Source organism: Sphaeramia orbicularis, chromosome 20 (assembly GCF_902148855.1).
Source record: "Sphaeramia orbicularis chromosome 20, fSphaOr1.1, whole genome shotgun sequence".
NCBI classification, from domain to species: Eukaryota; Metazoa; Chordata; class Actinopteri; order Kurtiformes; family Apogonidae; genus Sphaeramia; species Sphaeramia orbicularis.
Window position 1 is genome coordinate 22,662,300 of NC_043976.1, and position 60,948 is coordinate 22,723,247.

The 60,948-nt window shown below is 37.6% G+C and overlaps 5 protein-coding genes across 5 annotated transcripts; 3 read left to right on the forward strand and 2 right to left on the reverse strand.

Moving 5' to 3' along the window:
* Window positions 1-1,703: 1,703 nt before the first annotated feature.
* foxh1 (forkhead box H1) lies at window positions 1,704-4,130 on the reverse strand. Its single transcript, XM_030123746.1, has 3 exons — window positions 3,663-4,130; window positions 2,934-3,038; window positions 1,704-2,666 (listed from the first exon to the last, which is right to left on the reverse strand). Exons 1-3 carry the CDS (start codon window positions 4,128-4,130, stop codon window positions 1,704-1,706), a joined length of 1,536 nt encoding a protein of 511 aa, XP_029979606.1.
* Window positions 4,131-18,988: 14,858 nt separating this feature from the next.
* Window positions 18,989-26,756, forward strand: ppp1r16a (protein phosphatase 1, regulatory subunit 16A). Its single transcript, XM_030123468.1, has 10 exons — window positions 18,989-19,266; window positions 19,731-19,801; window positions 20,890-21,035; window positions 21,267-21,370; window positions 21,615-21,739; window positions 21,913-22,038; window positions 23,171-23,246; window positions 23,486-23,615; window positions 23,708-23,867; window positions 24,988-26,756. Exons 1-10 carry the CDS (start codon window positions 19,020-19,022, stop codon window positions 25,513-25,515), a joined length of 1,713 nt encoding a protein of 570 aa, XP_029979328.1. The 5' UTR covers window positions 18,989-19,019; the 3' UTR covers window positions 25,516-26,756.
* Window positions 26,757-30,900: 4,144 nt separating this feature from the next.
* On the forward strand, window positions 30,901-46,362 carry si:ch211-217a12.1 (alanine aminotransferase 2-like). Its single transcript, XM_030123047.1, has 12 exons — window positions 30,901-31,008; window positions 31,098-31,262; window positions 37,322-37,411; window positions 37,685-37,793; window positions 37,970-38,103; window positions 39,282-39,525; window positions 39,619-39,698; window positions 40,961-41,097; window positions 41,562-41,736; window positions 45,180-45,335; window positions 45,447-45,559; window positions 45,706-46,362. The coding sequence occupies exons 2-12, from the start codon at window positions 31,116-31,118 to the stop codon at window positions 45,794-45,796; spliced, it is 1,476 nt and encodes a 491-aa protein (XP_029978907.1). The 5' UTR covers window positions 30,901-31,008; window positions 31,098-31,115; the 3' UTR covers window positions 45,797-46,362.
* Window positions 46,363-46,431: 69 nt separating this feature from the next.
* Window positions 46,432-52,561, reverse strand: pdia4 (protein disulfide isomerase family A, member 4). The gene is given in 11 exon segments (XM_030123045.1): window positions 46,432-47,088; window positions 47,441-47,674; window positions 47,884-48,040; window positions 48,252-48,403; window positions 48,599-48,757; window positions 48,907-49,112; window positions 49,233-49,290; window positions 49,293-49,370; window positions 49,466-49,671; window positions 49,756-49,948; window positions 52,270-52,561. Coding segments are annotated over 11 exon segments (1,935 nt in total). The 5' UTR covers window positions 52,346-52,561; the 3' UTR covers window positions 46,432-46,672.
* A 2,028-nt stretch (window positions 52,562-54,589) lies between these two features.
* On the forward strand, window positions 54,590-59,622 carry LOC115411720 (girdin-like). Its single transcript, XM_030123936.1, has 10 exons — window positions 54,590-54,848; window positions 54,923-54,985; window positions 55,122-55,184; window positions 55,278-55,340; window positions 55,469-55,531; window positions 55,625-55,687; window positions 55,822-55,863; window positions 55,946-56,008; window positions 57,008-57,136; window positions 59,336-59,622. Exons 1-10 carry the CDS (start codon window positions 54,590-54,592, stop codon window positions 59,620-59,622), a joined length of 1,095 nt encoding a protein of 364 aa, XP_029979796.1.
* Window positions 59,623-60,948: the final 1,326 nt, after the last annotated feature.

Below are 60,948 nucleotides of genomic sequence, written 5' to 3' on the forward strand. Positions count from 1 at the left end.
CCATCAGAGGGTCAGGAGTGATCAGGGAGAAGAGGAAGGATGGTGAGGGAGTGCAGGCATGCATAGGCAGCTGATAAAGAGATATGCAATAGAAGCAGCAGGAGGCTGACGGCTGCTGGATAGTTGATGTAAATCAGTTGGGTGTGTGTTTACGTGTGTGTGGTGGGATCTCAAAAGCAGCTATGGGCTGTGGATCAAAGATAGTTTTGTTATTTATGGTTCACCATTTCTTTGTCATTTGAGATCCACCCCCAGTGAGCATCTGAAATTAAGTAAAATAAGCAAAAATAACCTATTTCTGGACGTACTGTAGTTATACCGACCTTTATCAACAGACAAGACAGGAAACAAAAAGTCAAAATCTAAGAATGACTTGTTAATAGTGTAAATACAGCATGTCACTTTATATGGTAAGTCACTGAAAATAAAGAAGTCTCAGTACAGGAAATGGCAAGAAAAAACAGAAACAGAAAAAAAAAAAGTGTCTAACTACATAAATTTTGCATTCAAGGTAATACTTGGCATCCATACTGCAAAGAAATGAGTTTTTTCTCTTTATAATTTCCCATATTGATTGACATATGAAAAACAAATTAGATAGGGGACAAATACATAAATATCACTGCTTGTAGTTGAGTTCTAAAGCTACAGTGACAGCTATTTAGATTTCTGTCAACATAAAAACTATCTGAATTAAGCAGAACTGACCTAAAACTAGAACCAAGTCGAATAACCTTATATGCACAAATGCACGTACACAAAAGCAGAGTGTGGTTTCAGTTTTTATATTACAATATACAGCAAGACACTGAGCAGCACATTGTAAATAAACAGCGTTTTATCACATACCCTGTTTAGAACCTTGTTTTGATACTTTTAACACTTCAGCTCAACACTTTTTTTACAGAAAAAAAAGGCAAGAGAAAAAAAAAATCTGGTGATATTAACCTTCTGAGGCAGAGCTACATCTGTTAGAATATAAGGACATTAAAATAGTGCAAATAACCAGCAGTGCAAAGTCCAGAGGAAACATTCAATGTAAAACTTTGAGGTAGATCAAGTTATCGCAGTTGTAAACCAGTTATTTTGAGTGTCGCTTTTTCACAGATTGTCTACAGCTTAGAAGGCAGCTGAAAAAAGTTCTTGCAGTTATTCAGTCAAGACTTCAAGACATAAAAGAAATTTATGTTTCATGTTCGATTTGCAAACACCACAAGTATGACTGCAAAAAAGTGTCCTGCAGTTGTCCAAATAATGTCAATACCGCTTATCAAAACATCTGAATACATTTCTCAAAGGCTGTTTGCTTCTTTTATGTACAGCTCATCTTTAAACGTACCCATCTCTGTGTGTGGTTTTCACATTAATAAAAATTGTAGCTTAAATCAAACAACACATTTAATAGGCACCACAGGCAGACAACATTCAAAAAGTTATTCATGGAAGTTGTCAAAAATGTGACAAAAAAACAGTGCAAGTAAAACTGCCAGTGCAAAGAGCCTGTGGTAATACATGCTTAGTTTTTAAAAGATGGAGGTAGGTGTTTGTTGCGTAATGTTCAGTGTGGATTTCTTCAAATGCACAAAGAGCACCTCGTTCCACAAGCATCCTCTGAGCTGTTCAGCAGATGCTCTGTACTCTCATCCCATGAATGGAAGGGGAGCATCCTATGAGTTCTAATGGAGACACTAGTTCAGAGTCTGTTAGTACTGAGGATATCTGTTTAGAGGAGCCCCATTTTGTAACCCGTAATGGCTGGGTGGTTGATGATGTGAGTGGGAGTTCTGATTGGTTTGCACCAGCACATCAAACACACTCTTATTTGGAGGCACAGATTGCAACATGTTGTCCAAGTCCATAATCAGCGGAGGAGCTTGGACAGACACTCGTCCGCTGGGGAGGATCGGCCAATAGGTGTGGCCTAAAAAGTGGCCAGAAGCTACAGGAGAGCTCCCGTACCCATAAAGAGGAAGCCCGCCATGCAGCGGCATTAAAGGGTTGCCATTGAAACGCATGCTGGGTGGAGCAACGGTGTTTGGAGGAGCGTATTTGGCATAGGAGGTGGGCAGCTCCCATGGCGGTGGGACAGTTTCCCTTCGGGCTGATTTGTGCAGTGGGGGTCTGAAGTCCTCGAGGCCGTCTGATTCAGCTGCACCATCAGGAGGAGCTCGTTTCTCAGACAGAGACACGCTTTTCCACTCGTCATCAGAGGAGGAGGTGGAGGCCGGGCTCACAGAGCTGGCAGAGGCACTGCGAGCAGAGGAGGCGTAGCGAGGTCGGGGAGGTGAGGGTCGAGGTCGCTCCACCTCACCCCAACAGTCCCTGGAGGCCAGGTCTACATCTCCAGAACCACTAGATGGCCTCAGGCTGTGTAGCAGAGAGTCGATGGCGAAGGATGAGTCCAGCTTAGGTCGGAATAAGTCCTCCTGAGGTGGGGAGAGGTTTCTGGAGCGCATAGGTGGAAGTGAGGTCACAGGGTCAGAGGTCGGCAGAGATTCTGGCTTGTGTCCCTGCAGGATGTATGGGGCCAGATCCTGAGCAAAGATGGTCTCATCCTGACGTGACACGGCCGTGTTCTGCCTCTTGAGGAGCTCCAGAGGAATACGACTCAGCTCCACAGCCCAGAAGTTGCCTTTGCCCTGGGGTTTACTGGGGTCCTTCAGGACCTGCAGGTTGAAGGAGGATGGACAGTGAGCTCAGTGTTTGGCCTGACAACCAACTCAAGCAAGACTGACCTGGTTTCACAGTAGATCACTGGGGAAAAGGCTTCAAATAGGATTTTTACAAAAACTGTAAAGTGAGGAAAACTTAAATCATATGTATCTATACCCAGCAATGCAACAGAATAATCAACTGAGCTTATACTGTATTTTATGAAACATTCATGCAACAGTTCACAAAACACCTGTTGATTAAATAGTTTCAATACAAACCTTGACAAAGCAGTCATAAGAGGAAAGGTTGTGTCGCACAGAGTCCCGCCATCCTTTGTAGTTTCCCTTGAAGAATGGGAAGAGAGTGCTGATCTCCTTCAGGATCTAAAAGCAAGAAACAAATCAGTGTGAATTTTCAGTGATGATGAAATGAAGATTTTGTTTAGAGTGAATGCCAGCACCTTGACAGATGTGTAGTAGATTGAAATTTGCCTGTAGACACACTGACCATATATGTACACATGTAGGCATTAGTTGTGACATGTAGAATGGAAATGCATGAATCTAAGCTGCATTGCATTTTCTTCACAATTCTACTTACAAGTCTTTTTTTTTTTTTTAACTTAAACCACATACTGTATATCTTATCACTGTACTGATACAGATCAGTGTCTGGTTTCACTACAGTCCGACCTTATCAAAACAAACCACCACACTGATGGTAGTCAAGTGTCACCAACAGGGTCCTGTTTTGTGTCACTTTATTGAGTGAATGCAAAATGTGCGTTATTTAATATTAAATAAAATGAACCCTTTGACCCTTCTTACTTTTCTGGAATTAGTATAGTGCATATTACCACATTCCGCCGGGGATTGAGTTCAATTAAACACTGGTGAGATTGAGTGAAGCTCAGAAACTGTGCGTAAAACACGCCGTGCGCCATCCAAACCAACTTTTCTCATAACATTGTACATTCATTCAAACTTGTGAAATAGTGTCATATTTACCTCAGATAATGTCAGTTTCTTCTCTGGTGACCTTTGGATAACCATGGCAATCATAGCGAGGTATGAGTATGGTGGTTTCGGGTACCTCTGATAGTTCTTTTTCTTCCCCCCGCTTTTACTCTTCTCCCGATCACTGCTCCATGAGTCCCGTGAGATGGTGTCCTGTTTAAAGTGGGCATTTTCGGCACTCGTGTATGATGAGTCGGGTGGTATAGTATCCATTAAACCCGTGAAGGTGGTAGGGTGTTCGTGGGGCGCTCCGGGATTCTCCAAGCGCGTCGGGTGCTGGGGATCCACCTGAGCCGGGTAAGATGACCAGTATTGGGTCACAGAGCTTCGGGTTAAGTCGTTGCGGGGAAAACTCTGCTGCGCATTTCTATGGAAGTCAAGTTGATGGTCGGGATGTTCTCCAAGGTGGGAGAGAGCGGGTGGTGCCAAGAGGCTCTGCTCCGGCCAGTGCTTTGTCATGCTGATCAGTCAGGGGGAAGATCGGCCCGCACGGTCGGATAGGAGGACGAACAGGGGGAGGGATGCCACAGCGTCGGTCCTTAACTTCTGGCAGACTGCTGGCTCCAGGCTGACTCTATTTGAAGAGCAAACAATTAACAGTTTCATGTAAATCCTGCTGCGTAATCGAGGAGAGAATGACGCGTTATCTGAGAGCAGAATGAGTGATCGCCCCGGGGGGTTGGGGAGGGTCTGTGTACAGGGGGGTGGGGGGGTCGAAGAAGACAGTAAACCTGTAAATAACCCTTATGATAATATCAACACGACACTAATACAAAGTACAGGTTCAGACTTTAGTTTGGAAAGAGGATTTACAAGTTTTACGCATGAAAGTGTAAAATGCGCCTTTGACGAGATGAGTTTCTGAACAGATTCTAATCCAATACAATTAAACCCATTACTTTACATTTACACTAAATGATACTGAATGAGTATCTTCACGAGTGTGACACCTGGATACTGAAGTTAAAAGAAACCAAAACCAGGGGGGATGGGTAGAAACAAGTTAAGATTAAACTTTGCATTCAATCAACAATATTTGGTGAGGAATATACACGAGGGGCGACTGAAAAGTTTTGAGCCTAACATGGAAAGGATTAAGATATGAAGACCAAATGTGGTCCTTGAAATCTTTCAAATATCTTAATCGTATCCACTAAATTTCTTCGTCATAGCAATCTTTTTTCCTGTTTTACAGGTCCCTGAACTTTCTGTATCAAGTGTTTCCTGAAAAATGGACAAACTTGAGTATCGGGCTGATTTGTGAGTACGGATGAGACTTGGGTCCATCACTGTCGGTGCGCAGACATATGCCCACAAGACAAATGCCCACAACCTCAATGAAAAAAGAGACAAATGCCCACAACTTTATTTCATAATATTTTATTAGCAACAAAAGTAACACAATTATATACATTGTTAGGGTTAGGGGTTAGTATTTGCATGCTTCATATAGTTCCCCCATTGGAATCATGCCATTCTACAAATTGTGGGCATTTGTCTCTTTTTTCATGAAGGTTGTGGGCATTTGTCTTGTGGGCATTTGTCATGGAATCTCACTATCAGCCTGAGACCAAGGAGCAGTCACAACAATGGAAACATCCCATGTCACCAACCCAAAAGAAGGCAAAGGTCGTACATGTACTTGATGACACCCCAATACTCAAGTTTGTCCATTTTTCAGGAAACACTTGATACAGAAAGTTCAGGGGCCTGTAAAACAGAGAAAAAGATTGCTATGACCAAGAAATGTAGTGAATAGGATTAAGATATGTGAAAGATTCAATGTACCAAATTTGGTCTTCATATCTTAATCCTTTCCATGTTAGGCTCAAAACTTTTCAGTCGCCCCTCGTACATATGAATGACAGATTAAGTAGTGGGTAATGCGACAAATATATGTGACAGGATTCATTTACTGACGACTTATTTTATTTGACTTATCTATATACTCTTGTCACACATTGTATAATATAATAATATCTATATGTGTACAAACAGCAGGGCTCCAGTTTGAGTGTATTTTCTAATTTGTTAAAAGATAAATAAAAGGATTTGGAGGTACTTCTGTGGTGAGAGCGCACAACAGTTGGGTGTTTTACGCACAGTGGGGTCTCCACCGGACTATGCAGAATCACATTCACGCTGAAAGACTAAGTTTCGGGAATGCACGTCTTTTGTCCAACTTAACGTAGTGCTAATGTGCAAACTCTTACTCCCCAGCAAGACAGTGAAAACAAGTTGGATTAGGAGAAACCCCATTGGCAAACTGGAGCCTGTTCTTCCAAAAAAAGAAGCCACTTTGCATGTGACAAAATACATGTACTATTCAACACCATTGGAGGGTTTTCTGGCGCTTACAAGCTGTTAAGTGTCGTATGTGGGTCGGGCATTCACACCTTGAACCACATATCGTGTTTTCATGAAGGGTTAGAAGCGACCACCAGGTATCTCACAAACAAAAGTACATGAGAATCAACAAATCCCACCTATTTCTACCGTGTCACACAGTACATACCCAAACTGTGAGCAAGAGTTGGCTTTATTGGGCCCTTTTAGCACACTAATGGACATGTTATATCATCAGATAAGATAAAAGACACATGATTATTATGCCATCACAAAGAATAAACACTAAATAACACGCAGACCTGTTTTTTCCACACTGTGTTAATTGTCTAATCGTTACTGCACATTTAAAACACCGGTTAAAGCCTGGGCTTGTCTTTAAGTTTGATGGTATCTAAGCCATATTAATTATATTTAACATTAATGCATCTTAACATACATAGATGTGAGATGCACCCGCACGATGAGTTCACCTGATTTAAAAACTATAAAGTCTAATTATCTCCAATTAACAATTAGAAACAACTACCTCAGTTTGTTCATAAAGTAACTGCGTATATTCAGTCTCAGGGTTTTCAAAAATATCTCCTCACGAGAATAGAATAGAATAGAATAGAATAGAATAGAATAGAATAGAATAGACTTTATTTTTCATTTGCAGATACATAGCAGTATAGGCGCATTGGAATTCTTGTGCGTTTCCCTGAGTCAGAAAAGGGAGATTGAACAAAAAGTAAAAATATGACAAAAGAACAGGCAGATACAACTCACCATATAAGTTTGTGGCTTTTGAGATATTTGTATTTCAGATCTAACTCCCTTCACCTGTTGCAATTTGCGTCTGCACTGTAAGACCGGATAGTTAAGTTTACTTAAAAAATCTCAGGTAACTCGTTGCCTTAAAAAAAATGAAGTGATGAGTAATGAAAACTTGAGTGTATTAAAGTTAAATGCTTGATTTGAATGGTTTTGCTATTTTAAGTACAACACACTAAATGCCAAGTTCATTCAACTTTAAATTTATTGCAATGTCAACTGTTTTGTACAATCATTAGACTTTATTTCATCAGTTCATTCAACTCAATTCCAAATTGATTTAAATTAAATTTTTTTGCAATATAATTTGCTTTGTATAATTACTAAACTTACTATATTCCAGCATGGATAGAAATTAGCTCACTATCATTTGCTGGCACAGGACATGATTTTCATCTGGCATAAGTTTGAGATATATGAAAAGTTGAACAGTAAATCCATAGTTCTTCCTTTGGCTCTGACTCATGGTGCAGCTCTACAAAAATACAAAAACAAACACAAAAAGGCCAATAAACACTAACATACACACATTCAGTTCAAATTAACACTAACACCACCACCTCGCTGAACCTCTGCACAGACAAAGAACACATTTACAACAACATGAACAATACCCACAATGCAATGCACAGATAAAAAGATGTGGTCATGACTAAAACTGAGTGACTTAAATCCATTCAACTTCAGCTGTTTTTGTACTTTCGACTATGTCTATAAATTAGTAGAATATACTGAACATTTTATAGTAATGGAATAAAACTGAAATCATTCTAACATTGTAATTAAAACATTTTAGTAAATACAACTTCTGGGCTGACAGTGCATGCATTTCTTCTCTATCCATATACTTCTGCAGAATCAGGAAGTGTGTCCCCCTCTAGTGGTTTCACCAAAAACTTAGTCAGAATCTTTACTTTTCCTAAAGTAAACATGGAGATTTTCTTGAAATCTTGCACTGTGGTGTATTTAATGCAGCTGAATTCCAGTCTGTGAACAGTCAGCAATTACGCACAATATTTAGAACCTATTTACATGCCCTCTCACGTTGGTACACTGTGTAAAAACTCTAATTTAAATATAAAATGACAAGCTATCACTTCCTGTCTACTGGAGTGCCGGCTAATAGCTTTTGCCTGGATTAGTGAGCTATGCATGAGAAGAATGGGGGACCATATGAAAAGAATAGCATCTAAGACAAGGCTGTTCACATAGGCTGATTGTGTTTGGACAAATCCTTCCTAAGCTGTCCTGGGATGCATCCTGATACTCAGTGGAGAGGGGTGAATACAGTTTTAGCCCCTCTGTGAGAAAAAAGGTCAGAGAAAGTGAGAGAACTGTTGTGGGCTAATTGTATGGCAGTAGTAGATTCTGATTAAGCTGCTATAGAGTTATTTGTTCTATTATTAAAATGTAGAAACACCCTTATTTTTGTATGGATGTACTAGAGATTGCTTTTTAATTTTATATCTACACAAAAAATCAGCATTTACTTAACCTATAAAGACCCAATGCTACTTTTGTGGCACTTCCAAAATTGTTTTTTCTTTATATTTTACTTTTCTTAAGTGATTTATTGCCATTTATTATAACGTTATCCTCTATGATTTGTGTTTTTTTAGTGTAAATCATGTATTTCCCCTTATTTAATTCAATGATAATATAGATGTTCATAAAGGGTCAGATTAAAGTTGAGGGTTATTTTATCAAAAACAGAGAAAACTTCAGAAAAAGTGACTTTTTCAGTAATATACAGGGTGGGGAAGCAAAATTTACAATATTTTGAAGCAGGGATTGAAAGACAGTGTATGACCAATTAGTTTATTGAAAGTCATGACAATTTATTTGCTGCAAGAAAATTTCCATAATAGAAAATGTTTTTATTCTATGTGTCCTCCTTCTTTCTCAATAACTGCCTTCACACGCTTCCTGAAACTTGCGCAAGTGTTCCTCAAATATTCGGGTGACAACTTCTCCCATTCTTCTTTAATAGTATCTTCCGGACTTTCTCGTAATAGTTTTGCTCATAGTCATTCTCTTCTTTACATTATAAACAGTCTTTATGGACACTCCAACTATTTTTGAAATCTCCTTTGGTGTGACGAGTGCATTCAGCAAATCACACACTCTTTGACGTTTGCTTTCCTGATTACTCATATGGGCAAAAGTTTCTGAAAAGGTATGGATCATAGTGTTAGGTATGATCATGACATCAATATATGTTTGGTTTCAAAACAACTGACGTAGTGCCTGCTGAGAAAAAACAACTAAATGGTCATTGTAAATTTTGCTTCCCCACCTTGTATATCATTAACTGAACATAAACCAAGTGTCTCCATCCACTGTCATTTATCCAACTCCATGGGTTTTACTGGTGAATCAATGATGTAGAAGATGACGGTGTTTCCACATTCATTACAGAGCCTCTAAACGTCCAAATGGGTCATATCTGATGATCATGAAAAGATGACAAACTGTATTTTACACCCATTATTTACATGGATTGATAGGATTAGCTGATCAACAGGTAATTTACATCAGTAGATGGTTTAGGACGCTGGTGGATGTTTGGGTCTTTATGGGTTAACAGAAGTGCAGTGACTAATGACATCTTTATTGGACAGTTTCACTTGTGATGCTCACAATGATCATAACCTCATAAATCAAGCTACACAACTTCTTCTTTCAGTCTGTCAGTATGTTTTCTTTGCCCTCCAAATGTTTCATAACTAGATAATTCTGCATTTTCTGTACTGTCTCATATAATCTCCTGAAAACCAGGGATGTTGACAGTGGCCCTTGCACTCAAGCTGTTTCTATGCAGAGTATCACTGCTGTGTTGGCTGACTGGGGTCACTGCAGGGGTCAGCTGATCACAGGGTCATCATGGTGTATCTGTTTCTGGGAATTAGTAGCTGATTCAGAGACTGCAGGGAGCTTCCTTTGGATTAAGCATCCAGCAACCGGTCATACAAAACAAGTGTTCCTAAAAGATCATCCTGTTGTTTGTTGACTTACTTGCATTCATATTGAAATGTGGGAGCATTAAAGAAGCACATGTTCACACTTGTGTTGATTGAATTGTCAAGTGAATAGACAAACACACCCTAGAAGTTTATTGTCAAGAAGTATGTGGTGCATTCCCGTATATTTAATTGGCATTAATCCTGTGACTTGCACATGTGCAATATGCAAATACAAGTCTTATACAAGGCTATGGGTACTTTTGCACATGTCACACCTACTTGTTTTTGTAAGATCAGTGTTCTATTTCCTCATTTTGACTGTAAAAACTGTGTGCAACAATGTTATGCTGTACTTTTTCATTCATCATTCAGTCATACACTTATTTTCCATTATTTGTAATAATATATACCAGTTTTATGCTAGATTGCAGAATATGTGTAAAGTAACTTGAGACAGCTGCATTTCCTTATCCATTTTACTTGGTAGATTTAGTCTAAGAGTAAAAAAAACCCCTCATAGATATGGTACTAAAATATATCCATACTGTTAAGAATATTGTAATACTTTTTGAATAGTGTTAGTGCAAATTAACCTGAGATAGGCCTATTTCCTTATTAATTTTACATAATAATCCAGGTCAATCATGATTGCATACTGAGTCCCATCCCATTACACTTTATCTATCAAGAAATCATACTAATATAAATTATATTCATAATAATTTCATGAGAAGAGGTAAAAAATATTACATTCAAACTTTATTGGCAACATTTTATGCTATTTTCAGCCTGTCAGTAAAGGTTTTCATCTTTTTTTACAATATATTTATATTGTCCTGCTCCCTTAATACACTGAATCCATTTGCGTTATAGTCTTAAATGTGTCTTTTCCATAGTACAATGATATTTTTTGTTACTTTGTAAAGCCTTCTCTCTGCCACAGACATCAATTAAATTATGCATCTAAAAAATTAATTACACAGCAAAATGTACATGAAAATTTAGGAGTGAAACATATGGCAATGGACAGCATTTTTAAAGTAACTTTTGCATTTCAGTTAGTAGTTAAATATGGAAAAATAAATAAGCTCTAGATGTGCAGTTTTATGTATTTATTTTATTTGTTAGTTTATTTGAATAAATATGTTCATGTATACTTTCCTTATCAGACTAAGAATTCTTTTCTGATTCTGATTTCTATATCATCCTGAGACCCAGGAAAGTGAAAGTTTGGGATTTTTTATGTTAAACAATTGTCTTGATTGGAAACTGCATATGCAACTGTTTTTTCCAGATACATATTTTAAATTATTTTTATTTATTTATTGTTTATGGAATGTCCTTTGCAATGGACAGCATTTTTAAAGTAAACCTGTCAAAGGTTTGTCCCCTGCAGAGGACAAAAATGCATTGCTGGATCTCAGGAGGATATTCAGAAAAAATTAATGCCAGAGGAAATTGTGTAGTTACAGTTGCTCTATGCAAGTATCTACCTAGTACTATAAATATTACAAATTTTACACATATATAGGCTACATATATATAGCTGTAATGATGTATATACTTGTACATACTTATATAGCTCTAAGAACACAGTATCACAATAAAAACACTATTCGATCAAGCAATGTGTACAGTATGTACTAGACAAATATTATCAAATGAACAATACAGGAAATACGGAAAGTAATGACAAGAATAATATTGTTGTGGCCATTTATTTATTTATTGTTGTTATCATTACTATATTCAGATTCAGGATTCTTTTCTGATTCTGATTTCTATATCCTCCTGAGACCCAGGAAGGGGAAAGTTTTGGATTTTTTACATTAACAGTTGTCTTGAAGGGAAACTGCATAATGCAACTGTTTTTTTCAGATACATATTTTAAATTATTTCTATATATTTTTAATGAAATGTCCTTTGCAATGGACATCATTTTTAAAATAAAACTGCCAAATATTTGTCCCCTACAGAGGACAAAAATGCATTGCTGGGTCTTAGGAGGATATTCAGAATATTTTAATGCCAGAGAAAATTATGTAGTTACAGTTGCTCCATGCAAGAATAAGGAAAAGAAGAAATTATCAATATTACAAATAATGCATATATATATATATATATATATATATATATATATATATATATATATATATATATATATATATATATATGTATGTATATATATATATATATATATATATGTATGTATATATATATATATATATATATATATATATATATATATATATATATATATATATATACAGCTCTAATGATGTATATATTTTATACATATAGCATGGAGTTGGATCAATGACAGTGGAAGGACACACTGGGTTTATGTTCAGTTAATGAGAGAGTTTGCTGAAAAAGTCACTTTTTTTTTCAGTTTTTTCTGTTTTTGATAGAATATCTCTCAACTTTAATCTCAGCTTTAATGAATAGCTACATGATCAGTAAATTAAATATAGGACAATACTTGATGTTCACTGAAAAAAACACAAAATACAGATAATATTAGAATACATGGTGATAAATGCTTAAGAAAAGTTAAATTTAGAAAAAAATATTTTAGAACTGCTACAAAAGTAGTACTGGGTCTTTATGAGTTAACTACTAACTGAAATGCACTTCATTTGGAAACTGTCCGACCACCCTCCACATGCACCACAGTGTGCAGACTGCCGCCCCCTGGTGGAGGACGCAGGCCGGCGGAGGAGGGCGCAGGTCCGGTTGTTATGGTGAAGCATTTCCCTGAGGTCTGGCTGGAGCTGGAGCCGCGGACAGCAGCTGATTCAGTTTCACTCTGTCGGACCTTTCCAGGAGCTCCTGCAGACAGCCAGCTCTACAGGTACGGTACTGACGTTTTATTTCTCGTAGTGACATTTCAACATTGGTAGTATTACTCGGGTTAAATCTACTTGTTTTAGTTAAATTAAGTTTTTTTTTGGAGCGACGCAACGTTTAGTTAATTCAACTCAACACTGACGCGTAGCTGGAAGCAAGCTAACCTGAGGCTAGATTAGCATCGGAGACGGGGTTAGCACCGCTCAACAGGTGTGTGAATATTATTACAGTTAGAGTTAAAAGTGTGTGTTGAGTATATAGTTTTAGGTGGTACTTTTATCTGTCTTCGGATGATGATAACAAAGCCAGGTAACATGTTGAAGTGCAGTCCTTCCCGTGGGTTACCTGTCAGACTAGCCACCTGCCGTGGACCGCTAGGTTAGCTAATCTGCTACCCACAGGTAATCATTCAACAGCACGGGATAAAAGCATCCACATTTATCGTGATGATATAATCATTTAGAACAGCTGTAACAGATTAGGTGAAAAGTTAGGGGGTGGATCTAAAGTTTTACCTTTTAACGTGATTAATATATGACACTAAATAGTGATAACAAGTACAAAGTCCTGTCATTATCATCAGTGGTGTATAGATGTGTATGGCATTTTTATAATACAGACTAAAGATCACAATACTGTAAAAGCTCTGGTGTTTTACTGCAGGTGTGAAACAATGTGGCATAAACATGACAACCTAGTAGTATGTATTCATCTCTATGATTCTACTAAAGCACATCATGTCTGCATACCACCATCCTTTGTAAATTTGATGTTAAGTTCTTTTAAAAGAGAAAATGATAATGTTTTCTTCATATACATGGTAGATCACTGTGTATTTGATGTGACATCTAAATATACCTCCTTTTTATGTCTGTCAAACTACACTTGCAAGCACTGTTCACAAGTAGACTATTCCTATGTTTGGTTAAAGTATGTCTACAAAAGCAACTCCTTAGTATGAATGTCAAATATTTGCCATGGCGTAGACAAGGGTCATACACATTGTGATTTGAGTGTATAGGTTTTCTGGCATGGTGTTGATATCAGATCTGGAAGTGAGCTTACATTTGACCTCACACTGACAGAATTTACATTCAGTACATCCTCAGTTGCAGAAACAATAAGTAATCTCATTAGTTAATTATATACAGTTGAAGGACAAAGACATTAACCTAATCTGTAACCAGAGGCAGGTATTACAATATGGCTTCATAATCCTATTATAGTTTTTCCTTTGTGATCAGATAATTCCAGCAGCTCAAATGCCTCAGTAAGATCACCCTGTATTCCTTACAGTCTGGTCCCTGTTGTGTCTCTCTCATTTGGATTTCCCTTTCTTTATCTGCTCCTATTTGTTGTCTCTTGGTGTTTTCTTGGAGAGCTGGGTAAGGTGAGACATGTCTGTATTTTAAGATGTGAGAAATTCTGCAAGAGGATGTCAAATACATACAATCTAGCACCATTTATGTCCTCACTTCCTGCTTAGGAGCACTCAGAGGAGTAATAGTAGTTTTTTCTGTCTCCTCCCCATCCTTCCTCCTCCTCACGTTCTCTATCTCCTTTGCATTCTTGCCTCCACATCCTCCTGCCCTGTCATTTTGTATCCTGTTCTCCAGATAAAGCAGTGACTCTGTGTCTGTTTATACCTCTATATCTCTGCCTCCTGTGCTATTCTTTTCTCATAGCTTCTTATGTTCTGCTTCCTCTTGCAACTGGGTGGCATTACTGAGATTTCTGAGTGATTATAAGGAGCTGCTCAAACCTATACACATGATACGACTTATTCTGTGTATTCACAAGCCTATTCTCCCCCCTTTGCCTCTCTTGTAATCTTTCTCATTCTGTTTCTATTTCTGTCACAGAGGCAAAAACCAACCTTTTACTGTAGTTTACAGGCAGATTAGGTCACTTGGCATCAGTACAGATAACAAACGGGATCATTCCCGAATCATCAAGCTGAATTGACTCAGCGTTGTTGGTTTGAATGAGTGAGGTGGTCCAGCAGGTCACAACAAAAATATCCCACCAGGATGTTGGACATGCACAACAGCTGTGTGATGGTAGTGCTGTTTTGCTATTTGCAGCGTAGCCAGATTTGAGGCTGAGCAGGAGATGTGTTTTCTGTTGTGTTCCTGCACAGCTGATTCATTTAGGTACCGCCCTTTTGATGAATGTATGAGCTACAGTGTAGGTGTGTTTTATTCATAGTAGTCTATTCATTCCAGTGGTTGAATGAGAGAGTTTCTTTGCTGTAGCAGCTGTAGACAGCCCTTCCTGTTAGGTCATTAGGTGGAAAAAGTCTACAAATGTTAGATTGATGCAGGGACATTTTTCCAAACACGCTAAATATTCAATCGTATTTTTCACTGGTCTTTGCTGTGCTGCTAGTAAGGTTTACATACAATAAATCACCTCATGTCTTCTTTTCCCCTCTCTAAGTCTCAATCACAAGGCTGTTGTAGCATCGTCATAAATGTAGGAACTTAATTCATCAGAGGAGAGCCTCAAAGAGGAAATTAAAATAGAATATTAAATATGTTTTCTTCATTGATTGTTTAATACTACCAGCATTTTCAAGGCATTTGTAGATATCATGTGTGTACCAGGTCAGTCCAAGCTGAAGTGAAAGGCTATAGTTTAGAGAAAGTAAGATTAAAAAGGGACACATGGCACTCTTTGACTTTCGGGGAATGATACAAACACATGTGATCAGTATTGGTTTACACAGACAGGGAGTGAGGGCTGTCATCCATAGGGACCAAGTGTCCTACATAAAGTGGGTATGTGCAGATACACACACATATGACTTATCTAGAGGTAAACAACACATTGAAATGTTACTTGTATTGAGAGATTAAGTTAGTTTTACTTGTAAGGTAATGTCTAGAAAGGATGCTAGTGTAATCAGTCAAACAACAAACGCTCCCTTCTTGCTAATTTAACTTCTTCACTGCATTGTTGGCATATTTTCAGTGATATTTTTGTGTGGGATTTTGATGAAATGAAGAAAGAGGCATTCTTGGTGTCTCTGTGCCTTGATGCAGGAGTAAACATTGTAGTGTCTCTGCCTCAGCCCCATTTCCCTGATACCATCCGCTAATTGGCTTTGGCTGAGATTTTACTTACCTGACTCCTGTTGCCAAGACGGTAATCAGGAAACACTCTCCTGTCCCTTGTGTATGTAAAGTGTATGGGCTTAAACATGTAAATTATAACTAAGAAAATAAGGACATTTGATGCATGTGAATGCATCTGTCAAAGTGGATCCGAATTTATAAGCTCATCTGCTTGACAGTTTTTCTTAACTTGTATATTATGTAATGAGCCGGCCTGATTACCATTGCTATTACCTAACCAATGACCCCATTAAGTGTCTATATACCCACCTCCTGCAAAGTGAAGAGCTAGTCTAATGTACAAACATTACACAGGCAACAGGTGTAATCTACCATAGCTAAATCATCATCACTTAAGTCTGTTGTGCCATATTTAAGTTGTTGTCAGTATTAGTCTGTTCTCCCAGTGAGTTAAATGACAGCTTGAAGGAGTGTTTATTTGTTGACATTTAGGTAAAGGCTTAGACATTTCGACGGCTTAGACGAATTCTTATTAAGAACGTGTTTTTGGTGTTTGTGTTTTTTTCCTATATTAAATAAATACCGGTGAGCTGTCCTTGAAAAGTCATGTAATCACTTTAACATGTCCAGTATGCCACAATAACACATCACTATCCAGTTTTTTGCAGAGTAAAAGGTGCAGCACTGTCAGATGAGACAGTGTGTTCTGGGTAGCTATTAAAACCATGAACTAGCCTAGTTTTATTATGATCAGATTCATTGTTGAATGTCCAGTTCCTCTAGAAGGCAGCAACAATGAAGGTAATCTAAAGTGTAATATTACAAATCTGTGTAAGGCATTAGAGCACTTATACTTAAAATTCCTACCTCTAGGATCTACAATGTTAAATTAAAACAGAAGGTACATGTACAATGCATGTATGCTACATGTGGTAAATGTCTGAAGTGTTTGGCTCCTAAACAAAATGGCCCAGTCTATGATTTTTGTTTTATATCTGACCACTATATTGAACATGTGGCAGTGTCATTTACTGATAAAGTCTGTCAGGAGCAATAACAGAGTATGAGCAGAAAATAAAGCCTCATTAGATATACAGTTGTTAAAAAAATGTTTAAGTAAATAAGAGTCATTGCTTTGTTCTACTGATCTCTGTTTGTTAGTAGTGCTCTAATACTTCTGCTCCTGCAGTGATTTCTCAAATTCTTTTACCCTTCAAATCCCCTTAAAATACCACAAAAAGTTGTTTTTTTTCTCCTTCCATTTCTTAACTCTCAGCAAACATGTCATTCTTCAGGCGTTTTGACCTCGCCCCAATTGTTCCTTTAACAAGATTGTTTCCTTTTGACCTTTTGAAATGAACATGGACTTTGGATGCCATATCTTTTTCTCGTGGGAGGAAGACCGGGTACAGAAAGTCACCTTGTGGATCACTGACGTTATAAGTGAACTAAAATTCATTCGTTCTCAGTGCATTCCAAGTTCAGGTGTTCATGTTTGTGTTGTTTGTGTAAACTATGCTTGTTGAGGCCTGGTAGTCGGTGGGGAAGTGTTAAACTTCTGCACCAATTTAAGGAAATCCTTACATTGTAGCTTGTGACAAAGGGTGACAAGTCACTTATCTTAAAAATAGTAGGAAAGCGTGATGAAGAAACCAATGAGTAACACATATCTCCAAATAGAGGAATTGGGCTTATGGAAGTCAAGTCTGCCTTCAGTATCTTGGAGTTTTCAGAGGTTCTTGGAGAAAAATCAATCGTAAAACAGACAAGTTTTAACCTGGTACTTAAAACAATCTCATTAAAATTGAGTGACATACAAACATTCAGCTAATTACCATGTTCCTGTCTAATCAGTTGACTTATGGGGTGTTTTGTTCAGCCCACCGCCCACCTTTTCAGGCAGCCGGCTGCATGTTGCAGTGTTTGTGGCCTTCTGTCTTGTCAGTCACTCTCTATCTCACTGAGTGCCTCTAGTTGACCTTCCTCTCAGCGCTCACAGGCCCAGGTCTAAATAATAAATGAGTAGCCTGGAAAGAGCCGGGTGTGAGAGAGCCACCGAACTCACCTGGGAAGTTAACGAAAGCTAATAAGAGCAATCCTCTGACCGAGGTTGCCAGGGTTAGCACTTGCACTGAAACCTGTCACATAGCAGCTATGTAACTACTTCCACAACATCACTTTCTCAGTCTACCTGTATGTCGTCAGCATCAAAAGTGTGTGTTGAGCTGCAGTGTATGTCAATCATTAATGAAAAGCGTCCCAGCGTCTCAGATATCCTTGGAAGAGGAGTGGGAGAGGAGGGAGTAGGGGGAAGGAGCTCAGGGGTTAAAGATAACAGGATTAGGAGAGTAGTGTGTGCACATTACACTGTAACACAGCACTCACAGTTTCTCTTCCTGCCTTGTTTCTCTCTCTCTGTTTGTCTTTACCTACAGTTGCAGACAGGAGGCAGAACCGTTAAGCACAACTTTCTCCCTTTGAAGACCAGTTTGTACACAAAACAGGAAGCTGACTGGAAAGCCTCCAATCACCACCAGTGGATATCTGAATGCTGTCACTCAACAATAACTGGAATAGGCCTTGTTTGGATCCTGTTAGTGCCCCATTTTATTGCTCTTCTGGAATTTATCATTTACCGCTGTTGTCATCTGTCCTGTATACACCACTATGGATTCTCATAGACCTGTTCCTCTGAGTCTTGGACGTAGTCACTGCCACCGTGGACTAGAAGCTGGGATGGAACCTCAAACCTGGAGTGTGGTTTGACTTTACGCCTCTGGCTGTTTTCTGATTTTCTCTCTGACTTTTTCTACTAGTGGATCGTTGTCTAAGTTGCCACACATGACATGGATGGGAGGACTGGTAGATGGTTCCAGACCACAGCTTGGATGGTTGGATTTCGGACACTTACCTCCCACATTTTGTCTTTGGCAAGATAAGAATTTCTATCTGAAAAATGGGAAAGAGACATTGCTACAAGTCATGGCATTATTTATCACCTAATATCATAATATACGTTGGTTAGATACAACATATTTTGGACTTTTTTTCCAGTTTGCATGAACATTCTGTTTTTTGACATATTTTACAGGGTCTTTTTGTGCAAACTACTAACCTCTGTAAGTGTCATACAGGCTGTCATATAGGCCTGCTTGGCCTGACAGGACAGCCTTTTATAAGACACAAAAGGGGCGTGTGAGAATTTCAGAAGCCTTAATTTTGGATAGAAAAGTCTGAACTACGAGAAATAGGATTATACAAATTAAGCCCCTGTAACCAGTCACAGGGTTGGTGGTATGGCAGCAGATCACGGTGAGCTGTTGGCTGAGATGGCCACGGTCGGTCGTTTGAGCGCCACTGAACGCCTGAAGCATGCCCAGAAGCGGCGGGCGCAGCAGTTGAAGGCTTGGGCGCAGATGGAAAAGGATGCAGCGCGAGGATCAAGGGCTAAGGCAGATAAGAAAAAGCCACGTACATCCAAAGTGAAATTCTCCAATGCCATAACCCTGCTAGATGCAGCTGCACGCAATGACGTGCAAGAAGGTAAGCAGAGACCTGTGTAAAGTTGAAACACACACAATAACACTGTAATGTCACGCCAAAAATCCATCATTATCAAATCATTGAAGTATAAATATTGGATGGAATCCAGTATAGGAAGATATGATTTAAGATTTCAGAGCATCAAGCCAAACACTGAGCCAGAGCTTTCTCAACCTCACTCATCGGCCTTTCCAGAAGTGATTCATGTATAATTCACACTGGATACGTCACATGTTAATTGTAACAGCCTTGGTATTTTGTTGTCAATAGCCTTATTGTCCACTGCCGGCTCAAGTCTAATTATAGCAGCAAATCTCTTATAGTTCCTTGTTAACCTGTACACACGTACCCACTCCAAACTGGTATCTATTTAGGGTGGGCAGATATAAGTGCTAAGCGTTATTACATTTTTGTGGAAAGGACTCTACCAGGTGCAGTCATAATGCTGTGTGTGCTTCTTTTAGTGAGGGAACTGCTTAACAGCGGCGTCAGCCCAGATTTGTTCAATGAGGACGGACTGACAGCCTTACATCAGGTAAACAAAACATTTTGAGAAGCTAAACTCTGGATTCTTTTGTCCCTGCTCTCCATATGTACTCTTCATGGCTCTATTAGATTAATCTGCTCCCTCATCACCTTCAAAATCATCATGTGGGATTAATTATCCAGAAAGCATTCTCAGTTTCCTGCATCTGAAAATGATCTACAGGTTTATATTCAGAAGCATATGAGGTTGTAACAGAATTCCACATGCGAACTGCCCACTGCATCATATTTAAGCAGCATTAATGTCTGTTGCCTTACATGCAGAAGAACCCACCCCTGCATATTTAACAGTTCATCCACTCCCAGCCTTACAGTTTGGTATGAGGTCACCTGCACAGTTTTATACTACAGGTCATGACTGTCCTTAACAAGACAGATCACCTTTTGTGCAGCCATTATGTGTATTTTATGTTGTGTGTCCCAGCATTAAGTTCTCTAATGACTGTTTGCTTTTATTTTGTCTAACTCTTAACTTCTCACAAGTTAGTTTACATGAGCACTCTGATTCATTCCCACTATTTTAGTCAGAAGGCCAATATGCCAGCTTACTTTGGCTTGCATTCCTTTGCAGTCAGACCAAGAACGAACTATAACAGGGCTCACATCTCATCTTTTGAAGTCTCAAACCGACAAATCTAGGACTTTCTAACTTTAAAGGTCACTTCATCTCTTCTCTTCTTTTCTTTGCTCTGTTGTGTTCTTTTGATTTCACTTTACAAGGTAACACTTACTCATACTGCTATAAACTTGTGAAAAGTATTTGCATTCATAGAGGAACTCTTTCTAGAAGTAGTTGACTCTGCTCTTTCCCCTGGAAAACATGTGTTTACACAGTAGAGAGCTGGCCCAGCATGCACATTTTTTTTTCCTGCCAGTACATTCAGTGTATTAGCTTCCATTGAGCTCATGCATGAGTGAATTCTTCTTTTTAATTATCGTTTGCCTGTACTGTTTTATTTATTAACCCCAGTGTTATTATGTTGGTTTGTGGCTGTTCTAGATGCTATCTGTACTTTTTTTTTTGCATGCATATGTATATTAATTTCATGTACATCCTTATCACCTATGTCTTTTCAGTGCTGTATTGATGACTTTGTGGAGATAGTGCAGTGCCTGCTGGATGCTGGTGCATGTGTGAATGCCTGTGACAGTGAGCTGTGGACGCCACTGCACGCTGCTGCCACCTGTGGACACACAGGTCTGGTGCAGCTCCTGATTCAGGCGTGAGTTTTACCATAATTTCAATTTATTTCTCGTCTAAAGGTTGCCAAGACTATGTAGTTTACATAAACAAATCCGACAGAAGCCTGACTTAAACACACTTTGCAAATGTAGTAATATTCCTGACTGGCTGAGCGCATTAAGGAGTGTCACTCGTACTCTGTTGCGGTTTCCTTTGCATATTAGTATATACATGTGCTTGCATTTGTGTGTCTGTGTATGCATGCTTCTAGTGGAGCTGACTTGCTGGCAGTAAATGCTGACGGCAACATGCCCTATGACCTCTGTGAGGACGAGGCCACCCTTGAGCTGCTGGAGATGGTTATGGCTGAACACGGTTAGTAAATTCAGCCATATGAGAAGCTAAAGTCACAAAGTTTTAGTTATGAAAAATAAGATATTTTACATAGTTTTCTTTTCTGTGAAACACTGTTAAATTTTCAGGAAGAATGCAGATGCATAACATTGTGTCTTCACTTGCCTCAGATTTATAATTTAATATAAAAACAAAAACAATCAGGTAATATGTGTCTTTTTCTTATTCTGCCTTTATTTGTTTATGTATATTTTAACATGTGCAGGGATAACTCAGGACCGTATAGATGAATGCCGAGGGGCTAAAGAGAAGGTTATGCTGGCTGACATTCAGCCACTGTTCCAAAGCGGAGCAGACCTAAATGCTCAGGATGATAATGGAGCAACACTGGTGAGCAAGAGACAACACAACTGGAGGGGAGATTTTTCTAGATAAACATCTCTGAAAAATCTGGAGAAATCTCTTCAACCTGCCACAATAATACATCGCTCCTAATACATTTAGATCATTTAGGACAAATTTCAATCAACATGTCTCTTTAATGTGTGGATTTTCTCTTCCAGCTCCATATAGCATCTGCTAATGGATATATGACTGTGGCGGAGCAGCTGCTGGAGCACGGAGCTCAGGTTGAAGTGAAGGACTCTGATGGATGGACGCCGCTCCATGCTGCCGCCTGCTGGGGACAGGTTAGTGCTGCAATCAAATAGAAATTCACAGTACATTAGCAATAATATGATGCGCGAGTTCATTTTCTCAATTAAAATAGAAGAGTGTGACATTGAAGAATTTGTAAATGTTGGCTTTAACAATGCCATGTTAAAGTGAGAGAACAGATGTCAGTTGAAAAAGATGTAATGAAGTGAAAATGATGAAACAAGACCGACAATGTAAAAGACATGACACAAAAATAAGAAAAAAGTTATAAAAAAGATTACATCTCTGTAAAAGGCACAAGATGAGAGTGATGTGAAAGATGCAACAAGATTAAAGTAACATGATATAAGTCAGTTCACGATATATGTTTGTAACTTTGATTCCCAAGGAGGGAGCACATTTCTCTTTTTGGTCTCAAGGTGACAACATTTTGGAAGATCAACAACTTGGTGTCAAAGGATTCTTTTAACATTTTTGTCCATAGGTATACCGGTCTTTTTTTGATAGTTATGACTGTAAGGTTTGATCACCTAGTGTTGTTTCAGATAAAACATTATAATTTAGTCAGACACTAAATGGTATATGAGCTATTATTTCAGTTCAAGATTTAATTTGAGTTCAATTCTAGAGGCCTGTATGTTTTAGTAAAGTATGGGTTGTTGTGGTCATCTGTCACTATTTTGTTTCTGGGGCCTAACTGGAAAAACTATTCAGTATTTTTTCACTGTAGTTAAGACAATTTATCAGTTATGGGTTGGAGCATTCCGCATTACTTCTTTGTATGTCATCCATCCATGCTGTCCATCATGTTTGTGATAATTTCATTTCCAGAGCAGAATTAGAAAAAAAAAAAAACTGCATATTTTTCCAGTAAATTACTCAAGAAACTATTCAACTCCATTGTCGTCAGTGAAACTAAGATAATCCGTTAGAAGTACCACCTGATGATTTTATGAGACTGGGGGATGTGCCATCGAGATTAAATTAGTCTGAATGTGGAACCTGAACTGAAATGATTAATATCTTCAGTGTAATTTTTGCATTTCACAAATTCATCCCAGGAGCCGGATTGGACCCTTAGGCGGGCCGGATTTTGCCCCTGGGCCACATGTTTGACACCTGTGGTCTAACTGATCCTCTGTTTTAAATATATATGTTTTACAGATCCAAATTGTGGAACTGCTGGTGGCCCATGGAGCAAATTTAAATGCAAAGTCTTCTCTAGATGAGACGCCCGTGGGTAAGTCCTTTTACAGTGTTTAACAGAAAACATTACACTTTTCTAATGGTATGATGTATGATAGTTTTCACATTAAAATATTAACAACATTGTCATGTTGTATCGTCATGTTTTTGTTGTATGTACTGAATATCTAAGTGTAAAAGATCTGTCTTCCAAATTGAACAACCCATTTAGAGTCTTAACGTTTCAACTTCCAGTGTCTAAACTCTCTAAACACTGATGCTGCTCTTTTTTAGACGTATGTATGGATGAGGAAGTTCGAGCCAAACTGATGGACCTGAAGCACAAACACGATGCCATCATGAAGAGCCAGGATCGACAGAAGGGAACACTGCAGAGACGAGCATCTAGTACTGGCAGCAGAGGGTAAGAGGATGAAAACAGTCAAAGGAACATGTTTACAAAGAGATGCAGCAGTTTGGTTCTCACTGTTCCATCCCTTCTGTTTGTGGATACAGGAAGGTGGTGCGTCGGGTCAGTGTGAATGAACGCTCCAGTCTGTACCGACGCGAGCACCATAAGGAGGCCATGGTGTGGCAGGAGCGGGGAAGACAGCCAGAGCCACAAGACGACGATGAGGACAGACAGACAGACAATGAGCTACACCTGCAAGCCATGGTGAGAACCCCAAACATGGATCATAGGAACATTTTTAGCATGATCACAATTTTTTTTTTCACAGTTTCACACATTTTATTGTGTATGAGCGACTGTTGACCAACCAAAAAATAACAATAAATCACATAATTTGCTATAATTTTTTAGTGCAGTTAATATGCAAAGTATATTAAAATTTAATTACCGTTTCTACCCCTTGGCCAACTTTGGGCCGAAGGGGTATTGTAATTGTTTTGTCGCCTGCTTGTCTGTCTGTCTATCCATTCAACAACGTAATTGCATTATTTGAAGAATGCGTTGACATATCTGCACCAAATTTATATTGTGGATGCATCTTGGCATGGAGCAGAAGCCTGTTGAAAGTAGGTGACCTTAACCTACTTTTTTAAGGTCAAATGGCGACATGTCCTTTCAACAATGTAATCGCATTATCTGAAAAATGCATTTGAGATTTCTGCACCAAATTTCCACAAAGACAATCTAATGTAAATTACAGGGCAGTACCTTTCAACAGAATTTTACACTATATTTGGCTGAGGGGCATTAAAAGTGTGCAATACGTTATGTTTAATCTCTGAAATAAAAAAAATAAAAATAAAAAAAAAACAGAAGTCTTTCTAGTAAGGCCCATTTGTTAACAAATGTGTTCCATTTGCAAGTACTAATTGAATTTCTACAGATCCACAACGTTAAAAGACTAAAATCAGCAAGGAAATATTCTGTTAGTAGTTTAGAATGATTAATCTTTTTCATGGTGAGAAAACAATTCGCCTCAGTCTTTCTTTATATTTAGCCTGCTACTGAGAAAGAGCAGAATGTTTACATTAACTATCAGCTGAATCTACGCATATACAGCCATGTACAGTGTTGGCATCACAGTCACCGTCTGTTTTATTTCAGTCTATAGCAGAAAGCTCTGCTGGGTGTGAGTGTAAGAAACATTAACACTGATGTTTCCACCAAGCCATGAAATTACACTAGTAACACTGAGGCCAGCAGTAGAATTCAGCTCACTGGTCATAAGTCAGCCACCATGCATGCCTTTGTTTTGTAGAATTAATCAGAGAAGTCAACACATTGATCCTGATGACACTAACTGAATGTTCTCTTTGAATGTGAGATTGCTGGTGGAGCCGTATCACGTTTAGAAGAACTGGAGGCTGCAGACAGAAAAATCATGTCAAGCATAGGGAATGGGGAGACATCTGTTTCTCTGGCCTCCTCTGTGCCAGGTGAGGTGTGGAGCAGTGGAGGGATCATGGATCGGAGCGCTTCCTACCAGCTCAGCTCTGCCTCTGAAGCCGCTTTAGTGCCTGGGTCTGCAGAGGGTGATGGCACAGACGGTATGAGTAAAGAGAAGTCTCACCACACTTTAGCTGACCTGAAACGACAGAGGGCAGCTGCCAAGCTCAACAAGTATCCAGCCCCCCAGCCCCCCCTGCCCCCTCCCCTAGAGGAAGAGCCTCCTGCTACACCAGGGGATGCTACAACTCGTGAGGAGCCCCAGCAGACACCCAGTATAGAGCAGGCAGCCTCCCCCAGCCAGGTGTACTTCACCCCTGCCAGCGGAGATCCTCCGCTGCTGAAACTCCGAGCCCCTGAAGAGGAACAGTCGAACAATAAGGAGCCTTGCTGTGGACTCATGTAGAGACGCTGCTTACAAACACACATAACTGCCTACAGAGAAATGACTGGGTATGTTACACTCCAAAGTGGCAAAAACCATTGAAAAAGACAGATCTGTTGCTGAAAGTAGTCTTGAAGGCCACATGCCAAGGATGGTGGATCTACAAAGCGTTTCAGAGAACTGAAGTGCTTGCTGTGTTTATTCAAACCTGATCCATATGTGACACGAGAATGTCCCGTGTCCCCCAGTTGCTTTTTTACTGGACTGAGTGCTGTCTATCTTGCTACACAAAGAAGATGACAAGATTTTATCATGTTTATGAGCAAACGATTGATTTAATCAGCCTCAATGTTCATCATTATACTCATCTTTAGTAATTTACTCAGCTTCTGCACAGTGATGTTTTGTTTAAAAAAAAAATTAGAATGACATGGAAATGAAAGCAGAGTGGAAATGAATTACAGTTTTACATTAAGAAGATGATGAGTAAATGAAGTAAAAGTTATTTTCTTTGGTAAATGACTGCTATGAAAAGGTACATGATCTATTTTCATCCATTATAAGGAAGTTTTTTTTTATGGTTGGGATAGCTACTTGATTATGAGAAATTCAGTACACAGTAAAGCTGTTCTTTACATTGTGTAAACATTTTTTGTAAAATTTAGCTCAGTGATTTTTATTTTATTTTTTCCATGCACAAAAAAAGCCACATTTCAGTTTTTGTAATGGTCCACTTTCTAAATTAAGAGTTCCTCTAAAAAACCGCGAGAGGTAATACTCTTTGTAAATTAATGGGTAATTTACTCAGACAATCATCATGACTTCTAGATTTCTACTTTTCTATCAGTATTTGTACTTTTCTTCTAAAAGGAATCATCTTATTTATTCTGATAGTGAATATGAGATACAGCATCTAGATCATGTTTTATAAAGATATTTAAAGAAGTGTGAGGGCTAGATGTTCTTGTGTTACTGGAATTATAAAAGTGATATATAGTTTTATCGTCAAACCAAGAAAACTTGTCACTAATTTATCAAAGGTCGGTGCCTTCGTAAGATGTCAGATGTAATAAAGGTTTGCAATGCTTGCACAAAGTCCCACATGTAAATTAGTGGGATAAAATAATCCATCAGACTTGGACTCCAACATGATGTACTGTCAGTGCACTCTGTCTATTGCATTTCACTTGTATTATTGATTTTTACTGAGCCCTGTTTAAAAAAAAAAAACAAAATATAAAAAATATTATGTTTTCGTGAAAGATTTTTGTCTTTTCTTAATGCAGGTGTTCTGAAGAGGTTTTGACTGGATGTCCTCCCCTTGTGGTGAAATTTGTCTGCTGGACATTTTATACTCTAACCCTCCATGTTTTCTGTTTCTCACCAGGATATAATTTTTCTTCATTTGAAACAGGTTTTATTTTTACAAACCTGTTTCACCTTATTTACAAACTACACACTCACCTGTTAAGTATTTCAAATACTTAAGTGTACAGGATATTTTGTCTGGTTATGATCTGAAGTTGTACCTTTTCTTTGTGTCTTAAAGATGCATTCACAACACACACACACACACACACCCTGGTTTTAATGCTTTCAGGACACATATGTAACATTGGCTGAAGTTGTTTATGGCTTGTGTTAAAAATGGAACCTTCTTATGTTCCAACATGTTATGCCTGTGAACCAAGACCACTGTGCCTCGGGTTTGTCCTCTAAATCGTCAAATCTAAAAATAATTGCAGAGCTTCTTCCGAACATTATAATGTGATCGTTGACCTGTCCTTATAGGCTGAATGGAACAGACTGTCATGTAATGCTGCTGAAATACACACTGCGTGACACGCTGCGTCACATGCCTTTATGAGACCATTTTAGTTTGGGATATCAAATGTCTTTCCCAAGCCATTTCCAAGACATCTGGGGTGGTTCTGCTGCCTCACACTCTGCCCTTCACACACACTGACACACACTGACACATGCAAACAGCTAAACCTGTCTCTTTGTCTCTCAACTAAACAAATGATATGCAAAGGAAGATTTCAAATGACCAAGATCTTCCCACCCCTTCGGTTACTAAGTCGTGCCTCTGCATTCTGAATTTGATATATTGGTCATGTGGGACAGTGTGATTCTTGTTGGTGTCCACAGCTGCAGGTTCAGCGATCTTGTAAGGACAGAGGCTAAGACATGACATCATATCACAACAACCCTGTGCCATGTTAACATTCCTGCTTTAAAAGTGGAGCAGTTCTGTGAACTGTGTAACCATAGGGTAATGTAGATACATAGCTCGGTGTTGCAAACTCTTTCAACTATTAATTTATGTTTCTACATATCTTAACCTATTTCTTTACCCCTAAGCAGCCTTTTGTTTTACAACCTTTGTTATTCTACAGCAAAAAAACTTAATGAGAAGGAGACGTGACTGTAAACTTTGGAATAGTCACAGCTTGAATACCTTTGTTTCAACTTAAATTCCTTAGCATGATAACCAGTAACACATATTTATATATATACTTTCATGTTATAAAATTGGTTGTTTAATTAGTAAATGGATCCACTCAGCAGCAGCCAGTAATAAGTCTGAGTCGTCTGACTTCTAGATATGGAATAATGGAGACGTTAGCCATAAAATAGACATATGGACTTCAAAAAGTGACGATACAATTTTTTGAGCTGTAGAAGCATATGATTTTTATTATTAAATTTTTATTAGACTTTTATTTTACCAGATAGAACACCATTGAGATTGATATCTCAGAGGTCAGCAGCACATGCCATGAAAGAAAACAGGTTTTACAGACAGGTAGTAACAGTATAGTAAAACAAACAACAATAATAATATTGTAATAACAGAAAAGTTAGACAGTTTATCAAATGATTGATTGAAAGCTAATTTTTAAGTGACTGAGTTGGTTTCTCATGTACAGTATTTATAGTTACCTGTACTAGCAGTAGACAGATAAGAATGCAGTGATTTTGGGCAGATTCTCATTTCTCACAGTAAGTTCAATGAGGTATAAACATAACTTGACACCTAGCAAACTGTTCAATGTACAATGAAATACAATTCATCCACATTTGAAATGTATGCTTTGTGGTGTATTTTACCAGTATCTTATGAATGTAGATGTTACTTATCTTATTTAGCTCAACATGAATAAAAACTGATGCAGAAAAGGCACAAAATGATGCATAAAAACTTACCTGCTTGGTCATGACAGATTCAGTGCACAGTAAAACATTCATTCATTGAATCTTTGTGAAACATTGCTGGAAACCCTTATTTTCCTTAGTGCAGAGGTAAATACAGTAAAATAAATAGGCTACAGATAGAACTTGAAGCATCAAACAATCAAAACATGAAACAAGTCATATCAATAACTACTGTAAAGGTTACAGCAGTTGTACCGTGCTAAAGGAAAAAACAAACAAACAACAAAAGTTATAATAGGAAACATTCAACTTAAACACAGTAAAGAAAATGTCTCAGTGATTTTAAAAACGAGGACAGCTGTGGGATTTTGGAAGCTGATGTGGGGCAGAGAGATTATTAGGCCTATATATAATTTATGATTTAATGATTTTCTTTCTTTTAATTAATGCATCCTCTTATAAACAAACTCTACCATTATAACAAAACAGTATTTCGAAGAATAAAAAATACCCAAACATACAGCACTTTTTCATCTATTTTCACTTGACATTAGCTTACATTAACTGTTTGTAGCACCCTTGAAAATTAAACTGCGGTTGACAGACAAGTACACTCCCACCAAAAAATCACAAGTGATTTTAGAGCACAGGTGTCAAACATGCAGCCCGGGGGCCAAATCCGGCCCCCCAGAGGGTCCAATCCGGCCCCTAGGGTGAATTTGTGAAATGCAAAAATTACACTGATGATATTAACAATCAAGGATGTTAGAATCATTTTAGGTCAATTCAATCTCAAGTGGGTCAGAGCAGTAAAATACTATCAGAATAACCTATAAAAAAATGAAAGCTTTTTTTTTTTCTTTTTGTTGTAGTGTAAAAAAAAAAGTAAAATTACACAAAAATTTTTACATTTACAGACTAGCCTTTTGCAAAAAATGTGAATAACCTGAAATTTCTTAAGAGAAGTATGTGGAATTTTACCAATATTCTGCCTCTTACTAAATGTTTTGTGTATTTGTAGATCCACTGTGATCTGTAAGTTGTGATGCATATGTATAAATGATAAACTAAGGTGTAACATTATTAAAATTGTACTGATTTTTCTTAAGAATTTTCAGGTTCATATTTGTTCATGTTATGTTCAAGTACGGTTCGTAGATGTAAAAATTTTCAATACAGAATTTGACTTTTTTTCACTTAAAAACAGAGAAAAAAAAACTTTGGAGTTGACATTATTTATAAGTTCTTATCCTGTTATTTATATTATTTTACTGGTCCGGCCCACTTTACATCATATTAGGCTCAATGTGGCCCCTGAACTAACATGAGTTTGACAGCCCTGTCTTACAGCGACTACGAAAGACAAATAAGTTAAAAGCCTTTCAACTTCAACTGGATCTGATTAGGTTACTATTTACCAACCGAATGAATGTCAGAGAGTGAATTTAACCCTTTCATGCACGAATTATGAGAACCTTAATCAAATTTTTTTCCTGAACATTTTTATTCTTCTTTAGGCACGAAAAAAACAATGCGATTGGAACATTTTCTTCTGAAAAATCAATAAAAAAAAAATAAATAAATAAATAAATAAAAAATAAATAAATAAAAAATACATTAAAAAAATAATAATAATAGAAAAAAAAAAAAAAATTCTCATGAACCTATTTTTCATGAAGTTGCAAAACTGTCCACTCAGCTGGACACCACACGGTTAATTTTTGAGGCACAGAAACATGTATTTACTGATAAATTGTGTGAAAACTATGGAGAGAGCTGTGATTCTGGGGGTTTATGCTCAGGAGAGATCTACATAATGTTACCAGTTCATGTCAGAAAGATATGTAGTGTCTTAAAACTTTAATAAAGATATGTGCAAAAAAAACAAAACAAAACAAAAAAAAATAATAATAATAACGAAAAGAACAACAAAACCCATGAACACACAAGAGAACAGCTGTAGAATAGCTGTCCACTGTTGTGACCAGTATGCATGAAAGGGTTAAATCACAAAGAGTAGGAACCAAAAATGTAATTGGATAACTGTTCAAAATTAAACTGCGGCTGACAGGCAGTTGTGTTGTTAGTCCTGTACTCATCTCATTTCTGTTTGTGAAAGATTAGAAACTTTGTGGCCAGAAAACCATTCCACTCCACAGCACGTGAAGGCTCTTTTTTTTTTTTTTACGCCGACTATACGTAAAGCTGCTCGTGAAGAATCAAACCAATCACGTAGAAGAGAGGACGAAGGCGGGGCGCGCGGGTGTGAATATGAAGTCCACTTGTAACTGTCAGAGCTGAGAAGAACCAACTGAGGGAAAGAACACACCACAGCGTTCTGAGGCTTCACAGCCGGTGAGATCTGATACTAGACATGACTTTAACCGGATAAAACAACGACTTTCAGCTCCTCGTAAAGCCACTATTTCTTTGGTGTGTTTCAGATACTGCACACATCGAACATGTCCCAGGAAGCGGTGAACGGGGTCCCATGCCGGGGCAAAGTACTCACTTTGGACACCATGAACCCCAATGTGAAGCGGGTCGAGTACGCGGTGCGAGGTCCCATAGTGCAGCGGGCCGTGCAGATAGAGAAGGAGCTCAGAGAGGTAACGTTTAAGAGGACTGAGGTTGAGTAAAAAGAAGCTTTGTGCAAAGCGGAGTTTGCGGCGGTTGCATGCGCGTGAGCCGGAGTAATTTATGCACGAGAGCAAAACAAACAAAAACAAGACGAGACATGACAACACACCACAGGGAGTTCAGTTATGAACATTAAGGTGTCAGGTTTCTGTTTACAGCTGAGTGTGTTGCAGATGTGACAGACTGAGAAAAGCGAATTTATAGTCCATAGAGACTGACTGTGAAATGTGTGAAAACATCTGTCATACTCTTGAGTGAAACAGAAAGGAGGTGATCCAGCTGTTGAGGCACTTCAACAGCTGGTGTTTACTCAAGCAGATCATGTTGTTTTTGGAAAGTCTCTTTTTACGAAAAATACTGAAACAGGTGTGTCAAATATGCGGTACACCTGCTCACCAAAAGATCCAATGAGGTGCGAGAATTACACAGAAGATATTAACAAGGGTGTCAAATTCATTGTTGTTCAGAGGCCACAAAGACCCCAATGTGATCTCAGGTGGATTGGACAAATAAAGTAAGAACCTGTCAACCCATAAAGACCCAATCATCCATCACAGACCAAAACCATCTACTGATGTAAAATGTTTAATACCTGTTGATCCACTTATCATATCAATACATGTAAATGATTGGTGTAAAATGCAGTTTTTCATCTTTTCATGGTCATCACATATGATTCATTTGGACGTTCAGAGGCTCCGTAGTGAATGCGGAAACACCGTCATCTTCTACAACACTGATTCACCAGTAAAACCCATGGAGCTGGATCAATAACAGTGGATGGAAATGCTTGGATTATCTTCAGTTAATGATAGATTTTACTTTGTCTGCAGTTGTCTCTAATTTGATATAATAACCCTCAACTTTAATCTGACCCTTTATGAACATCTTCATGATCATGTCACCAATCACAAGTGTTTGCTCCTGGAGGATCCTGTTGGGTTTCTGTAAATTTGATTTGATTTTGATTTGATTTGATAAAGCACTTTGTGAGTCTGTGAAAAGTGCTCTATAAATAAAATTTACTTACTTACTTACTTATCAGTAAGTTAAATACAAGAAAATGCCTGAATTATACTGATAAAATGTAAAATTTTGAAGATATTATAATAAATGGTGATAAATTATTTGAGAAATTTTAGATATAGAGAACATTTCACTTGGGAACTAACACAGAAGTAGCACAGGGTCTTTATGGGATAATAATGACAACTCCAAATTTTTCAGTACAAGAACATGATGACAGTGTTTCTATTTACAAACTGTCTTGTCAAAAAATATGAATAATCTAAATAACCATATGCAACCTGAAATTTCTCAAGAAAAATAAGTGAATTTTAGCAATATTGTGCCTGTTACTAAATGTTTTGTGTATTTCCAGGTCTACTGTGATCTGTAAGTTGTAATGCACACGTGTATATGAGAAGCTGGGGCATGATATTGTTAAAATTGCACTTTTACTTTTTTACTAAAACAAAGAGAAAAATTTGGAGTTATTATTTATAAGTTATTATACTGTTACATTATGCTTTTACTGGTCTGACCCGCTGTATGTGGCCTCTGACATCCCTGCATGGAAAGCTCAGCTCATTGGCTTTTGGCACACTAAATGTTATCCCCCTCCTCCTGTGTTAAGTTAAGATATGGTGAGAAATGAAGGTGAAAGGAAGGAGAAGTAGATACTGGAACTCTGGTGAATAAGATGCTCTGTGGAGACATTAAGTCAGCTTTTAACAGAACCCCTGTGTGCACATGTTACGCTACACTCCTGCCTCATATAACAGTTCCTTTTGGGCTACATTTTCCTCCTAAGGGCAAACAGGTTGAACAAGAAAGTTTGAGTCATGTCACAATTGGATAGAACCTGAAGGGTCTAGCTGAACAAAGTGTTCTGTTGACTATAAATCAACATTACACGCCAGGCAGTAGAGAATCTCGAAATTTTGTTGTTTAGTTTGTTTAGAGATGACACACTGTTCACCATCATCTAATTCTGCAACAATGTTATTGTACTGTATGCATACAAATATTTATAGAGCACAATGAGTCAATACGTGCACTAAGTGGTGGTGTAATATAAAACAATTCTGTTGTGAGCACATTATGCTATAAGGGATATGGGTCTATTTTCATACCCTGAAATCTTAAAAATGATAATGATATGCTGTTGCAGTACACGCAATATTAGATTTCTGGATACTGGAGTTCAAGTGTGGGATATGGGATATGGGATATGGGATATACATAACTTTTATGTGGTAGTGTTTTTCGACCAGGCAGCATCGGCTTTGAGTGCATTTAACTCCATCCCTTGCCTGGGGTGACTGCAGGATGGGATGATGGTTATATAGTGAGGGGTTATTACATAAGAAGAGTGGTTACATTCCGTCTCCTTTTGTCTCCCTTGGTTCAGCCAACTCCCTCCTCCCTCGATGAGAAGAGAGTTTATTGGACTAAGCTGCGGTTGCGAGGCCCAGCAGTGTCAGAGGCCTTTCACTGCCAGGAGGATCTTTACACAACGCCTTAGTGCTCCAGAAAGTGCTCATAGAGTTCTTCATAGATGGCTTCTTTCAGACATGAGTGCTAACTGAAAACATTCCCCATTGCGCTGGTATAACTATTAAGATTTCTTGCAGAGACACAATGTTTTTATTAAAGATTTTTATAGATTTCTGTTTAAAAGTCAAATTCATGTTTCAGAAGAGGGAGTGTAATTACCATAACACACGTCTTTAAAAAGCCTGCTTTGTACAGAAGATTCTAAGAGGATGTAACCCAACATTAGGCCTGTTTTTCTCCTGAATTAAAGAAAAAAATCTTTAAATATTTACTTCTTTTCATTTTAAGCCACCATTTGCAGCCAATGTCTGAAATGTACAATTCAGGAGTTTTGTAAAAGAGGTCAGCAGGGTTTGTACGGCTGCTCTTGTCCAGTCATCTGGGGTAGTGCTTCCTGTGACTGGAATACTTTTACTGACAACTCAGCAGTTTTATGAGACTGTGTGTTTGTGCATGCATGCACCGGTGTGCTGATGACCCTTATAAATCCTTACTCAGACATCTGGCATGACAGAGTGTGTGCAGTAAGCTAATTCAGGCTCAGATCTCAGCTGCTGGCAGGTCGACATTGTTAATAGACAAAGAAAGGAGTAGTGACAGCAGAGCATTACAACAGCAACAAAGAAATTGTAGTTTTAATTGCATTGTCTGTTTTTTTTATAACTGGGGTTCTTTTGTCAAAACACGTTAAGTTGTATAAATCACATGAGCAAAACAGCACAAGTTGCACAAGTTGGAGCTCACTTTAGCCATTCTTATTACGAACGCATGACTGAACAATGAAGGAGGGATGATAATTGTGAGTTAGTTTGCTGGGCCAGGTTTCATTCAGTGTGGAGAACCACCAAGCTTCCTGGCTTGCTCCACTGCCCCTGGTTGTGTAGTCGGTGCCTGGTGCTGATTGAGTAGGAGAACTCAGAGCTGAACCGACAAACCAACTGGCTTGTCTTTTACCCAGAGAACAGCAGCCTCTTTGTGTGTTGATAACCAGGCAGGGACGAGGGCTGAAAGGAAATTGGCTGCCTCCAATTACTTACATTTCAAACAGGCTCTTATCTTACTAAACACTGAGCTGAGGGACCTTGAGGACCTGCATTTGCCATCATGCAAGGACATGATTTACGCTGCCTAAAACACTCCCTATATAGTGATTCTTAAAGAGCTTATCTGTAACCTGTTATATCCTATGAAACAGGCAGTAACAGGAACCAAACTGCATTCATAAAATACTCACATTACTTTGTACTGATGTCTTACAACACTTTCTAACTTTTCCCAAAATATACATCACATAACATACAAATATCAAAACCCCTTGGATCCCCCTCCCCCCTGAGGAAAAAATTAAAATAGGGAATTTGGCTAGGTTTGTAGAGGTTAAGACCAGATAATATAATTAACCCTCCAGGGTCCATAATCAGGCAGCCGTGATCCGATCATGTGCCATTCATTGAGCATGTTTGTGGTTCTTCTTGTAATAAATAGTAGCCTATATTTTTATGTATTTTTGGCTCGATATGTTAATAAAGTAGGTTGAAGTGAAAAAATAATCATCAGATCATATAGATGAAGTTGTGTTAAACAAAAGATACCAAATATGGGTATGATAATCATTTTTTATGTGATATATAAAGACAAAATCAAAGTAACCTCATACCCCTAAGAGTTAAGAATATACACAACGATATGTAATGAGCAAAACCAGACTCATCAGTACTAACACAAGAATTATGAATTTATTCCAGGTAGATGTGAGCCACCGTCACCTCTACCAAACCCTGTTACTTAGTGTGCAGATGGGTTGTTGGGTTTGGGAGCGTACCCAGAGAAGTGTCTGCGAAAATAAGGACACGTGTCTAAAATCTATGAAAGGTGACCATATATTGTAGAACTTCTGTCTGTCATGTTGAAGTACTGCAGTTGTTTTAGTACCAAAATTTGATTTAATGAATTTCATGCATTGCAAGACAACAAGTGACTGAAAACAACATCAGAAAACAAAAAACTGTGAAAGATAACAGACGACCATATTGGGACAAAAGCTAACAACTCAATAATTGTCCCTTCCAACTCTGAATACTTCCTGTTGGCTGGTACTAAATACAGCTAGTACAGTAATCTGTCCATGGTCCAAGTTGTGAGACGGAATTCTATTGGGTACAGAATCCTAAACAATTGCTCTCACTGTGTTGTGTTAAACCTGAGTCACGCTAACCAGGGCAGGGTTCCAATAGGCCACATGCTCCCCACGGTCTGAGGAACACAGTTTGCATGTTTCTGCTTTGTCCAGGGCTTGCTGAAGAACAACATGATGAATTAGAAGACCTGACCCTGAGTTTTGTCCCACAAAGCTCTAAAATTCCAACTCTTACCATGGAAATAGTCACATTTTTCTTACTGTTTCTATGCATGAGCAATGAAACCAAAACGGCTTCAAGGTGTTTCTAATATGTATTTTAAGCACAGTGGACAGCCCTTACACAAAGTAACAGGCTCATCTATTGTCACATTACCTCCTCTGATCAACAGCAACAGGTGCAGCATGTTAAAAGCAACAAACAGACCAGGGTGCAGGCCCCAAACCAGAGCCTGTGGGATCCAATTAGGTCAATGATGCAAACAAACATTCTATACAGAAGAAAAGTGAGTACATCAGATGAAAATAATAACAGTAATAATTTAGCAGTCTCATCAGGCCAGCGGTTCTTGAAAGTGGGGTTTGTGTCTTTGTGTCATCCCTGCTCAGGACAGGACAGGCTTTGTGCCAATCCTGTTCGGTGCCAGGTCTGTGTAAAATAAAAGGGTGCTAATGAGAGAAGATTCATGCGAGGGTGTTTTAAAGGACTGAACAGTGCGTTGGTGTGAGGTGAATGCAAGTAGCTGTGATTTGATTTACATACTGTCCAGCGAGCTAGAAGACTTTATCTTTAATGTGATAAGCTGTCTGGTTTAAAACACAGATGCTGTGTTGATAAAATGAAATTATACATCGGATTTAAGGGACTGCATTTTCCAGAAAAGGGTAAGATCTGGCACCGTGCAATAATGCTGAAATCTACATATTTGGTACTTGCATATTTTAAACGGCATAATTTTTAAAGTGTGTGTGTTTAGCTGTGTATTTTTTTGTTTATGAATATTTTCTCCAGTCTGATTATGTTTCAGTTTTACATCTGTTATCTATACATATTGGTAATTGTATTTTACTTTGTATTTCCATTTCTACTGTGGCTCTTGGTTTAATAAAATATTCTGTGTCTGAAAAGTGAAAAAAAGAGGAGCTGAACTGTTGCAACAGCTGTTTCCTTTTAAGACGTACAGCTTCAGCTACAATTGGACTTTCTCCTTCTTTACCTTTTTACATGTTTGGACACATCTTGTTTGTTGATAAGTTGTATATTTAAAACCTTTATCTCTGCTCTTTGTGCTGAAAACCTGAAAACTTATAGATCTTTCTTTATCTTTCCAGGGAGCCAAGAAACCTTTCACGGAAGTCATCAAAGCTAACATTGGTGACGCTCATGCCATGGGCCAGAAACCAGTTACATTTCTCAGACAGGTTGGACTACTTTTGACTGTGTTGGTGTGGCTTTGAGCACATAATTATAGGATAGTATTGCTCTCCATTTTACCTTGTACTGCACCTTTTCATTTTTTATGTATTGTAATCACTCTTTTATCTCTTTATTATGTATTTTGTATTGTATGTATTGTCTTTTTTATCCTCTGCTGTACAGTGTCCTTTGGTGTTGTGAAAGCTTATATTAAATCATGACATGCTGTGACAACTATTTATATTAGATAGGTCACATTATTTTCATTTATCTCTCAGGTCCTCGCTCTCTGTTCTTACCCTGAACTCCTGGAGGACAATAAGTTCCCAGAGGATGCCAAGAAAAGAGCTCGGCGTATTCTTGGGGCTTGCGGAGGCCAAAGTATAGGTCAGACAACTCCCTCTCGCTCCACCAACCACATTTTTATTTTCCACTAAACACATAGTACCTGCCTCTGTTAGCCTTGTTATTAATAATTACTTTAGATAGTGGCTTTACAAACAAAGGGCCGCTGGTCGATGCAGAACTTTGCTTGAATCAAAGTACATTCTCATGTGTTGAAGGGGCCTACAGTGCTAGCCAGGGCATTGAGTGTGTCCGTCAGGATGTGGCTCGCTACATAGAGAAAAGAGACGGTGGAATCCCCTCCAACCCTGACAACATCTACCTGTCCACCGGTGCCAGTGATGCTATTGTGGTAGGAGGTCCTTATTACCTGTTAACACACTTTAGGACAAACATCCCAAAAGTTACATCAAAAGAAGCATAGTTTCAGTAAAATTTAATCTGTTCTGTATTGTGTTAATTATATACTCAATTGTACTTTGCACATCAATGATATTATCTCACCCACAGGACTTTGTCACTCTCTACGCACTTAGTAGTTTTATGTAACCTAAGTAGGCTCCTGAATGTAGTAAACTGCTATCAGGGGAGCAGAGTTAAACTAGGACAGTTTTCAGTGTGTACATACCGGGTGTGTTTGTTAGCTGTACTATCATAAAGGAGATCTGTGCTGCACTCTGTGTGAGCACCTGTTTCTTTTTGACCTACAGGACGTTTGTCAACCTTATATTGGGTAACTGATGTGTGGCACTCTAGAGAAAAGCATTCAATTTGTGCCTAAACTGTGAGATTCTCAGTTCTGTGTGACGTCAAAGTTGCCTTCATGATAATCTGGGCCGATTCAAGGTACATGCAATTTGGAAAAAGTATGACTATAGTCTTTTCTACATCAACAATCTGACTCCTACAACAGCATCATACATCATTAGAGAATAACAGTCATCTTGTATCATGTACTGTTATTTTTGATATATGACTAATTGTGCATGTTTTACTGTTACATACACATATGTGCTGTGAGTGTATTACTAAGCCTTTAGTGCTAAAATGTGCCCCCTAATGCCTTAACAAGAGGTCGCTAAGCTATAACCCTTCTACATTGACACAAAGCATTTCTTAGTTGTTATTTATTTATTTATTTACAAGGAAGACATTAAAAAAAAATCACAAAACACTGACTTTGCTGAAGCGGGGAAGTGCATTATACAAATCAACTAACTGAAGATTTGTGCTGGCAGAATCTACAGAATCACTATTAATGGACCTGCATACAGTTACAGTTGCATACATGAATGCTCCAATTGGCTCGTGGTTCAAGGATTAAAATTGTCTAAAATGTTTCATGCAATACATGTGTGTCTGTGAGAGGAAGAGATTCATGGGAAAGAGCAACAAAAAGAAAATGTCAAAATGAGACTTATGCATCATCTTGATAGCTAAATTATAGAGCCATATTCTGCAACATTTCTCCAAGTCAGTCTCCACATATTGTTTTTATTTTTATTCTACTGTTTTTCCTTCTGAATCCAGACCATGCTGAAGCTGCTGGTGTGCGGTGAGGGTCGTGGCCGTACAGGGGTGATGATCTCAATCCCTCAGTACCCTCTGTACTCTGCAGCGCTGGCAGACCTGGGTGCTGTGCAGATTAATTACTACCTTGATGAGGACAAATGTTGGAGCCTGGACATCAAAGAGCTGAGGAGAGCTGTCACTGAAGCCAGGCAACACTGTAACCCCCGCGTCCTCTGCATCATCAACCCTGGGAACCCCACTGGTATGTTCTGTCTGTGATGTTTCTCATTACATTTTTGGCGGTTAAGATATTTATATAATATCCTAATGGTGAAACTGTGGTTGTCCTGTGTAGGTCAGGTCCAGAGCAGACAGTGCATTGAAGATGTGATCCGATTTGCTAAAGAGGAGCATCTCTTCCTCATGGCAGATGAGGTAATTCACAAATGCCATTTTCTCTTTTAAGATGCTTTTACCTGATTCTCCTGTTACAGAATGTAGATTCCCAAAACAGATCTGAAAAAATAATCTCTTCTCTAACACTGTTAACAAAAATATTTACATTATTACACAAAGATAATATAATAGTGGTGGAAGAACTATTCAGATCTGTTACTTATGTAAAAAGCACCAATACAGAAATGTAAAAATACTTTATTACAATCAAATATCTTGAACAGTCCGACTAATGATAGCAGTAGCTGTATGTATTAACAGCAAAATATATATTTATGTACGGTTTTCGCCCCCCTGACTGATGTCTAATATATGATGCAAATTAAATTAACCAAGGTTTTGCTTTCTTAAAATCCTATTTAATTCAATCCATTTTTATTTATAAAGCTCAAATTTAAACAACACAAAGGTTTCCAAAGCGTTGTACAGTAAAATAAATGCAAAAAAACATAATAAAAACATAAAATACTAAGATAAAAACACAGTGAAGCTTTATAAATAAATAGATAAAAATGTGAAAATTAATCCTCTGGAGACCTTTTTGGTTAACAAAAAATCCAAATACAACCTGTTGGTTTCTTGTATTATATTAAATATTGTGTTTCTCTAATTGTATATGGCATATGGTTTTAGTAAAGAAATAGTTTTTTTTAAATTGTGTTTGTCTTCAGTTTATTTAGCTGATTATGTAACATTTTTTTGTCGTCCAGCTCTACTGCTACCCCAGACTTTTCCTTTAGTTTTTAATTATTGATGAGATGTTGGGTGTTATGAACACTATGTAAAAAATTTAGAGGGACAAAAACACTATTTAGTAAAGTTATTAAAAACTCAAAAATCTCAGCTAGACACTGCTTTTTATAATACACCAGAATAGTTGGAAACCTTTGGATCTGAGTCTTTAACAGTGTGTTGTATTTTAAAAGTTTATTTTATATATTGTGTAAAATCTTAAAATAACTACAACTGTCAAACAATTTGGTAATACACACAATACTTCTTTGTGAAATATGATAGATAGTATAAAGTAGCACAGAACTAAACAGTTTGTATGTTAAAAATAGTATTATGTTACATTCTTCCACTGTTACATAAGACTACACATGGTTCTTAATAAAATGCTGAATTGTGCATACCTAATTTCTAGAATCAGAAGTCATTCATATTATAGACACCTACAATTCCACAACCCTTTATAAGTTATATTTTTAACATGAAATGATGTTGTTTCCCCACTGTAGGTCTATCAGGATAATGTGTATGCAGAGGGCTGCGCATTTCACTCCTTTAAAAAGGTTTTATTTGAGATGGGACCAGAGTACTCATCCACAGTGGAGATGGCCTCATTCCACTCCACCTCCAAGTGCTACATGGGAGAGTAAGTACCTGGACAAACCTACACAACAGACATGTGTAAGAAGAGCATACAGATACTTAATCATACTGTCATTATACAGGCTTATTTAAATAAAAAAGATCCGATTTCATTATGCAGTATTTTAATAAGGAAAAGCAAAAGAACACTCCAGCCAAGTCACATGTATTCTACTCAAAATCAACTTTTATTTCCTGTCTTACAAGTGTTCGATGTGGCCATCACCTGCAGCACGGACATCATCAATGCGATAAGAGAATTCCTACCAGATGCGTATCAGCATATCATGATCCATTGAGTTGTCTGTGCTGTAGGTGGTGGCCACTTGTAAGATTTGGCTTGACTTGGCTGGAGTTTTCTATTGCTTTTTCTTATTAAAATATTGCGTAATTAAATCGCTTTCATTATTTTTGAATAACCCTGTGCTTTGGCCTGCGCTATGACTTTGCTCTGTTTGCTTTTTCTAGGTGTGGATTCCGTGGAGGCTACATGGAGGTGATTAATTTGGACCCTGAGGTGAAGGCCCAGCTCATCAAGCTGGTTTCAGTGCGTTTGTGTCCTCCAGTTCCCGGACAGGCTCTCCTGGACTTGGTGGTTAACCCTCCGCAGCCCGATGAGCCTTCCCACACCACATTTATGAAGGTCTGAAAATAAACAGAGCACCAAAGCTAACACATAGGCTGGAAATGCACTGAGAGTATGCAAACACAGAATTTACTTATGTAAACACTCCGAGACATCGTACCATATACTACAACAATGCACACACATACAGCTTTATTGTGTATGCCCTAACTGCTTTACGAATCATCTGAAACATCCGCTTGAAGATGGATATTTTAAGATCAACACAGCTTTAAGATGGTTATTGTAAACAGAAAAGAAGTTTGAGCTTTTGAAAACGTTATCACATGAATTATTCATGGTGTTTTAATGTTGGTATTTTAGGTCCATCAGACTGACAGTGAAGTGATCTATAGTCCAGGAAGCCATTAAGACATTAATGAGCACAATTGTTATTAGTGTCTTCAGTAGGTTTTCCTAATGATGTGCATGTATTTTAACATATTTTAAGGGCAACAACATATGAAAACGATTTCTAAACATATTTCAAGTATTTTTCTCACATTTACTATATGATTAGTCACATATTTCTACTAGCATTTGACTAATTTTTTTTTTTTTTTGTATCAGACATGTAAATAGTTACAGTCCATAGAGTATGGTGGACATTAAAAATAATGATAATTAACAGGGTTATAAATGTAAAAACAACATGCATGCACACACCCTATCTTCAATAACAAGTATAAAGATGCTGGTGTCAGTATTTAACAAGTGTAGAAACAGCATAAAAGTCAGAGTTAACAATTGTAAAAATCACAACATTTCTAGAGTGACTTGAACGCAGTATAAAATTCAAAATTGCTTTCCGTAACATGTCATAGTAAGAGCGAACATTATTAAAACAGAACGTACCACTAGCACTACAGCTACGATAAAAACCATGTATAATATGGAATGCATGTTAAAAGCAACTCTGACTGAGTGAGCAGTACAACATTTAAAATTAACCCATAAGTAAGAGAGATAAATATTTGAGCAAAAAGATATGAACAATTTATTCTTAACAGTAGTGGAACAAAAATAAAACCTGCAAGAGATAAAATTACTCCTGCCATAAAGACTCCTAACCTTAGTTTGAATATCATTATCATCACTAAGATTATTGGATACAATATGTCCAAGGTACTTGTAGGTTTTGACATATTCTAATGGAAGGTTATTCAGCTCAAATTTAGTTTTTACATTGTAACTATTTGTGTCAAACAACTTAATCTTTGACTTATCAGAGTTGAATAAAAAATCATGAGACTGACCGTACTGGGAGAAAGTGTTGAGCAACTGCTGGACGCCCTTGGCAGATAGAGCAATTAAGACTATATTATCTGCATACATCAGATGATTAAAAACAATTCACAAACAACAGCAACCAACTGGATCATTATTGAGTTCAATACTCAACAATTTGGTATAAAAATTAAACAGGAGTGAGGAGAGTTTCCCCACCCAGTCGGACACCATTTGTGACAGAGAAATCCTCAGATAGTGCTGAACCCTAACGAACTCAGTGAACCTGACTAGAGTACCAATATCCTATGAATCTGACAATATACATTGGAACTCCACCATAGACCATTTTTTACAACAATTTCAAATGATTGAGTCGATTGAACGCTTTGGAAGCATCGAGATAAGCTATGAACATCTGAGATCCATGTTTGATATAGTACTGAATCAGTTCCTTCAATGCAAGAACACACAGGTCAGTACCATGTTTGGATTTAAAGCCAAACTGGTTGAACGTTGTATACAAGTAGGGTTCAATCCTGTGAAGAATTATACCCTCCAACACCTTGATTATAATATTAGACAAGCCAATGGGGCGATAGTTGTTTTTGTCACTAATACGTTTGTTTTTATCTTTAAGAATGGGAACAATCACAATTTTTGTCAGAGAATTCGGGATATAGCCATGCACAAAAATGGCCGAGAAAAGAATGGCCAAGACAACTGATAGATTAACACTGGCAAACTTGAGATGCTCAGCAGTGAGCTGGTCACACCCAGCAGCCTTCCCAGATGGAAGTACTTTTAGTGTGTCAGCCACCTCATTAGCTGAGACTATCATGCCCTGGTAAAAGATATCACAGGACAGATTATTCACTACCACGGACACAGTTAAATATGGACTGATGATGTTCCTTCCACATATCAGGGATGTCTTCTCCAACAGAAGAGCCAACCTGGTTAGGTAGATTAACTCTACTGTTCATCTTATTTCTAACATCTTTCCAGAATTCACGATCATTCTTCATTAATAAATTGTTTACCAGTTTATCAGCCACAATAGATTCTCTATTATTTTCCATATCTTAGTCCAAGCAGGACTAGGATATGTAGAACTTTCAGGTGGGAGATCCTTCTGATCAGCCAGGGTAAAACCATAATCACCACAGAATCTTAAAAGAATTTCACCAAATAGGGACTGACGGGATATAAATGCATTGAAATCACCAACTGCTGATATGCAAGTGTTATCAATTTCATGAATCTGGCAGAATAACTTGCCAAGACAATCATTATATTTATCCAGGTTATCACTAGATTGATATGGGAGATAAACATTGAGCAAATGGAAAACCTTTCCAGATTGGGCTATTTTCAGACCATATAGCCAATCAAGTTTAAAATCAAGGGGAGAGATGACCACATCCAGGGACTTTCTCCACAAAAATTGCAGCTTATAGTAGGCAGTAGACTCATTCTGAATATTTATGAGCAAATCCGTAAACCCAAGTATGAGCTTAAATTCATTTATAAACATACAGTTTATTCATGCATTACTCTGCAAAGTTCAGCCTTGTCAAAGATTGTAGTTCAGTGCTGACTTTCCAAAACTTAGGATCACAGAACTCTTTATTGGCTCAGCAATGAATGGAGTAAAATATACAACAATATATGTGAGTTCATTTTGAGTTCTCTGGAATAATAGATAAATGTTGAACTACTTTATGTGAAATGAAAAGGAGAGGTAGAAAATGTAACAAGACAAAAACGGTAAAATGAGAAAGGATTCAACAAGGGGATATATGTCATATGACAACAACATCCAAACTAATTGTGTAAGATGTAAAAAATGGATTCTCAGACTCATTTTAACAGAGTTAGAAACAATGACGACATTATGGCAACTTCAGATGTATCCTTGTAAGTGTGGGTCTCAAGGAGAAATGAATGTATTTGTTGTGTGTGAAAAATTTTTGGGATCCACAAAATTGTTTTTAGTGTGCCTATTGTCATGCATATACTAGCCACAAGGGGGCTGTAAGATTATGGACTTGAAACCTCAACTGCTTTGTAAACCTCTTTCTAAATGTAGACTTGAGTATTGGTGTTATTGAAGGTTCAGGGCATCCTATCATCAGCTGTGTTTGTGTTCTTCCCTTTTTGTTATTTATTGTTGAGTTGAATTTGTGTGACCCACTCACCTCTGAGGACTTGGCTTCCTACTTCCTCTACAGGAGCGGACAGCAGTGCTGGCAGCTTTGGCGGAGAAGGCCAGGCTAACAGAGCAGGTGTTTAACACAGTGCCTGGTATCACCTGTAACCCAGTCCAGGGAGCCATGTACACGTTCCCTCGCATCACCCTACCTCAGAAGGCTATTGACAAGGCCAAGGTCTGCACCACATGCACCCAGAGTTTAACAACTACATGTCACTGGGAAAGAAACCTCACTTATTGGCATTAGCATGACTGTATATGTGTGTGTCTGTATGTGTGTCTGCAGGAGGCAGGTCAGGTTCCAGACATGTTCTACTGTATGAGGCTGCTGGAGGAGGAGGGGATCTGCCTGGTGCCGGGTAGCGGCTTCGGACAGAGAGAGGGAACCTTCCACTTCAGGTTAGAATAGTGAAACTAGCTCTCTATGGTTAGCGCACCGGCTAAAACTGCTACTTGTTTCCCAGTGGTCTCGACTTTGTGTGATTGTACATGTTGACAGCAGTTACTTCTGTTTTGAAGCTCACTTCACTTTGTCTTCTGTCCAGGATGACCATCTTGCCCCCCACTGAGAAGCTGAAGATCGTCTTACAGAAGATCCGTGACTTCCACCAGCGTTTCACACAGGAGTTTTCCTAACAGTCCTCCACCTTTTTAACATCTTAGAGGCATTTCAATGAATGCCGGCATCTTCAAGTGCCTTTGAATGAGGCAGCAGTGTTGGATATAGCTGGCTGTCTTATCTCGGTTTAAGGGTTATTTGAACTGGATCAGACTTGTAAAGATTTCCTCACTGTTTGGAGTCAGTGAAGAACCTTGAACATTTCCTTTTAGACATCTAATGAAAACATGCAGTGAGAACTTAATGATTTACCTTTCATGATGCACTTTCCCAAAGTTTTATCTGGTTTTAAATGTTTAAAACAGTATCATAGAGCTGGTTGTATATTATCTAGAATGATGTTAGATGCTGCTACTGTGAGGTGCAACTCTTTCCTGCCAATGTCTACATAGCCATATTAGTTGTCCTTTTAATCTGTTTGGATGATTACTTGATTAATCACATTGGCTGTGAAGATTGCACCATGTTGAGAGTATTGTCAGGAAGACCCATGTGTTTTAAGAATCGCTGAATGTAGCCATTTGTATACTAATGTACAAATTATTCTTAAATATAATTAAAACACTTGAATTTCTATTACTGCGCTTTTTTCCAAAGTATTCTTGCACAACTTTAGATTTGGTTTGATTTTACAGGAACAAAGACTCACATGTAAGTGCAGGCCCACAAAGCCGCCACCATTTTTCATTTATTTAAAAAGACTTAAATCTTCAACAGTGCTTACATGCTTTGACAAACAGAAGGAAGCAGAATCTCTTGGAATGAACAGAAACTAAAATGATGATTGAACACTAATCATCGCAGCAACTCAGTAACACCAAAAAACTCCCTTCACCTCCTCAGACTCTGCTCGAGCATGGAATGAGTTCTTAACCACTTGTCGAGAGATGTTTTCAAAGTTCGTCTCTCGTCTGTGACAGCTTTGTGGCGTGCTTTTCTACAAACTTGCTAAGCCCCTCGACTGTTCTGTCTCCGCCTTCAAATTTGACAGGGTTCTGCTTGTTGTTGCTTGGAGAAAAGTATATCGTGGGGAAGCCTTCCACTTTATAGCTGTCGTTTGGCACATCATTGGCTGTGGCGTCCATCTTGGCAATAACGAGGTTCTTCTCCCCCTTGTACATCTTGCCCAGAGACAGGTAGTCAGGCTCCATCTTCTTACAGTGGCCGCACCAGGGAGCATAAAACTCAATCAGGACGTCCTTCTGAGTATCCATGACGATCTCATCAAAGGTCTTTCCTACTACAACCTTTACTGGTCCTTTGTTATTCTTTGGCACAGGCTGGGACTTGATGATGGGCTTCAGCTTCCCTGTTGGTTGGAGAGAAATTTAGAATAAGTGCAAATGCATTTTCAGGGTTAATACTATTTAAACTGCTACTGAAAAGTCCATTATAAGTTCTGATTCAGGTTGCACAGTTAATAATCATGTAATGACAACTATTCACCCAACCAGTTTTGTAGTTTCAGGTTATGGACTTAAAGAGGTGCTGCCATCTAGTGGTCATCATTCATTTAACACATTTTACCTCCACAGTGACTAATGTGTTGCGCAAGATTTATAATTCCACTTGCCAAAATGGTGCAGATCACTTTCATTAGATTAAAAATAATAATATTAATCCATTAGTAGATCTAAGTTATAGGAAACTCTAACACCCACCTTTCTTAAAGGCCACAACAAAGTCTCGCAGCACCTCCGAGTCCAGCTCCTCAGGCTCCATGGCAAACTTTTTTCCTCCGTCTCCCAGAATTCCCACATTTACTTCCTCCCCACTCTCACTCAGACCCAGGCTCTTCAGCTCATCTGCGTAGTCCTCCTCATCAGCGATGGCGAAGGCATACTCTGGGAAGTCCTTGGCCACCTCCAGCACCTTGGACCTCCAGAACTGAGTAGCTAAAGATTACAAAATTAAAAGACTTAATACAATATGATTCTGCTGCTAATAGGTTGCATTAGTACAACTGCATTACTGTGCTCACAAGACACTTGTGCTGAAAACTGCATATAAATAGTTGAAAAGATGGAGGTTTATTCATGTTTATCTTGTGCATTAGAACACAAAAGCTTTTTACAAAGCCCAAATGAAGAGCAATGTTCCTCACCTTTCCTGTAGTCAAAGCTGAAGTCAACCCCATAGTACACAACCACCAGAGGCCTTTTCGTGTACCGTTTAGCATCATTGCTGGGCTTCCTGTGGCCCACCAGAGGAACCACATGCTTTTTGAAAAACTCCTGCACTTCTGACACAGATGTTGAATCCTATATGCACAATAAATAAATACAGGGTATGTTCACTTTTATAACTGGATAATGACACAAATCCTTTATGCTAATTTAGTTTTTTTTAACATCAAAACCAGAACTGAAAAGAACAGTCATTTAGGATCCTGAGTTTCATAAAGCATGAAACTTATTCAAATCCCTATTGCTTCAAAAATAACCTTCTGGAAGTGATAAAAACAGACAGTACCTTCACTGTGAGAGTGTTTGATGCTTTTTCATACTTGGAGCGGAACTTCTCTGGCTGAACGATGACAACCTGACCAGGTGAAGCCTTCAGCATTTTGGCCACTTCAGTGCTGAAGGTGTGACGGAAGGTGAAGTCCTCCCTCAGTGCATTACCTACCAGACAGTAGTGTACATAACAGATAATATTTTAGGACAATTCTGGCTTTAACAGCCTTCAGAGGTATAACACAAACCTTATACATATTTTTTCATGCTACTTAAGACGTGATAAAATCAGTAAAACTTGAGCCTCCACCCATTTATTTTATTAGATAAACAGTGGATGGAAATTCTGATACTTCAACTTACAGGCCTCAATGTAGATCTCAAAAGCTGCATCTTGCTCAGTAGAGAACACACCAACTATGACAGCATCATCACCATCCTTTATGAGCTCCTGCACCTGCTTTACAGCCTGGACCTGCTTGGAAGGAGGTCCGGCCTGCTCACCCATGTAGTCAACAATACCTAGAAAGAAAGAGGGGAGGATGGAAGATAAAAGGACTCCTCTGTGACAGGACGACAATACGTACATGCAAAGTAACATCCATGAATGATGTAAAAAAAAAAAACATGTCACTTATACATAGATGAAAATAATACGGGCAGTGACTCACCGTATTTCTCTCTGGGTCCGTTGTAGTCAAAAACCTTTCCTTTCCTGAAGATCTTGAGGGTGGGATAGCCTGTAACTTCAAATCGTGAGGCGATGTCATTCTCCACTGTGGCATCCACCTTAGCAAGGGGGATGGGAGGAGAACGCTGGCTCAACTCTTTGGCGGCCTTCTCGTATTCTGGAGCTAAACGCTTACAGTGTCCACACCTGAGGATCAGTTAAAACAGGGAAAAGATGAGCCTTTACATAGCTTAAATATTTCTTCAACTGCTGCCAAAGACTCTCAGACTTATAGGTTTATTTATACAGTTACAATGACGGACTCACCAAGGAGCATAGAACTCCACTAGGATGATGTCTGCGTTGTTAACGGTCTCATCAAATTGTCTTTGGTCAGAACCAGAGTGGCCTCAGGAGGGGGCTTCCAATCTGGTTGGGCGACCTCCTTCACCCGCTCCACAATGGCTAAAACAAACAAAACATCCATAATATTAATGTGCATTCTTTTCAAAGACAGTTTTAAGTCAACAGGTGCATAAAAATAAATGAACTGCTCATACCACTTTCGGTTCTGTCCCCATCGTAGTCCACAGGCTCCCCATTCTTTAAGATCTTGATGGTGGGATATCCTGACACTTCAAACCTACTGGCCAAGTCAGTGGCGACTGTTGCATCTACTTTAGCGACAGATATAGGTGGGTCGTTCTCCTTTAGAGTCTGAGCGATTTTCTCATATTCCGGGGCAAACTTTTTGCAGTGGCCACACCTAAAATGAGATGATAAAATTAGTGAGATAAAATAAGTAAAACCAGTGAAACCAAAAAGAGAAAATTAAGAATGAGAGTCTCACCATGGAGCGTAAAACTCAATCAACACTGTGTCTTTGCCGTTGATGAAAGTGTCGTAGTTGCTGTCGGTGAGGATCACCACTCCGTTCTCTTCCTTCACCTCTGTGTCATCATCATCATCATCACCATCATCATCGTCATCATCCTCATCATCACTGTCTTCTTCATCAGCCTCCTCCTTGTCCTCGGTAACATCTTAAACCCAAATTTAAAAAAAATTTCATTCTCAGTCGGGGTAATTCAAGGCAAGAAGTACAGCTGCAATACACACGTCCGCACCATCAGTTGAATGATACTAGGAACTAAGATTAAAATATATATCAGTGATCAGAATGGTATTTGTGTGACTGCTGATACATTTAGACTTTAATTTTTCACTTTGACACTGATCTCTGAATTAAAGTATTCCAACAAATGTTCTAGTTTAAGCAATAATATTCCAGCTAAATTCAGCAGCGGTTCAGCTACATTCCACCAGAGCTTCAACACTTCCTTCTCAGCCATTTCAACTCTGCTTTCAACTTTTATTTTTCACTTTGAGAGCCCATCCCCCACTTTATCCTTTTTCAGCTGATTCAGTTTCATGTTTCACTCAACTGCAGTCAAATTCACCCATGTATTCCAGCTAAGCTTCAGCGTCAGAAATCCCTCAAAATCTAAAAGATTTAAATTGGTCTAGTCCAGGGACGTCAAACATGTGGCCCAGGGGCCAAATGTGGCCTCTCAAAGGGTCCAGTTTGGCCCCTGGGATGTTTTTGCCAAGTGCAAAAACTCCACAGTCCTGAATTAAATTAAGCCAAAAAAAATTTATCTTGAATTAAGGAAAAAATCTTGAATTAAGCCAAAAAAAAAAAAAAAAAAATCTTCAATTAAGTAAAAAAAAATCTTCAATTAAGCCAAAAAAAAAAAAAAATCTTCAATTAAGTAAAAAAAATCTTGAATTAAGCCAAAAAAAATCTAGAATTAACAACTTCAATTTTTTTTCTTTGCTTTAGTGCAAAAAAATAACATTAAATTATGAAAATATTTCCATTTCCAAACTATCCAGTAACACTAAAATGTGAATAACGTGAACAAATATGAACAACCTGAAATGTCTTAAGAGATTTTTAGAGTAACTGTACCAATATTCTGTCTGTTACTAAATGTTTTGTGTATTTGTAGATCCACTGTGATCTGTAAGTTGTAATGAACATGTAAAAATGACAAGCTGAGGCCAAATAGTGGCATAAATTGTTAAAATTGCCTGTTTTTTCTTAATACATTTCATTTTGGTCATGGTTGTTCATGTTTTTCCATATTTTTTTAAAGGATAGTTTGTAGATGTCAAAATTTTGACAATATAATCTTACTTTTTTCACTCTAAAACACAGACGTTAGACATACATTTTGGGAATTGATACTATTTCTGTATTATTATGTTATTATTTTAATGATCCGGCCCACTGCAGGTCATATTGGGCTGTATGGGGCCCCTGAACTAACATGAGTTTGACACCCCTGGTCTAGTCCCATTTACTACAACAGTGACACAAAGCAGGATATATACAAGATTATAATCAATATGACATGAAATGCAGTAGACGAGGTAGAAACCAATGCATCAGTTTCTTAGTGCAGTAGTTTTGTAAAAGAGTGCAATAGTACAGTATAACTAATAAAAACAAGTAAAGTTCAATAGACAGGAGTAGGGATGTAACGATTACCTGTATAATGATAAACCGCGGTAAAATTCCCGACGGTTAGTATTACCGTTTAAATTCTAATTATCATGATAACCGTGTTTGATTATCGCACTATGAGACTTTGAGAGAGAGAGACCCTAAAACAACTCAAACTTTATTTGGAAAATGGCCAAAAAATGGCCATAAGGTGCCATCTTTAATGCACATTTGTATGTTTGATGTTTACATGTTAATATTTAAATGTTTCTGCCACAGAAAGTACATTGTGCCTATTATTTTATTTGATTTTTAAATTTTTTTTCCAAAATACAACTTTATTAAATTATTTCAGTGTGTGTGCAAGTACTTTTAGAACATTTTGAGCACATTTCAACAATACCATGATAATAATGATAACCGCGAAATGAAATTTTCATATCGTTACATCCCTAGAGAGGAGGTGTGTGTGTGTGTGTGTGTGTGGGGGGGACTGACAAACGAGGAGGAGCTGGAGAAGATCATTGAAGAATGTGAAAGAAAAAAACAAACAAGGAAATTAATTCCAGATAAGGAGTTTCAGCTTAGATTTAGATGTGCACATGTACTGTATGTGTGTACAGTAGAGTGACAGACTGCCTATAACAGCACAACAGAAGTGACTGTTGACATTAGCTGACCCATCTGGTTAGCTTGTATGCTAGCAAAGTGTGTACAGTTCAGTAACTTAGCTAGCTACTTTGCATGACAATAACTAACAGGACACGCACAGTGGCAGCAACAATGCTTTGTTTTAGCAACTCGTTTACTTGTAATAAACACATTAAGGTGTAAAATAAGTGGCACTTTTCTTACCATCTTCGCACCTGCTGACAGTTGCAAAAAGTGCAACGCCGAGTAGCACTATCAGGAGCAGAGCAAGCTTTCTCATTGTCCACAGATGATGCGGCCCGGTGTTAACGGCGCGTTTCTCTTAAATTAGCGGCTGAATTGACTTGGCAAACGTTGCTGATGAATGTCATCAAAATACTGTCGGCTTAACAGACCCAATTTACGGATCAATACTGTTATGAGGCTAAAGGCGCCTTCGGCTTCATACAAACTAAACACCTAACATTCGCACGCGCCGCCTCCCCAGTCTGGAACTTGTCTGACTTGCCACGTTCTGATTGGTCATCATCATTGGTTAACGTCCAATCAGAGCTCGCCACTCAATTCCTGAGTCAGAAACGTTGTGAGACGCCATTGGTCAGCTTCATTCATTGTTTCCTTTACTTTTCGGACATAGTAATAACAGGCGGTCACCCTGTTTATTGGCAGTGTACAGAGTTTTCAGGCATTGTAAAGTTTTTATTTATTTTTTGATTTTTAAATTTATTTTATTTTATTTTTACTAGATTTGCGATGAATTAATAGTGGTTATAAATAATAACTAATAAGTCGATAAACACTGGTTTTAAAATAAAATACCTCCAGAATAAAAACAGTGAAACTTTACCAAATTGAGTATATCATCCAAGTCATTTTACCTTAATCTCTAAAGCAGATGAATTCTTAAAAAAAACCCAAAAAACTGTGTAACAACTCTACTGATACTGAATGTTTTGTTACAGTAAATATAACCTAACAATATCAAAGAACACTATATAACCTACTTAGTTACATTCACAATGCCAACTTCAGTAGCTCAAAACTTATATTTACTGAAATATAAAATCACCTTTACAAAAAAGCAATAAATTTTTATTCTTAAAACAAAAGTTACCAAAACCTCTTAGATTACTTTTACTGTAATCATTTAATTCCCTGGGCAAAAATGTTTTAACAAATCCTATTGTAATCTAGATTTTCACACCAACCTGGTTGAGCAGGAAGGAAGAGGGGAGGAAACAGTATGCAGGTCCTTTACTTAGATAAAAGTATGCTGTCAAAGTACTTCAGGTAATAATACAATTAAAAGCTATCACACAAAATCTGACTCAACAGAAATATGAAGTATCTGTAACAACATTTACTAAACCCATAAAGACCCAAACTTTCACCAGTGACCAAAACCATCTACTGATCTAAACTGTTTAATCCCTGTTGATCCATTAATCCTAGCAATACATGTAAATAATTGGTATAAAATGCAGTTATTCATCTTTTCATGGTCATCAGATATGACCCATTTGGAAGATTCAGAGGCTCCGGAGTTACCATGGAAACACCGTCATCTTCTACAACATTGATTCATCAGTAAAGCCCGTGGAGTTTCATCAATGACAGTGAGTGGACTCACTGGGTTTATGTTCAGTTAATGAGAGACTGGACAGAAAAAAAAACACTTTTCCTTCAGTTTTCTCTGTTTCTGTAAAAATAACTTTCAACTTTAATCTGAGCTTTTATGAATATTTACACAATCAGTAAATTAAATATAGAAAAATACCAGATTTTTCTGGAAAACCACAAAGTAAAGAGGATAATATTACAATAAATAATGATAAATTACTTAAGAAACATTAAATATAGAAAAAAAATCATTTGGGAACTGACATAAAAGTAGCGCTGGGTTTTTATGGCTTAAGGTGGAGTAGTCTTTGTGTAGTACATGAACAACTTTGGTGGTTTTCTGGGATAATATGTTACTCACAGTGGCGAAGGTCAGGGTGACCTGCAGTAAAAATGAGGTGGAGATGATCGAAAGATGCAAGGCAGGTGGAAGGTACAAATTCTGAAACTATGAAGACAGATGGAAATGACACCAGGATGACAGCAATGTGACATGATGATTTAAATGACATTTAATGTGTGATGTCAGTGGAGCTGTGGCTTTGCAAATGTGATTTAGTAAACATTTAATTAACTGGAATAGTTATTTATCTGTCCTCATAAAACTGTTGTTAAGTTTTCCTAAAGTTCCTTCTCACTAATACAGGATAAGTTGAACCCTTCAGTACTGACATCATCCATATTCCAGTCTTGAGAACAAACTAGTGTATTATACAACAAGTGAAATTCTACTTTTATCAGCAGTTAGAGTGTAATTCAAAGTATCTGATATTTGCTGTAATTCAGCTTGGCCTTCACATGCATCTGTTAGGTTCTCAGGCTGTACTTCACTGACCTGCTTCACGTGTATTTAAAGAGGGAAACTGAACAACTCATGTCAAGCTGCATGTGGTTTTCTAAAGAGATGAGACACCACAAATTTCCTGCTGTTTTTCTGGTTTTTCTGCTCGGTCTAAACTGGACATGGGCTCAAGAAAAGAATGAAAGGAATGATGAAGTGAAATTAGCAGAAGAAACTGATGTACAGCCTGAGATTAATGAGAACAACATCAGCCCTGACATCTGGGATGAGCTGAAGGAGCTGAGAGACATGGTGATAAAACAAGAGGTGGATCTGAGTTACAGCAAGAGGAAGATAGAGAGCCTGGAGCAAGAGACAACCGGTAATACTACACCCTTATTAACATCAGTTCCATTTTTCCTCCAAATGTATTGATTTTTTGTAAAATTTGTGCAGCTCAAACAGCAGCTATGTTGACCTTACAGACCAGAATGACGGCCACGGAAAACGTGAATGCAGGTAAATATCTGCTTAAATGCATTCATGTTTGTGATTGAACCTGCACAGCAATAATAGTGCTGATTGCTGAGCAGTTCTTTCTTAATGGAATTGGCCCAGTATCTTCTGAGCAATTTGTGCATTAAACCTTCTGCAGCTCAGGCAGGAGAACTGTTGACCTTACTGACCAGACTGACAGCTACTGAAAGCAAAAACTCAGGTAAATATCTTCCTGTACATATTTAAAATGACCAATGTTTGTGATGTTGATCATTATTCTGATTGAAATGAATAATATGACATGTTCCAACAGTATTGGAGGCCAGATTAAGCACCAGTGAAACTGAGGTGGAACAACTCAAGACAGAGAATGCAGGTAAACTATGCAAACCTTACACAGTAATCAATCACTGTTTTAATTTATTATTTTTTTTATTATTATTATTACTAATCAGCAATATTCTTCTGATAAGTGAATGTAAATAACCAGTATTAAACCTGCAGCTCAGGCAGCAGAACTGTTGACCTTACAGACCAGACTGGAGAATGTTGAAAGTGAGAACACAGGTAAATATTTGTCTGTACAAACATAAAATGTAACAAAGTCTGTGATACAAACTATAAATCTAATGTGGATTACTAATATGAATGTTCTTACAGTACTGGAAATCAGACTAAACTCCAGTGACACTAAGGTGGAAGAACTGAAGAGAGAAAATGCAGGTAATCATCTGCTGAAATGTTTGTAATGGAGCTTTGAAGATAATCAGCTGATATCAGTCAAATATTTGTTCTGATCAAAACAATCGTCCAAAAGTGTCTATCTTAGTGTCTATTCATCTTGTACTTGACTACAGATCTGGTGGTGAGAATAACAGCAAGTGAAAACAGTATCACAGGTAAGCTTATAGTAGTTACACTAATCAATTAAACAAACACTGTAAATCAAGTTTGAATGAATAATCTGAAATGTTCTTATAGCTTTGGAAACCAGATCAAGATACAGTGAAACTCAAATAGAAGAGCTAAAGAGAGAGAATGCAGGTAAATATATTAGAAAAGGAATGACTTCAGTTAACTTCAGGGCGAAGTCAAGGGAAGGTTAACATCTGGTCAAAAAAAATCAGTTCCAATAATCTACACCGAACGTATATTTTTGGGTAGGTAATTACTTATATTTTCAGAAAAATGTATTTTAAAATGAGAAAAAATTTGTGAAAAAAAAAATCGAGGAGTTTTATGAGCCTGAATGTTTGGATAATGACAAAGTTTTCTGCTGTCATTCTGGGTTCATTTTATAAACTCTCATAAATAAACAAAATTTATTCCAAATATATTGATATTTGACTATTATATTATTTATGTCATATTCTAAACACACAGTGTTTAAAATTAATAAATGCATATATCTATGCAAAATACATGTAAATATAAAGCTAATATTATTTGTATGTTATAAATATTGTAAAATAAATAAATAAATAAATAAATAAATAATGATAATAAAATTAAAAAATGTATATGACATTGATAATTGAAATAAAAAATGTTTAATTTGATATTTACTTTTGTTGTCCATCTGTGACACTCCCATTTGTCAACTCTTACTATTTAGGTATGATAAAATATTTTTTTTCCTCTAACCAATTATTAGGTTGTAAAATAGAGGGTTTAAGGTATACACTGAATAATTTTTAGGATGAAAATGTCAAAGGAAGTTCACTTTTTAGAACTTTGTAATTCTTGCAAAAAATATACATACATTTTTGGCCCATCCATGATCCAGTAGTTTTTGATATTTTTCATTTAAAATTAAACTTGTCCGGTTCAAAAGTTATGGATCAAAAAGTAGTGATCTGTCCGTCCATGACGCCCTTGACTTTGCCCTTCAGTTATGTCAAAAAGTCAAAACATTTGGTCCAGAGTAACATCAATATTGTACATTTAAATGTAGTTTATAAAAGAGGAACAATCCTTTTCATTTGTTTGCTTAAACTGCATGTGTGAGAGCAGTTTTGTCTCAATGTCTGCATATTTTTACAGACCGTCCAAAGGTGGCGTTCTCTCTCAGTCTAACTGATGAAAGAATCATCGGTCCGTTTGATAATGAGCTGACTCTGAAGTTCAGTAAAGTCTTCACCAACTTTGGCCTGGCCTACAATTCAACTACAGGTGTGGACCACTTTTAACTGTTAAAACCTCTTTTATTAGTGTGTTTCATTTCTGAGTCATCAGTATAAAACAGGGTCATATCCTGGAAAACTTGGAAAATGATTGACTAATTTTCCAGTCCTGGAAAACACATGGAAAATGAGAAAAAAGGTCAAATATCCTGGAAACGGTTAAGTTATCCTGGAAAATTATTTATCCTCCCCCTACCTTGTGACCTTGTGTGTCTAAACTGAAATGAAACAAAGAAAATTGTTTTTCAGTGATTTATTGAAAATATACAAATATTTTTAGAGGAAGTGCAGGAGAGGAAGTATGAGAGAAGAGGAAGTTGAGTTGGGAATTGTCCAGTTGAATATTGTAACTCTAGTTTGTCATGTTTTTTTTTTTTTTTTGTATTTGTTTATTTTTTTATTTAACCATTATTTAACCAGAAAAAAATATCCCATTGAGAAAAAAACCCTCTTTTCCAAGGGAGTCCTGGCCAAGAGGCAGCATGAAATACAACACACAATTACAACATACAATAATTTACAGGACAAGTCAAACTATGAAAGGCAAGTGCAAGTCATTGAGTTATTTTCTAGCAAGGAGATTAATTCAGTCAGTTTCCAGTCTTTTAGCAAAATATTCCATGTGCAAGGAATGAAGTGCTACACTGTAATCTGTGAGTGTGTTTGCATTATTCTGATACAGATTCAGATTCAAGTTTATTGTCATTCCAGCATATAAAAAATACACAGAAACGAAATATTATTCTCAGGTCCCCGACTGTCAGCAGCATTTAGTAAAATAGTATAAATTACTAATAAAATAATACAAATAATAAAATACTGATGTAAAAATAACAATAACAATAACACCCCCCCTAAAAATTACCTATAAATAACTAAAAAAGTTTTATCTATAAAGTGCATAGCAGTGAAGTGCCAATTTAAAGTGCATTCCGGGCTCAAGTTCAGCAAGAGTTCATCATTCTAACTGCCTCTGGATAAAAGCTGTTTCGGAGTCTGGTGGTCCATGCTGGTATATGCCGCAATCTCCTGCCTGATGGGAGAAGGGTAAAAAGTCCATGTGCAGGGTGGGTGGTATCAGCCATGATGTTCTGGGCTTTTTTCCTGCACCTGCTGGTGTAGAGGTCTTGGATGCAGGGCAGACAGCAGTTACAGACATGCTCCGCAGCTCTCATACATTTGTCATAACTATTTTTCCTAGATACATTATAGCCATAGACTGCACATCAAATGTCTGAGTAATAAACATACACTCAAAAATAGAGGTACGAGATCAGAACATTTATGTACCTATAAGTACATTTTTTAAGAATGTTCTCTCAAAAGTACAATATTGGTCTTTAGGAGGCCAGAATTGCACCTTTAGACTATAAAAAATGGTCCAAAGTTATGTAAAGTACAAATGTGTACTATAAGGTACCCTGCAGCAATAAAAAATGTGTGTAGACCATGAGAATAGGCTGTAGGCAAGGAGAACTGAACAGTAGGCCTAATTATAGTTCAAACATTAGGCTTAGCGCATTATTTATTATATATCATACTGTAATTACTCTATATTATATTTAATAATAATTTGTGTTTTAATTTAATAGCCCAATTAGCTCAATGATAATAGACTAATAATTTATTTAGCTTATTAGAACCTCTGATTATTGCCATAATCTCTGTTTTATCAAGTTTTCATTCACACCTCCATGTCTTGATGTCGTAGCTTGCTTATGCCGTTTTTTTTTTTTTTTTTTTTCTCAATTAGGCCACTGGTTAAAACTTTAAACATCATGGCATTATCAACTATACAAGAGTTTTCTTTCTATGTAAAGTACTTAAGGTACAAAATGAACCATTTTGAAAGGGTACAGAAATGTCTCTCAAAAAAGTACACACCCAGCGACAAGCATTTGTACCCTTTTAAGTACAAGCTGGTACCTCTATTTTTGAGAGTGCAGAAACAATCTGGGTAAATACAAGTTACAACTGTAGAAGAGAACACTTCCATAGAATGAGGGGGACAGGGGAATGGATTAGTGTATGATGTGATAACTTGTCTTTGTAGCTGAAAATGTCCTGGAAAAGTCCTGAAAAATAATTTCAGGGAAATAGTGGGAACCCTGTAAAAGCTTTAGCAGTATCAGTTTCTTCAAATTTCTTAAGGTGAGGAGGTTTTCACTGCTCTTCTCTGTTGATGCAGGTATCTTCACTGCTCCAGTGCGAGGTGTTTACTACTTAAGATTCACTACATGGAAACTCCCTGGATCCGATGAACTGCTGGGTGTTCGGGTCTATCACAATGACAAGAGAGTGATGTGGAATGATCAAAAGGGAGACAGTCTGGTCCAAGGTATTATAGCAAATGCACTGGTTCTTCAGCTGGAAAAGGGGGATGAGGTCTACCTGACCCTACCTGCAGGTTGTTATATGTTTGATAATTATAACAATCATACTACCTTCAGTGGATTCCTGCTGTTTCCTGTGTAACTGCAACGCCATAAACGCTCACTTTGACAGTGATTCAGTGACACTATTTCCTTTATTTGACTTTATTGTACATGAAGCCTTTACTTCAGTGTATTTCTGAGTTGAAATAAAGGATGAAACAAGAAGTCTCTCAACATTATTTCCTTATAGCATTCATATTTTAATTGCAGATAATGGTTTGCATTTCATCTTTTTGAGTCGTATGAAAATGGCTTTGGTGAATGATATATATATATATATATATACTTTTTTTTTTTTTTTTTTTTTTTTTAATCTAATAGTTAATAAATACATTTGCAGTGTTTGTGAGAATACATCCACAATTTAGCACTGTGTACATCACATAAATACTGACAACCATGATCTTTTAACGCTACACATGGATGTTAAGGACCACACAGTTAAGCCAAAAGGAGACAGGATGTAAAGCTGAAAAATGTGGGTTTATTTATTTCAAGAATGCAAAAAAAAAGTATTAATTAACAATTTAGTTTAGTTTATTTCGAATATGCAACAGCACAAAATAATCCTACTTAGTCCTTATAAATGCTACAGATTATAAGAAAACAAAAAACAAAAACATTTATGTATACCTGAAAACAAAATGTGACTTCATTTGCATATTCAAAAAAGAGTGGGAGGAAGGATCACTTATTTAATCCCACCCCTTTTCCACAAAACAGTCTATAGTTTAGCTTCCTATCAGCATAACATATGAAAAATCAAGTCCCTTGGATCAGTTAACCTCACTTTTCATCTTCACATATACATACACATACACACACATACACATGCACATGCACATACATATACAAATACACATGCACATACACATACAAATACACATGCACATACACACCTATATTGACATACCAGAAAAGTAAAATAAATAAATAAATGCATACATACATCCTTGAAAGCAAACCAAAATTAATACACAATAGGGTAAACAATAAGACAAAGTGAACAACAACAGCAATCAAACAAAACATAAACATAAATAGAAAGGGTTGGAAAGTTGTCAAATTAAATATAACTATACTTAATGTAACAACAACTAAATAAGAAGGTGTTAACTGAAAAAAACTGACGGAATAATATACAAAGGGAAAACTAGATAGATAGTGACTACAAGTAAATATAAAGCAAACTGAAGCAACACCTCAAAATGCAAACAGAAACATCACATAACATCCCATCAACCACACCTGGTTACTCGAACCATGAGTAAGGAAATATTAACCCATAAAGACTCAGTGATCCTTTTGTGTCAGTTCACAAACAGACTTTTCTCTATATATGGCCTTTCTTAAATGAGTTATCGCA

What these genes read in the sequence shown, in the direction of transcription:
- ppp1r16a (XM_030123468.1), top strand. Translation starts at nt 19,020, where the DNA reads ATGGCAGCAGATCACGGTGAGCTGTTGGCTGAGATGGCCACGGTCGGT. An exon ending in GACTGACAGCCTTACATCAG is followed by an intron (nt 19,802 to 20,889) that starts GTAAACAAAACA and finishes ATGTCTTTTCAG; the next exon opens with TGCTGTATTGATGACTTTGT. An exon ending in AGCTACACCTGCAAGCCATG is followed by an intron (nt 23,868 to 24,987) that starts GTGAGAACCCCA and finishes TTTGAATGTGAG; the next exon opens with ATTGCTGGTGGAGCCGTATC.
- LOC115411720 (XM_030123936.1), top strand. Translation starts at nt 54,590, where the DNA reads ATGAGACACCACAAATTTCCTGCTGTTTTTCTGGTTTTTCTGCTCGGT. An exon ending in CACGGAAAACGTGAATGCAG is followed by an intron (nt 54,986 to 55,121) that starts GTAAATATCTGC and finishes AACCTTCTGCAG; the next exon opens with CTCAGGCAGGAGAACTGTTG. An exon ending in AAGTGAAAACAGTATCACAG is followed by an intron (nt 55,864 to 55,945) that starts GTAAGCTTATAG and finishes ATGTTCTTATAG; the next exon opens with CTTTGGAAACCAGATCAAGA.
- si:ch211-217a12.1 (XM_030123047.1), top strand. Translation starts at nt 31,116, where the DNA reads ATGTCCCAGGAAGCGGTGAACGGGGTCCCATGCCGGGGCAAAGTACTC. An exon ending in TCTTCCTCATGGCAGATGAG is followed by an intron (nt 39,699 to 40,960) that starts GTAATTCACAAA and finishes TCCCCACTGTAG; the next exon opens with GTCTATCAGGATAATGTGTA. An exon ending in TCCAAGTGCTACATGGGAGA is followed by an intron (nt 41,098 to 41,561) that starts GTAAGTACCTGG and finishes TGCTTTTTCTAG; the next exon opens with GTGTGGATTCCGTGGAGGCT.
- foxh1 (XM_030123746.1), bottom strand. Translation starts at nt 4,130, where the DNA reads ATGACAAAGCACTGGCCGGAGCAGAGCCTCTTGGCACCACCCGCTCTC. An exon ending in AGAAACTGACATTATCTGAG is followed by an intron (nt 3,039 to 3,662) that starts GTAAATATGACA and finishes TCTTGCTTTTAG; the next exon opens with ATCCTGAAGGAGATCAGCAC. An exon ending in CTTATGACTGCTTTGTCAAG is followed by an intron (nt 2,667 to 2,933) that starts GTTTGTATTGAA and finishes TTCAACCTGCAG; the next exon opens with GTCCTGAAGGACCCCAGTAA.